Raw genomic sequence first — 72089 nt, 5'->3', positions numbered from 1 at the left:
CCAAGTCCCCAATAAGTAAACAGAAATGTATGATGTCTCGAAGGTGGTCTTGGGATCTACGGTGGTCTTGGGATCTGGGTAGACTCATGGTGTGTCATGATCTCCCCTTCTCAGGGTCAAGATGACGGGCCTGGAGTCTTCTGGGGGTGACAAGAAAGTTGGCTGTGCCACTCATGAGCTGGTTCCTTGGACGAGTCTTCACCTTAGTGCCTGAGCTTACTAATCTGTATGATTTGGTGGGCTGATGATACCGATTTCATAACAAGGGTAGTGTGAGCATTCAAAGAGATCAATCTCATGGACTACGTGCATGTGTGTGCGTGTGCATGTGCGCACATACAAGCAGAGCCCTGACATCCCAGGGTGGGCCTCTCCTACCACACATGGTTGTGTGTGTGTGTGTGTGTGCACGCACACTTGCTTGGGACTCTTGTGGGTGCAGAGCTCTGACCTCGGGGGGCTTCCTCCAGGCCATGTCATCACTATCACCATGGGTGCTACAAGGTGCTCTCCAGACACATGAGAAAACCTCCATTTGTTCAAACTGCTTCCCCAGGCTGACCTGACCCCTGCTCCCAGGAAGGGGCATTTCCCTGTTTCCTGGCTCCCGGGATGGCTGGTCTCCCTACTGCCTGGGCAGTGCCAGCCCCCTCCTGAGGAGGGAAGCATAGACTGCTCCAGCTGGCAGGAATTCCCGTGCTATGCATCTGGGTGGCAGGGCCAGCCTGGTGTGGGCTTCCCCAGAAGGTCAGACCAGCCCACGTTCCACCCTGGTCTGCCAGCCACGTGCCCAGGGTTAAATCCACCTTCTCTGAATCCTTGCCTCCCCCTGTGAAATGTAGAAGAAAATATCCTCGATATCCAAGGTCGAGACAGGGCAAGGTAAATTGACTAGTGGGGTGCGGAAGTTCCTCCTACAGCTTCTAGAAAGTGATCATTGAATGTGAACATGTTGGTTCTACATTAACCTGTGTCATGAGTTACTGCCGTGCTGTGGACCGCAGCTCACACTTCTCTGAACCTCAGCTTCCTTCATGGTCTAAGGTGGGGGGGGGGGGGTCTTGGCACTGTGAGCCCTAACATAGAGGGATAAAAATGAATCCCAGAAAATTGTATGCAACATTATCATGTTTTACCTTTTGTAAAAATGTAAAACAGCTAAAATGAAAGGGTGTGCTCTTGGGAATACATATATATGATACTATACAGTACTGAAAAAAAAAAAAAGGCTGAACACAGGGTCAGAATAGCTGGTGCATCCATAGGAAGAGGGACACCTCAGAGGACATGAATTATGGTTCATGTTCTGGGTCACACATTGCTTGGTGGCTCCCTGGGTTGAGCATATGCACACACACGCATGTGTTTCCATTGAGGAGGCGATGGTAACCTATTTCTGTGAACCTGAGATCAGAGAGAAAGAGAGAGAAGTATTTGGGGCTCTTTTTGGCAGTTTCATGAATGGCCTGCGTCTAACGTGTCACTCCGTGGAAAGGAGAACTCTCTCTGTTCACAACTGTTGGCGATGAACACAAACGGAGATCGGCATGTCCTAAGCAGAGTCTGGGGGACTCATCCCTGGGACCATGCACTTTAATTGGGTAGCAAGAGGACATAAAGAGCAGCTCAAATGTTTCAGCAAGGCTTTAAATGAAATATCTACAAAATATCATTTTGCAGCTATATGGTTCAAATCTGTTGATTTCTTCAGATGAGATAACGCCCGTTTATTTAGTAAAAGGAAGAGGAAGGAATATTTCTGGCGCAATAACCGGTTGCTTGCCCAGTGCTTTGCTCAGTGCGTTTTGGAGGTTGTCTTGTTTCAACCTCACAGCAAACCCCCTGAAAGCACAAATGTCATGGTGCTCTGTGTCTCAGTCGTCAAGAGTGCAGGTTCCCAACAGTGAGGGGCCTTGAGGATGTGAAGCGAGAGAAGCTCTCCTCTCTGTGGGGGTCATTGCCAAGTGGAGGGCACTTAGGAAAACCGGCGTGGCAGTTTCCTATGCAGAGAATACACACCGATTCCATGACCCAGAAATTCCACTACTGGGAAGGGGTTTACCCAAGACGGATGAAAACACGTGCCCGCAAAAAGACTTGCCCAAGAGTGTCCGTGGCAGCTTTCTTTGTCATAACCCAAAACTGGAAACAGCCCAGATGTTCATCCACAGGCAAATGATAGCAGTGTGCGGAATATTCATACCATGGATGAATGAAAAGGAACAGCAGCAATCTATATGCTTTTATTTATATGATATTCAAGAACAGGCAGAGCTAATATGCTGATAGAAATCAGAACAGCGTCCTCTGGACAGGGAGTGGATCAACTAGAAATGGGCAAGAGGGCATTTTCTAGGGGGATGGTCTATTCCGTAGCTTGATTTGGGTGGGGGCTGCAAAGGTGTTTTTATTTTTATTTTTATTGCACAGGTGTTTAAATTTGCCAAAACATATTGTGCATTTCACTCTACAAAATTTTATCTCGTTAAAAATTGTTTTAAATCTTAAAATCTTAAGAAATAAATTTTTAGCAACCTTTAAAAAGTGAGTGCAGGTCCTGAAGTCAGACCGCCTGGGCTTAAATCCTTTCTCCACTGCATTTGTTTCCTGTGGCTGCTGTAACAAATGATCACAAATCTTATGGCTTAAAACAACACAAGTTTATTCTGTACAGGTCTGGAACCCAGAAATCTGAAATTATTTTCACTGGGCCAAAATCAAGGCACGGGCAGGCCTGGGCTTGCTCTGAAGGTTGTGGGGGAGAATACGTTCCTTGCCTCTTCAAACCAGGAGCATAGCATCTTGCTTCAGTGGTCACATTGCCATTGTCTTCTGCAGCACAACTTCCTCTGTGTCCTTCTTGTAAGGACCCTGTGACTGTATTTAGGGCATACCTGGATAATCCAGGACAATCTCCTTCTCTCAAAATCCTTAAATTACTTCTGAAAAGTGTCTTTAGCCATATAAAAGACTTTGGGTCCTGAAACATTCACAGGTTCTGGGGATTAGAATGTGTCTATGTTTATGGACCCGTATGCAGCCAGTCACAGGTTCTAGCTGTGCATCTGCAGGCGTTTCTTCACCCCTCTGGACCTCAGGTTCCTTATTTTTCAGAGTGGAGATAATAATAGTATGTACATCATAGCTGTGAGAATTAAATATAAAGTGCTTATCCAGTCGCATAAAGACAAATACTGCATGATTCCACTTCTATGAGGTGTCTAAAATAGTCAGACTCACAGAAGCAGGGAGTAGCCTGTGGCTGAGAGGAGGAGGAAACGGGGAGTTGTTGCTCAGTGGGTATAAAAGTTTGGTTATGTGAGATAGATACGTTCTGTAGATCTGCTGTTCAACACAGTACCTGTAGTTAACAGTACGGTATTGTGCTCCTTAAAATATGTTAGCAGGGTAGATCCACGTTAGGTGTTCTTACCACAAAAGACGAAAACAAAAGCCCAGATGAACTCAAGGCAATTTTTAGAGGTGACAGATGTGTTTAGTACCTTGATTGTGGTGATGGTATCCGGGTGCCTGCATATGTCCAAACTCACCAACATATATACATTAAATATGTGCAATTTTTGTATATCAATTATACTTTTAAACAGTTTTAAAAAAGAATATTCATCAGATTAAAAACCGTAAATAAATATATAAGTAAATAAACAAACACATATCAATTGATTAGCACAGGACCTGGAACTTAGTTAAGTGCTTAATAAGGGATAACTATTATTATGACTATTTTATTGGCATCATCATTATTTTGTCCTTTAATTGTGCCAGGGACATGCTAAGTGTTGGGGATCCAAGGATGAAAAGACACAGTTTCTGTCCTCCAGGAGTTCACAGTCCAGTGGAGAGATGGAAATGCAATGTGTATCAGTCAGCTCCGCTGCTGTAACAAAACACCCAGCCTAGGCAGCTGGAACAGCAGGCGTGGGTCGTCTCATAGTCCTGAGGCTGCAAGTCTGAGGGCAAGGTGCTGGCGGGGCTGGTTCCTCCGAAGCCTCTCTCCTTGGCATGTAAATGGCTGAGTCCTCCCTGTGTCTTCACATGGCCATCCCTCTGTGTGTCCATGTCCTAATCTCCTCTTCTTATGGACACCAGTCAGATTGGATTAGGGCCCACACCACTGACCTCATTTTCACTTAATCACCTCTTTAAAGACCCTCTCTCCAGATACAGTCACATTCTGAGGGACTGCAGATTAGGACTTCAATATGTCTTTTGGGGGGACATAATTCAACCCTGCACACTCAGCACGTACATAGTGGTACTAGGAATGATGGTGGCTCCATGAGCCTGCTTGGCTCTGTGGCTGCAGGAGGTAGGCGACAGCTCTGACCAGCTGTGAAGTTTCTCAGAAAGCGTTTGCTCCTCCTCCGAGGGGACTTCACTCTGGAGCAATCAGCTGGACTCCCAGACCCTTGAGAGGTGATGGCAGCTTCTCAAGACCTGCAAGATAGAGAAAATAAAGAAATATCTTAGGTTGTTTTCTGCAATCACCTATTGCCTATTTAGCTTCATTGAACTGAAGAAAGAAAAAGGAAAAGCAACAACAGATCCTTATGACTTTTTATTTTTTGCCTCATTTAATAAAATGAAGGGTGGGTGGGAGGAATAATGAGGGTGGTCTGAAAATAAATGCCTTAACTGTCCCCTGCATCTGGACAGAATGTACTGAAAGGAAGTCGTATATGTTTAATGATGTGTTTGTTAGTGTTCAAGTTCCCTGTGACTATTTGGGGGCCATTTCTTTAAAAGCAAGCTTTTAGGGAAAAAAATCTGCTGGGTGTGGGTAAGAAAATGAGCTAATCCAGACCTCCACGAACACTTTGTGTATTGCAGCGCGTTCTGCTTTGGCTAAAGTGACAGAGAATCAGGTGACCTCACTTCCCACAGCGGTAAGTTGCACAACCTCAGAAGGAAGAATGGGGTCTGGTCTGGGGGAATGTCCCCCATCAGGAGCTTTTCAAGCCTCAGGGGCTGCTTGAATACTGTGTGTCCCTTTATAGAGTGAGCGGCTGCTGGCCGAAGGAAAGGGCTTTATCCCCAATCCCGCCCTTGCCATTTAGCTGATTAATCCAAAGCTATTTTCAAAAATATAAATACCTTTGAAAAAATATTTAGGGCAGGTCTTGCAGGCCCCCACAGAGGCTCTACAACAGTACAGCTTCCTGGAGTGCCTCCTGATCTGCGGGCTGCCAAGTGAGGTTGTGTGCTAAGATTTAACCACTCTGTCCGCCACTGATGGGACCTGTCAGTCAGTCATGGGTATTGGCACAGAACTCTGCCTAAGGCATGTAGTAGGCTGGATAATTCCCCCTCTCCTCCTCCACAGAGGTCCACATCCTCATCCCTGGAACCTGTGATCGTATTATCTTACATGGCAAAAGGGACTTTGCAGATGTGACTAAATTAAAGGTTTTTTTTATTGGGTGAGCCCTGAAGGGGTAGCAGAATCTGCCACCCCAAAACATGCCATGTTGGCATTGGAATTATTTTGAGTTGAAGGCAATTGAGAAGAAGCAGATAAAAGAAAAGCTCTCTGCTCTACCCTATTTGTCTAAAAGTAGGACATAAATTTGTAACAGTGTCCCCTCTCCCCTCTCTACCAGGAAGGACAAAAGTTAATCACCAGAGACAACTCTAGACCTGAATCAGCCAGGAGAAGGCACCAGAGGGAACTACTAACAACCCTTACTTAGTAGCCCTGGTCTGTGGTTAGTTTCCCCTATCTTTGCCTTCCCACAATTTGCAGCCACTAGAAGTTCAAAGTCCTCTTCCTCCATCTTGACACTTCTCTACAAAACTCATTGTCCTTTTGTTAAGATGCTATATGCACCAAGTCCTAACCATCCCTGGGTTCCTCATGCCTGAACACTGCTGTGTGTATGTGTGAGCACGACATCCATGAGAACACACTTCCTATTAATCTGTCTTGCCTCAGTCGGATTTACAGGGCCCTAGCTGGACAGCCTGGGAGGGTGGAGGGAAGAAGTTCATTTCCTCCCCAACAGCCCAAAAAGTGTGTGTGTGTGTGTGTGTGTGAGTGTGTGTGTGTGTGTGTCTGAGTGTGCGTGTGTGTGAGTGTGTGTGTGTGTGTGTGAGTGTGTGTGTGTGTGAGTGTGTGTGTGTGTGAGTGTGTGTTGTAAAGCCACTGAGTTCCTGGTAATTTGTTACAGCAGCAGCAAGGAGCCAATACAGCGGATAAAGGAAAACTGGATAGTGACAGATCAACCCACCTGTCGCCCTCCTGGAGAGTATGAGGAGGAGACCCACTGAGAATGGCTGAGGACCCAGCAGCCATGGAGGCCACAGGCCTGTGACTAAGCAGAAACCATGGGTAGGAGGAGAGACAGACAAAGGGCTGCCTGTGATGGGGACAGAGCCACCATCATTGTGGAGTGACAAAGAGGGAACTGCTGTCCTTTCTGCTCCTCCTCCTTGCTGCTCCCTTCCTGCACGTGCACACCCTGGCAGGGCTGGGCCGGTGGCTGGCGGGGAATGTTCCATTCATCAGATGTCCCTGTCAAGCATTTATGTCTGAGCATGAGGAGCCTGAGACACTCCTCAGCACACGGGGCTGCTGTGTGGAAGGAAGGGAACAGGCGGGCACCAGTGTGGGCTTGGGGCAGTACTGCTCACCACCCCTCCAGGAGAAAAAGTACATTAAATCAATTTAAATTTAATCTGGTTTCTTCCCTACAAGGGAGATTTAATATGAAAGAGAGGGCCACAACCATTATCATAGCTGAGATTTATTTGTCCCTCGAGAACCAGATTTCTCCCCACTGGGGACAGCATTGCCCTCACTGAGCAGGCATGGGAAGAGGAAGTGAGGACATCTGGGGAACACCAAACATGCACCCGAAGGCGTCCGGCCAGCAGACAGCAGCTCGGGGCTCGGTGCATGGCCTGTTTGGGTGGAGTCTTTCCTGTTCAATTGAAAACATGGTTGTGTCTTGAGGCCCAGTTTTTTCTCAACCTTAAACATGTACAGGTTCAGCTATTCCAATAAAATCCCTCCTCTGTAACAGCCGATGATATTTAGGCTCAGTCAGACCTCTATCTTGCTTTTTGGAATGTGCAATTTTTGATGTGGGAAATGATTTCATTTCCTCTTGGATGTGCCACCATCCCATGGATGATGTTCTCTCTTTCCCTCTCCCCAGCCCCCAGTGAGGTCAAAGAAGATGGGTCTGTGACTTCTCACCTTCCTGACCTGCAAATGATAGCTGGTATTTTAAAATCTTAAAGTGCCGGGGCGTCAGGCAGCATTCTTAGGGCTCCTCTGGCTGGTCTCTCTCTGTTTGTCCAAAATCCTTCTGTTTTTCCAGAAACCTGATAATATGAGACAAAAAAATTTATATTTATGGCAAAATTAAAATCTTGGAAGATTAAAAATAAATATTCATTCATAGGCTGGGAAGTAGAATTAATGTCACATTTATTTAGCTAACATATAGTTTTTGAGCTCCAGCTGTGGCTAGGGCTGTGTTCTAGGCCCTGAGACCTCAGTGGTGGTCAAGGTGTAAGATTCTACTCTCAGGAGTTTTCTATGTTTGGGCCTCTGGTCCTCGCAGGTGAAATGCAGATACTGAAGCCTAACCAACGTCTGTGCCTATGGCCTGTGTATGGGCCTAAGGGACAGGGGCCTGCTGTTCACTGGGCTGTTGAATCAGTTTGGAGCATCTCACACGTTCTGGTTGCCATGTTTTACAAGAGATGTTGACCAGCCGGATTCTGTTGGAGAGAAAACAGGCTGGGGAGGCCGCGAGAAGCATACCCCATGAGGAAGGACAGAAATCAGGGGGCAGCCAGTCTGGAAATGAGAGCCTTTCAAGTTACACATTAGCCGTTCTCAGAAATGTGGAGGAAGATTTTGGATACGAAGAGTTAGGTGTGGGTTCTGTGTTCAGGATAAGGAGTAGTGGGTAGAAATTATGGAAAGGAGAATTTCAGCTCAGGAGAGGAAGCCAATGTGTGCTGGGCTGAATTATGCCCTCCTTTCCTGAAGATATCCACATCTTAATCCCTAGAACCTGCGCATGTGTCACTATATATGGCAAAGACTTTGTAGATGTGATTATATTAAGGGATATATCTTGAGATAGGGGATTGTCTTGGATCATCCAGGTGGACCCTAAATGCAGTTGCCAGTGTTTCTGTAGAAGTAGGCAGGGGGTGAGTTGATGTAGACAGTAGAGAAGGCCACGTGATCACTGGAGCAGGATGCCACACTGCTGCTTTGACAATGGAGGAAGGAGCTGAGAACTAAGGAATGCGTGAAATGTAGCTCTGGGCGGTAGAAGAGGCAACGACACAGACTCTCCTACAACCCCGGGAGGAGCTGGCCTAGTGACACTGATTTTGGACTTCTGGCCTCAGGAACTGGGAGAGAGTAAATTGCTATCATCTTAATCCCCAAAGATTACGGTAATTTGTCACAGCAGCAAGAGGGAACTGTATACCATACTAGACACTTTCTTTGTGAGGCAGTGAGACCTCCCTCCCCAACAGCGATCAGCAACCAACTGCTTCTCAGACTGTGCCTGTGAGAGACAGGGTGGCCCTGGGGGCAGTTCTCTTAGGAGAACTTCTGAATGCCTCACAGCTCTGAGATGGTTGGATTCATTTGCAAAGGCTGCTGTAACAAAGTATCACAGAATGGGGGCTTAAATAATGGAGGCTTATTTCTCACAGTTCTGGAGGCTGGAAGTCCAAGATCGAGGTATGGCAGGGCTGGTTTCTCCTGAGGCTTCTCTCCTTGGCTTGTAGATGGCATCTTCTCCCTGTGTCCTCACATGCTCATCCTTCTGTGTGTGTCTGTGTCCTGATCTCCTCTCCTTATAAGGACAACAGTCAGATTAGGGCCCACCCATATGGCCTCACTTTACCTTAATCACCTCTTTAAAGACCTCACCTCCAAATATAGTCAGTTCTGAGGTACTGGGGTTAGGACTTCAACATATGAATTTTGGGGGTCACAGTTCCATCCATAGAACTGTGTTGTGTTGACATTGTGATAATAGCACTGGCATGTCTATTTCAAGATATTCTTAAGCTTCGAATTTGGGATCTCTTATGGCCAAATATAAAGGGGGAAAAATTCAAAAATAAGAACCCATGATGCCAGGAATTCCCTACAGCTTTAAGCCTCACATCCAGTCACTTCCAAGGGAGAGGACCCAGCTGGGTGTGTTCCAGCTTCCAGAAGCTCCAAGCAGCCCCAGAGCTGAGGGTGGTCTGCCCGCCCAGGTTTATGCTCTGGCGCATTCTGAGACTTCTCCTGAATCACAGCAAACCACACTTGGCTGCTCGTGATACATCAGGGCTTTGCCAAAAAGCTGGCCAAGGAGACGGTGAACCCACCCCACAGACAGAAATAGACGTTGCCTTGTTTTCCAATGTGTCACAAACGTGGAGACATTAATTTTGAAAGGAGCCAAGCCAGCTTTATTATGGTCACTTTTTTCCTTGAACATAATCCTCTCTAGTATTCTGAGACCTTCCTTCTAATCCATCTATTGTGTTTTGGATGGGATAATTTTCTGTTGTGAGGCTTTGCATGCACTGGAGGATGTTAGCAGCATTCTGCCCCTACCTGTTAGATGCCAGTAGCACCTCCGCCCCATTTGTGCCAACCAAAAATGTCAATTTCCTCTGGGGGGAAAATACCCCCCTAGTTGAGAAGGTCTGATCTAGTTAAACAGTAGAGAAAAACAGAATGGGTGGAAAGTACAGCCCATAGGCCCCCGGGTGGTTCAGACCCACACCCCTCCTGGGCGGTTCAGAAGCCCACACTCATGGCTCCAAATGAGAATAGAGAGAGCTCTCAGGGCCGGCCCCGTGGCTCACTCGGGAGAGTGCGGCACTGGTAGCGCCGAGGCGCAGGTTCGGATCCTATTTAGGGATGGCCGGTGCGCTCACTGGTTGAGCGTGGTGTGGATCACAGCGTGTGAGGGTTGTGATCCCCTTATCGGTCAGAGGGAAAAAAAAAAAAAAGAATAAAATAAAAAAAGAGAGAGCTCTCAGATGACATCTGGACAGCATTTTCACCCCTCCCCCATGACACTCTGTGTGAGGTGACTGTGCCCACTTCTGTAAACTCAGATCCCTGCACAGCCTTCTTTCCTTCCACCCCAGCCACAAAACACTGGTTGCTCCTAGCACACCCCAGAGCCTCCTGCCTCAGGGCCTTTGCACCTGCCCTTTGTCCCCGACACAAAGCTTTGTTCTTTTTCATCACTGAGGTCTGTTGCCTGACCACCCATCTAAAACCACCTCCAGTCCCTCCTCAGGACATCACCCCATTTGGTTTTCTTCATAGCACATGCCATTATTTGAAATCTGTGTTTACTTGTTTAGTGATTTCTGTCCCTAGATCCTCAGCTCCATGAGAGTGAGGCCTGTGTGTCTTGTTTGCTGCCAATTCCCAACATCTGGAACCCTGAGCAGGGATTCAGTAAATAGTTCTGGAATGAATGAATGAATGAATAAATGAGTGAACGAAGCCAGCAGCTCACCTAAGAGTGTCAGTCAAAAGACCAGACGGTCCTCTTCATCAGTTGGTTTTTCCCACAGCCCCTTGGGCCTGGACTGGTCTCCTGCTAAAGTGCAGACACTCTTGGGACTGATCACCTTTTCTTGGGACTGGTGGAGCACCGCCCAGAGGATGGAGGTCCTCAGGGCTGAGGGCGGAGGGCTGGAAGACAAGCCAGTACAGGATCTGTAGGAGGGCTTGGCGGGGCTGCCCCTGCCCATGTCCTTTCCTCTTGCTCTTCACAGCCAAGCTAGTCCCCAAAGGTCAGGGAGGTGCTGGCAGCAGCCGCCCTCCATTCCAGAGCAAGGAACACCCACCCCCAGTGTTCTCCAGGGTCGGTGTTGGGCTTTTTAAATTTCTGTGCCGGGATCCAGCCATAGCCTGCCTTCCACAAACACAAATGTAGACTTCGTTGGGAGGGGCTCTCCTGTGGCTTATCTTAGGACCTCCAGAAGAAATCTCATCCTTCTTTCTGCCTAGACTGTAGACACAGGTCAGAAAAGGAGTGAGGATGGGGAAGGTCAAGAGAATGGAATTGAAGATAGACATGCCCCATAACTGCTTGGTCATCACTGGTGTAATATGGCACCCAGCCCCGTATCCCAAGTGGCAGTAACCCAACCCTGCCAAGTCCCACACAATTCCCTCTGGATTTGCACTTATAAGGTGCTTCCGCCAGCCTTAGCCAAAAGGGACCTCCCTAAAGAGGTATCCTGGAAATGGGTGGGAATTGAATTCTTATCCATCTCCCCACCTCCTTTGCCCCCAGGGTGCATCCGCTTGGCAGTGTCTAGAAATGGGAAGGGCAAAGCCAGCTGGGTGTGTTAGCATCACTCCAAGTGAGTCCTAGTGAGGACAGTGGGAGTTGCCTGCAGGTGGGAAAAACATGACAAAGTTTTTATTTTTAAAGTTTACCAACAATTTGGTCTATGTTTGATCAAATCAGTCCTCCACAACTCCTACTTTACCAAAATTCATCTAGGTGCATCATAAAGAGAGAAACTTGATGAACAAAATGTTCTGGACAAATTGAGTTAACAAGATGATAATATATTTCACAGGGATTATTTTTGGAATGCTATGTTGGTCACTCACCCCACTATATACATCTTTTAATGTGTCATTCTGAAAATTGTGACGTGCCTTAAAAGGAAAATATGAAAATGTCTATGAGATGGGCATTTCTTACATCTTCAGTCATGGCAGAAACACTTTCAAAAATGAAGTTCTCCAAAGATCTTTATTCTTGCTGCTTTGTTTTTTATGGGAAACTCAAACAGCAGAATACTTCTTTTGATGTTTGAGTTTTGCGTAGCTCATTGTTCTTGAAGGGGGCTCATGAAGTCTTTTATCACGAGCAACATTGCTTCACTGGAGTTATCAAAAATTACCTAACAAACAAAAAGCTTCTTAGAAATGTGGACTGGCCTTACAGTTGAAAATGAAAGAGTGGTTTTTAGATTACGGTTAATTTTATGGCCAAATGAAGGTCCATGCTACTTTGAACACCCCGCAGTTGACAGTTTATTACACAAGAACAAAGTGGCAGGGTGTATACTTATGTAACAGCTACGATAACATACAACAAATCTCAGGAGCCATCACATTTCTACAGTTGAGACTTTTTCCCAAGAAGGAAGTCTGCACCTGCCCCCTGCCAAGACTGTCTACTGCACGGCCCTAAGAAAACCACCGAACTCAGATGGAACCATACCAGTTTTGTGATGAAATAGGACTTCAGTCTGGGCAAGCATTAGCTTTGAAGAACAAGAACTTGGTTATTTATGGAGTAGCAGTGTTGGTAAGATCAAAAACAAGCAAAGGGAAGCCTCAGGCCACCAGGATTTCTCGAAGTCTGCTCTCAGAGAAAAGAGAACTTCTTTTTATTGTGGTAAAATATGCATAACATAAAAATTTACCATTTTAACCATTTTTAAGCATACGGCTCAGTGGCATTAAGTGCATTAACATTGATACAAGCATCAGCACCATCTGTCTCCAGAACTTCACCCCTGTACTCAAACTCTGTGCTTATTAAATAACTCCACACTCCCCCAGCCCCTGGCAACCCCACTTCTACCTTTGGTCTCTATGAATTTGACAACTCTAGGGACCTCATGTAAGTGGAATCATACTGTATTTGTCCTTTTATGGACTGACTTATTTCACTTAACATAATGTCCCCAAGTTTTATGCATACTTGTAGCAAGTGTCAGAGTTTTATTTCTTTTTTAGGCTGAATAGTATTCTACATTTTGCTTATTCATTCATCAGTCATTGGACACTTGGGTGAAGACAGAATTTTTTGTATTACTAGCTCATACATGGACAAGACTTACTCTAAAGAACATTTAAGGCAACTTAATGAAGAATTTTCCCAACCTCTTTAATCCTGTGGTAAAATAGGTGATGAAATACAAAAGTGGGCAAATAGCCCGTAGTTAGACACACTAAATATGTAAATAGGAGTGTCATTTCTTCCCTCCCCCAGTGTTTTTTTGTTGTTGTTCTGGAAGAATATTCAGGGTACAAAGTCTACATTTCAAAAATAGAATTTATGAGTCTAATCATCTTAACAGGGAGCATAAATGCCAAAACAGCCTCTATGAGTCATTTCTTGGATTCTAAAAGGAATTCATTTAGGACAGGAGTTTTCTTTTCTTTGAGGTTTGTTTAAGAAGTTTCAAAAGCAAACAGCAAAATAGCAAAATGCCTGGAGCCACAGATCTCAAAGCACCTTTCAAATTAGCAGCCCTGATACCAGAAGCCTGGGGCTGGCTCTGGGCTGGAGGGGACTCCGTTGCTCAGGCAGGCCAGGCTCACCGACTTCTATTAGACTTAAGAAACCACTGATACTGAGGAAGGGGTGGGGTGGTGGAGGAGGGAAGTATGAGAAAGGAAACAAAAGGATCTGGGGGCTTTTTAAAACCCAAGAACATTTTGGGAAAGAAATCCCATCCAAAAGCACCAAATTGATTTTTCTGATTTTTCTATTTCTCGCTATCTGCCAAAGTCTTGAGCAAGCTTAAATGTAGGGCTTCGGTTGGTTGCTGTGAATTACATCATTTATGCCACCAAGGGAGCCAGTGTTCCCAGCTGGTCCAGATTTTCCAAATGTCCTGGTCTCTGTAGCATCCACCCGTCCCTCCCTCCCCCAGTGTGCTCTCCTGGGCTCTTTCTCCCACCAGGAGGGCTTGATGCCATCAAGGTTTCTTCTCCCTGGTGTTTAAAGCCAGCACTGAATTGTCTCATGGGCTCAGCTTTACCCATCCCCTGGGCCTGGGGAATCAAACCTCCTGGTCAAGAATATTCAGGCCCATGTCTACATTACCACCACTACTCCAGTAAATCAGGGTGAATACCCACCAGGGGCTCCGGAATCTGCACATCAGAACAGGTGTACTTGGTGACTTTCACTTTGTGGATCTGTGTGGCCAAGTGTGACCAAGTGTGATAGTCACATTAGCTCCTTTTTCTCCATGATCAGGTAAGTTTAGTGATCAAATAAGTTTGGAAAATACTGGATTAACCAATAGCTTATGGTATATCTTCTACAGGAATTATCAGAAATTTAATGTGCATTGGGCATCTCTAGGAGCTGGATAAGGATAACATGTTTTCCAAATATATTCAACCAGCAAGTACTCTTATCAAGGAGCATCTCCCTGAAGCAGTGTCTGCAGAACACACCTAAGAAAGCCCCAATTTAGACACCTGTTAAGTTCAGTAGTTTAACAGTGTCCAACACATAGTAGGACATCAACAAAGTATTATTGGTGTTTTAGGGACCACATATGGAGTGCACCAATAATCCGAGTCTTTCTTTCCTACCCCACCCCAAGGATCCCCCTACTCTGTAATGCCAGCTTGGTCTTGATCTTTGGTATCAGGAAAGGAAAGGAGAGGGGGTTCTGGGAAGGGAGAAACTGGTGAGATTTCCCAAGGAAAGGTCTGAGAACTACTGTTCATAAAAAGAGGGGAAGCAAAAGGGCCCCGTGAGAACAGGCAGAGTTTGTCTGGAGCAAAGAGAGTCCTGAAGAGCAGAAATGTGAGATACAGACAGAAGGCTGGAGAAAGAAGGTAGGAGTTTTGCTGGATGCTGGGATGGAATTTTCCTTTGGCCTTTTCGAGAGAATTCAGTGGAGGCTCCACTTGCTCCTTTCTTTCTTTCTTATTTGGCTGCTGTGTTGTTTGGCTTTTGTATCAGGCACTGTGCCATGGCTGGCCTCAGGGGGCCCACAAGTCAGCCCAACTTGATGCAGGTTTCACCAGTAACAACATGCACTGTTCACTGTTACTGTTATCACTATCCACCCTTACGTCTTCTCACTTGCTGTCCCTAGGAGAGGATACTGGGATTGGAACCATGGATCTCAGGTTTATCAGGTTGGAACAGGACAGTTCACTAGATGGCTGGTCACCTTGATTGAGTCAGAGGCCACCTAAAGAAACCAAATCTCTAAACCAGAGTGAAGAACTGGCCAAGGAAAGGAAAACCTAAACAATTCAAGGGATTCTCCTTCCCAGAGTCTTGGACAGCAAGGTGAGCATTTATTTCAGGGGCGGGTAAAGCTGACAGGCCTCCTCCAGTCTCAGCTCAGGTGTGAAGATGCAGGAGTACCTCTAGGGGATCAGAGCAGGCCTGAACCGTGGATCTTTCTCCATACCTACCCCCCAATGGAAAATGATCACGTGGATTGGTTCTGCCATACTTAGATTCCAGTGGGAAGTTGGCATCTAGGAGGTCTGTTCTGCCCAATTTTAAGAAATTGTTTCCTGCTTATAATTTCTGCCTACAGCAACTCTGCAGGTGATTTCAAAGCACCTCAAGCCTTGCTTTGAAATCAATCTCCAAAGCACAAAAGAAATCTTTTTGCACCTTTTTTCTTCAAGGGACTTCCAAATCAAGGATCTGATAAGCACAGTTGATGATTAAACTTGGTGAGGCGGGAGAGCTTTGATTTGCTTTCACAAAGGTTCTTTGAGCTTTGTTGAAAACCAGAATGTGTTTGCTTATTTTTGTTTGTCTCAGGCTTTTTGGTTGAAGACCTTGATTTAAGTCTTGAAAGCACTGAGGTTTACTGGAAGGTTCTGCAGGTTGAACTGGCCACTCTTGGTACAGATTGCTGAAGGGTCTCAATGAAACGGTGATCACTACCCCCTGGGGAGCCCATGGGTGATGCACTAGCCAAGGACATTTTTGGAAATGATTTGCATATTGTATTCGTCTGTTTTTGTTGCTTATAACAAAATGGGTGACTTATAAAGAAAAATGAAATTTATTGTTTACAGTTATAAGCAATAATAAGGCTGGGAAGTCCAAAGTCGATCTGGTGGTGGCAACAGTGACCCAGGGGTCTCACATTGCAAGACCGTGGTAGCAGAGAGAGTAGAGAGAGCAAGAGAGACAGACTCTCTTTCTTCTTTTAAAGCCCTCAGAACCACATCCCTGACCACCATTTTTAATCCATTCACTACTGCATGGTCCTACAACCCAATCACCTCTTCAAGGCTCCACCTTTTAATTGCCGTAATAGGATTTCCCACCCTCTTAACAGTCATAGTGGGGGCTAAGTTTCTAATACATAAAACTTGGGGGACACAATTCAAGTTCCAATGAGTTTTGGGGGGACATAATTCAATCCACTACATATATGATGTAACTTTCAATATTTTAATTTCTTAATTGTAAAATCAGAATAGATGAAAAAACAAACCAAAACCAAAACCGAAGGGGGCATGTGGCAGCAGCCTGTCTGCGTCATTTCTCAACAGGCGGTTTTGCCTTTTGGTTTTGGTTGGATGTCATCTCCATGGGCAGGATGGGCATATCCATGTGCAGATCAAACAGCCAGCGGTGACTTCTCAGATTCTTCCTGTATTACTTATTCATTTGTTTTTTCACTTTGCAAAGTTACCCAGTGCCAGATAAGTCTCCCAGCAGTTCAGACACTCATGTGGCAGCATTTTGAGATGCACCTTCATGGGCGCCTCCACCCAGAGAGGCGCACTCAGCCAGCACAAATGCTTTTCACATATGAATTGTAACTTAGCTCAGGCTGGAAAAAAAAAAAAAAAAAATCAACCAGTATAGAAAGGTTCTACAGTGGGAAACAAGAGTTACCCGCCCTGCGCACCCCATTGCAGGGTGGTTCCACAGAAATAGCCATTTGAAATGAAATCTTGTCACTATTTCTGTTTTTAGTCCTGATGGTAAACACCCCCTGGTTGCTAGGTAATATATGTACACCACTTCAAAAATCCCATTTCAGGCATTACTGTAGACTTTCTGCCATAGGAAACCAGGATCTGCTTCCCCTGTCCACCTGCTAATATAGTGCTCACACTCTTATGGGTTCTTAGCTGGTTGTTTTGTAAGTTTAGATAATAAGCCTTGATTTGATGTTTCTTGAACAGTGTCTCGCAGGCCCTCAGGCCCTCAGTTTGAAAGATGGTATTAGAGCTCCTGCTGCCCCACTTCTCCCCACCCTGGAACCGGCTGGCTGTGGAAGCCACGTCAGCTCTCACTGGCTCTTCTCTCCAGAAGCCAGAAATTTCTCCTTCCTCTTGCCACCAAAGGATGCTAATTTAGGACCAGTCATATACAGCACTACTCATCTTCAGAATCCTGGGATTTTGGCATTTGGAAAGGCCTGGAATATGCTTTTTTAGTCTGAGAAATGCACTCTAAGTCCTACAGAACAGGTGACCTAAAGTGGTGGCTCTGGTTCGTGCATTTGGCAGGCAGGTAGTCAGTCACGAGCAGGTGGGGGGGATGGAAAACTGACTTCGCCCATAACTCTGCCCAGACCCACCCTTTTGCAGGCAACATTACGGAAGAAAGACCCCACAGTCTAACCACAGGGGCTCACCAGGGACTTCCCAGATGAAGGGACATGTGTGGAAGGGACATTTTGAGACCTTAAGTACTCTTGGGACATGCTAATGCTTATTATCTTTAAATACGTATGCAATCCATAAATACATATCATTATAACAGGCTGAATTATGGGTAGAGACATAGGCATTAGAAAAAAGGTTATATAGCCCCAAATGTCAACCAAAGGTGTCAATCATGCTTACAAATGCATATGCAAATTAGTGGAATAAAACAGATATTAACTTTTACATATAAGGCTATTCACCACTCGAGGGAATGGCCCACTTTTCTCTTGAAGTGTTTCTTTTCTTCCTATATTTTCTATACTCATTAAAGCTTTGCTGCTGCTGTTGATTTGGGTTTCTGATGCTTCACTGACCTGAAAAAGAACCGAGCCTCCTGGGACCTTCGTCCCCCATAACACAATGACAATTCAAACACAGAAATTTAAAAAGGGGTACCAGTTTGCAGCCAACCCTACGGAAAACATAACATATTAAAATTCAGAGGTATCATCAGAGGCTAGAATTCACTCATTCAACAAATGTCAGTACCTGGCGAGCTCTTGCTGTGTATAATGCATATTGCCTTTGTCATCGCAGTTCAGCCCCCTGCCCCCAGCCTTTTCAGGTGCTTTCACATATTTCTAATTCCAGGGGTATTTATTCAGTTTACTGTTTCAAGAAAAAGGAGGTCTTCATATATAGGTACAACCGGACACGGCCTGTCCAGGCAGAGGCCCGTGAGCACTCTGGTGAAGGTGCAAAAAGCAGAGAAGGATATTTTGTTTCTTTCTAATTTTTATATACAGGTGGGGATGAGATAGGTTCGCTCCTCTTTAAGCTCTTTGTGTTTGTTTGGTTAAAACAAGCACATCTATCGCCCCTTCCCCCTCTCTCCCTGTCCATCCCTCTCTCCCCTTCCCTCCCTCCCTCCCTCCCTCCATCCCTCCTCTTTTTCTATCATCAATCCCTGTTTCTAACTAAAAGACCTAGAAAACAAAAGGACAAATTTTAATACCTTTACAGGCATCTTTTGATTAGCTCAGTAAATAAAACAACCAAATTATCATTTGATTTTTCTAAGTTACACACAATTTATTGTGTGGAAAAAAATCCAGGCCAAAGAGAAGTACCTACTATGGGCCAGTATTTTGCAGACAACATCTCATTAATCTTTACAACAGGCCCACCAGGGGAGGTGTTTGTTTAGAGATGGGGACACCAGCCCGAGATCACTCAGCAGGTAAATGGCTCAGGCAGCATTTGACCTCCTGAGCTCTTGCTACTGCAACCAGTGCCACTGGTTGAAAACAGCCCATTTACACCTAACACGAATGTATTTTGGTTGTGCAAAATATGCACTTACATTGTGCTGAGAAAGAGTCCATCTAAGTCCATCCAACTAGTATTTTAAATCACCTGACTTAAATACAATTCACCTAGATAAATTGTCCTTGAAAATGACATCTGCACCGAGGTCGTGGCTAGTACTGAAAATATGCCAACATTTAGAAAATGGTTTTAGTTAAAATCCCAGATCTAGAAAACATGAAAGTGGGTAAGATTTGCAAAGTGCTAGGTAGTTCTCATTCCATCTTCTGCAGTTGTCCGTAGGGTGTCACCTATAGCTGCTCCTTATTGCTGTGTGTATTTCTGGCTTCAGAGTGTTCTTGTTTTTAATCTTATGGAAAGATCCCCCCCGCTTCCCCCTCCTGAGGCACTGTGAAGATCTTGCCTGGAGGGAGGTGTGCTGACCCCTAGAAATGAGCCACTGCTGTGAGCATGAACCGTGTGGACACAAAGCGCCAGCGCAGGGGTGGGCGCTCCCTGGCCAGCTGACACCTGCTCACGGCCACCTGGGCCCTGGGCCGCCTCTCCTCCACCTTCCCTGACCCCGCACACCTGGACAGCTGCTCCTTGACTCCGGACCTGTTCTGCCCTTCTTGCTGGGACAGGAGCAAGTCCCCTGGATAGCGCGCTGGGGCTCCCCTGTCCCCCCTGTGCCCAAGCCGGGGTGAGCCACTCACCTCTTCCCTCCTCTGCCACGGGGGACCCGGCTTTGCCACCTCCTCAGGCGGCGTGGGTGGCTTGATTAGTTAATGTTTGCGCAGTTCTTTGAGGACAGGGAGCCTCTGTGAAAGCTGCTCTCATTGTGCTGGTGACGACGGCACCCCATGCTGTAGTCTTTCTGGTGGAGAGTGGCTGTCATGTTTTCTCTTCCCTTCTTTTTTGTGAAAGCCCAGTAGGCTTGAGTGAGCTAAAGAGCTCCTCTGATGGACATGGGATAAAGCCCATGGGGAGAGAGAGAGAGACAGGGGTGTGTGTGTGTGGTATATGGTCTGTAGTGTGTGTGTTCTGTATGTGGTGGTGTGTGTGGTATGTCTGTGCATGGTGTGTACGGTTGTGGTGTGTGCGGTGTGTGATGTGTGTGTGTGTGACATGTGATGTGTGTGTGATGTGTACGATGTGTGATGTGTGATGTGACGTGATGTATGACGTGAGATGTGTGTGTGTGTGTGTGTGTGTGTGTGTGGTGTACTATGTGTGATATGTGATGTGACGTGATGTGTGGCGTGTGATGTGTGATGTGTGTGTATATGTGTGTGTGATGTGTGATGTGTGTGTGTGGTGTACGATGTGTGATGTGTTGATGTGCCGTGATGTGTGACGTGTGATGTGTGATGTGTGGTGTGTGAGATGTATGATGTGTGACGTGTGACGTGTGACATGTGGTGTGTGCACACGCTCGCGCACATGCGCCCTCCCCAGCAGCAGGTGGACCGGGCTGCACCGCCAGGCTTCAGGCGGGCCGTTGGGGGAGGAAGGCCGTCGCCGGTGGGCACGGGGCCGAGTTGTCCCAGGGGGTGACACCCCCTGTGGCCGCCCTGAACTTTTGTTCTGAGAACCCGCCCACGCTCCCGGGCTGCAGCCAAGAGCCGCGCCGCCCACGCGGGAACGAGCCGCGCCGACATGGAGGCATTAGCTTCCGACTGACAGACAGATTTAAAATTTATTTTTTTGTGAAACAGGCTGAATCGCTTCTCTTCTTCGTCGTCGTGAATTCCGCAGACCTTATCCGAATCCCCACCGCCAGTGCTCTCCTCTCCCCTACCCCGTCCCTGACAGCCTGCGGGGACCGCCCCTCCCCCAGGGGACCGGCTGGCTGCTGTCCCTTGATCATGATCGTGCAGTGGCCGCACCCGAATTCTTCTGAATGAGCCGTGGCATGAGGACGGCTGGCCCTGCTCTCTCTGCAGCTAGGGAACGGAGGGCAGGGGCAGGAGACTACCAACACCTTTCGCCCTTCACACGGATGACAGCTGGTGCTGAGGAGCAGCCACAAGTGATCCCCCAACTTCCTGCTAAGGCAGAGCAGTCAGAGACAGTCTCTGGGCCTGTGAAACAGTTTCCCAGAACAGCTCCAGGTGGGGGTGGGGAGGGCAGGCCAGGTAGAGTGGGGGAGGTGCACATGATGGCAGCCTAGGGGGACTCGGCTGTGTCAGGAAGGACACTGCGGCAGCACTGCCACCCTCCGTAAAGCTCAGGCTGGGAGCAGAGCAAGGAGTTTGTTGGTGACGTGCTCCATGTTCTTTGAACTTCCTTCCTTCTTCACTGTCCATGGGTGGAAAAACAGGCTGAGGTTGTTTTAAAAAATCAAGATTCATTCACATATGGTACAATTCACCATTTTAACCAATTTAAGGTGTACGATTCAGTGGTTGTGACTACATTCAAATTGTTGTGCAACCGTCATCACTAATTCCAGAACATTTCTGTCACCCCAGAAAGGAGCCCAGTGCCCGTGACAGTCACTCTGCATGTCCCCTTATCCCCCCAGCCTCTGGCAGCCACAAATGTGCTTTCTGTCTCTATGAATTTGCCTAGTCTGGACATTTCATGTAAATGGAATCACACACTGTGTGGTCTCCTGTGACTGGCTTTCTTTTTTCACTTACTGTAATGTTTTCAAGGTTCATCTGCTTTGTAGCGTGGTTGGGTAGTATTTCATCCTATGGCTAGACCACATTTTGTCAATCTATTTGTCAGTTGATAGACAGCTGTAGCTTGTAGTGTCCTTGCTTTGTGGGACCCACCTAGGGACTCCCCAAAGGCAAGGGGTCTGTTGTCCACCATGGCAGAACTTTCCTGTAGGTGTGGTGTGCTGTGCCTATGTCCTTGCTGAGCAAATAACCAAGGGGCACCTGAGTATTGGAATACTGGAGTGGAGATGTTTGCTCTGCCACAGACCAAGTCACTGTGTAGTCTTTCAGCAGCTCCATTACCTTGCCTGGCCTCAGTTTCTTCATATGTGAAATGAAGGGCTTTAACTACTCATGGTCTCTAGTATCTCTTCTGGCTCTCACACTTAAAGCTATTTCAGCAAAGCAATTAATGAACAGCCTCATATGACCACTTTGGAAAAGGTACAGAGGAGCAGGCTATAGACTGACATGGTTAGGTTCTTCCATAACTGAAACTGTTCTTTAAACAGTCACCTGGATCAATCTACAGAAGGCATTTTACCAGGTTTACAAACAATAGTAAACTGCATTGAATGACAGAGAAGGAATGGCAGGCCAAATTAAACGGAAGAAAATATAACTGGGACAGATGTAAAGTCTGGCGTTTAGCTCCAAAACCCACAGAACAGCTATGGCTGGGGGAGATGTGTCCAGACAGTGCCATTTATAAAAGGGTTTTGGTTGACTGTAGATAGATCTCATTATGAGTCACCACTGGGGTGAGATGCTTAAACAACCAGTGTGATTTTAGATTATATTAATAGGAGTATAGTGGCTGGAACAAGGGAGGTGACATTGGTGAGACCCCCTCTGGTGTGGCTGCCACATTCTGAGATCAAGGCCACCAACAAAAGCAAGCCTGCAGGAGGATGGGTAAGATGGTGGGGAGCTCCAGAACATGATGCATTAGGAAGAGCATGGGGTTCGGGTCTGCAAAGAACAAGACAGAGAGAGTGTCCCCATACGTGAAGAAACACCCTTTTTATCTCTGAGACAAAATGAATGGCGCTTAGATGTGCTAGGGGAGGGAGAATGGCCAAAGGAATGGCCTGCCAAGACTGTGGGTTTAGACCTGATATGCAAATGCATGGTTCTCTTTAGTACCAGGAACTCCTAGAGGTAATTACTTTCTGAGGCAATCAGCTATCTCTAAAGACACATAAGCCCTCATTTGAATCAGATAGGGTTATTCACAGCAATTTGAAGTCACTTTGAAAGCTGGTTTCTTCCTGAAACACCAGCCTCGTGCCCTGGATGACAAGCTAGGTGCAGGGCTGGGCCCTGCCTGGGATTGGAGAAGCCAGTTGCAGGGGTTGTCTCTCGTACCCTGAGAATTTCATGAGGAGGAAAGGGAACCCTATGGCTGTGCTCGCTTCGGCAGCACATATACTAAAATTAGGAACCCTATGGCTGCTTCCTGCTCTAGGCGTGAAAACCTTCTAATATAGCACAACTGGCCATTTCTCCACCAAAGTAGCCTTGGGCTTTCTTCTGCAGGCAAAGTGTGTGGTCGGTGAGTTGGGTGGCCTTGCTGTTCCTGGAGATGGCCGGTGACATTCTCAATGTTAATGGTCAGTTCTTACAGACCCTGATGGATTCCAGCCATAGGTGGCCAAACAGTGCATCCCAAGGCCTGGGTCAGGCTCTGTTTTTAAGTGGCTGAAGTCTCGGACAGGCCAAGCTGAGGTGACACTCTATGGATTGTTTGGACAGCACGTTCCTCCTTGCTGTACTCAATGTAAATAGAAGGCAAGGCCCAGGTGGCCTGAGTACTGAGTGTCACTGCCTTTCAGGAGGAGAGGGCTTGCTTTGGGAGAGCCGTGCCTTGCAGTAGGACTAACACACGACTCCCTCCTGGTGTTTCTGTGAGCCGAGGGCTGCCCTGTCCTTAGGGCAAAAGGCACCTGGAAAGCTGGAGCTCAGCCACTAGCAGACGAGAATGACACATTCCAAAGTGTTTAGTGGACAAGGGCACCCTGAACTTAGGAGACAAAAGAGCAGCACAGGAGGAATCATTCACTGTAATCCTGAAAACTGACTCATGCTGCTCTGGCCGCAGGGCTGCAGTGTGCCAATCAGGGAAGCTGCTCTCCTGGGGGTTCTGCCACTGTCAGCCCTGCCCTCTCTCGCTTTCCTTGCTTAGCAAGCCAGGGGCTGTAAATGCTGATCAGCAACAATGACCAGGCAGACTCAGGCCCCTCAGGGGTGAGCCAGACCCTGACCTTGCCATCTATCTGTCACGGGGAGCTAAGGCCTGGGGACCGCCTGTCCTGTACATCTTGCCCAGAGCTGCATCAAACACAGCCCATGTTCTGGTCACTGTATTGGTATTGGGGTGCTTCCAGGGAACATTCCTGCACGTGATTCACTAGGGTTCAGAGTCTGACCCATCTAGAGCTGCTGGTCCACAGGGGGGCCTGTTCTTGGGGTTCCTGGGGACTCCTCACCCTAGGGACTGCCCAGTGGATCTGGGAAGGGGAGACTCACTCTCAAAATGTGAATGATGCCAGCACATTGCCAACTGTCATCACACAGTGCAACACAGGTTCTCATCTGATCAGACCCCAGCCACAGGACTTGGGGTGAGGTGGACTTCTGACCACGCTTTCACTCCTCAAAAGCCTCCATGGCCTGGTGTTCCTCCTTCAACTTGCCCGGAGACAGTGTCAACTAAAGAAAAGCAAGGTGTCCCTTCACGGGGAATCTAGCAGCAGAACCTTAGCCCAGGAACACTGAAGCACTATGTTCCTCACTCTTCCCGCTTCACCTGTCCCAGGACTTCCTCCGAGGCCTTCCCAACCCCCCTCAGGTTTCTAAGCTGTGCACCTGCAGCCCACTTCCCTGCTGCTCCTTAGCCTTTTCTCTCCCGCGCAGATAAGAGAAATGCCAGGAATGTGGACTTGGCACACAATCCTCTCCTCCTGGGGGCAGCACACGGCCTGTAACCAATGGGAGCTTTTCTAGAACATGAGATTTTTAGTGCTAATAAAAGGACAGACCCAGGCAAAGTTGCAGCTGGTCAACTTCCCTGCCAGTTACTTCTTTAGAGTTTAGAGTAGTGATTCTTAGACTTTTTTGGATTCTAGTCTCTCTGAAAGTCCGAAGGCCATGGGCTCTCTCTCTCTCCAGGACAGCATACATTGGCACATATGTGTGAGATTTCAGGGGTGCTGAGATCCTCTTCACAATTCAAGGGAGAATTTAGGGATCCACGAACCTGTCCAATAAGCTAAAGATGGCAGCACGTGGAGAGGGGCTTCGGTGTTGTGGTTAATTGCGTGAGCTCTGGAAGCAGACTGAGCAGGGCTCCTGGCCAAGCTCTGCTGCTTTGCAGGTGAGAACACTCCGATAAGTTCCTAACCTCTCCAACTCTTCCTTTCCACGTCTGCAAAATGGGAATCACACAGGCTTCATGGGGCGGAAAAGACTGTTAACAATGACACACAAACAGTGTGAAATACCTGTCTGGCACAACAAGTTCATGCATGCACTAATCAGTCCTAAATGCACATATCAAGCTGCTGTGTGCCAAGGACTGTTCTGGGCTAGAGATACTGTACGGAACAAGACGAAGTCCTTGCCTTCTGAGCATATGTTTTATGAGCTAGTCGGTCATAGTTGTTAAGATTACTTGTTGCTATAAGTGGTTTGACGTTCACTTTTATATCCGACTGTGGCTCTTTACCTACCAGCGGAGTCCTCTGCAGGGGTGAAGGACTTTTAGACAGAGGGAAAAATTCTCCTTTCAACCTTTATCAAACATTGTAATAGGCTTAATGATTTCATATTGTAATTTTCTTTCTTACTGATATTTTAAAGAAGCCAGTTAGTTTTCACTTCTTTCTTTCAGTACATCATTTAGCCCTCCTATGGACTGTTGCTGAACTGTGATTTTTACAAGCAAACCTTTCTTATTTGCCATGAGTTGACAAGAAGACCCCAAATAGGACCAGCGTAGACAGGAGACATGTGTTACTGATGCACAAAATAAATGTTGTAGTTGCCAACTCATGCAATTTCAGCTTAGGGTCTCACTTTTCTGCATCTTTATCCATATTCTGGTTCATTTTTCCTGCACAGCCATAGAAGGAAATGCAGTTGCCTGAGAGAACACTTTTAGGTACCAATTTTAAGCATGGGTCTCTTTTCCCAAGGAAATTCTGGAAGCTCTAGAAGCCAGCAGGTGAGGGTCAGGACTGTGGGGCACCCTGCTGCCCTCAGCCTTCAGATATTGCTGGTGAGGTTGGCCTGATTACAGGATGGCAGCTGGAAAAGGCTTTGGCTCCAAGGCCTCAGCCCTGCCTTTGCTGACGTTGGAGCCCTGGGGCAGGGCTGCTGACGCTTTACTGGGCTGGCTGTTTATCAGATTGCCTTTTAACAGCTGCACTTCCAGTAAGACCTGAGCACACACCATGACACCATCATTTACAGCACTGAGTGTGTGACTCGGGCAGCACGTGGGCCAGGAAAGAGTGAGAGTCCAGGAAAGGTGAGATTAATTAGCTATCCAATAAATCACCTGATGCAAAGAGCTGGGGGTAGACCAGATGGCCACATGAGCGCCACCCAGGAGTACAGTATAGGCTGCACTTTGGAAGAGTCAATTTTAGTAGAATTTCTTCTTGAGAAGGTCCAAGTGGCCAAGGGACCTTGGTCTAGGAGTAGGAATTGGTCTCAGGTTGCTGACTTCCACAGGCAAATAATTTCTCTTCTTTGAGCGTCAGGTTCTCTACCTGTACAGAAAGGGCATTCATTCAGTGATTCCTCCGTGGGCAGCAGCATAGCACAGCATTAGGCACACGGGCTCCTGGGTCCAGTCCTTTGTCTTTCTGGACGTGGGATATGGGAAAGGCCTTACCCTGCCAAGATGCCATCTTTTCATGTGTTAAGTGGAGACATTTAGGTACCTGTGATCTCTCAAGGCTGCTGTAAAGCACATAGACCTCTCAGCAGAGCAGCAGGCACCTCATAAGTGCTCAGTACACAGAAGCTCCTATCAGTACAGTGCCACCAATGAGCGTTTGTAGAGGGCTTTGTGGAGAGCCAGCACTGTGTGCCAGCTTCTGAGACCTTCCCTCAAACATTTGGTTATCTGTGATGTAATAAAAGACCACTGGCTCTCCTCCTGCCTTCTGATGGAAGTTACCAAAACCTCCACTTCCGTTTCACTAAGATCCCTAAAATATAGTCAGTCACTTTTTATTTGCAACAGTATCCCTAAGGCAAAGATCAAGCTGTCCATTTGGGGTGAAAGAGAATAACAATAATAACAATAAATTCCTCTTTCTGCAGACTTGCAGCATTTTCCAGTGTATTATCTCATTGGAATCCTCCTGACAGCCCTGCAAGGTGGGACAGACAGTGTTATCTATGAGGTACGGGTAAGAAACTGAGGCAAGAGAGGTTGTCTAAGGTCATGTGGATGATCAGAGACAGAGATAGGACTAGAAAGCATGTCTTCTGGTTCTGAATATGGTGTCTTTCTAAAGCAAAACAATGTAGTTTATAGTTGACTCTTCAAAACCTGAAAAAAGCACAAAGACATTTGTGATTTGTCTTCCCATGCTCCCATGTCATCGGTTGAGAGGCAATAAACCCAAACAGGATAGGTGTGCTTGAAAGAAAGTGAGCCGAGATGCCGGGTACCGTTCAAGCTTTATTAAAGAAAGAAATCTGCTGGGCTGTGCTCAAAGTAGCAGGCAGCCCAGGGCTGCCCTGACAATGGTGGGCAGCACCAGGTGTGGGGGTGGTAGAGCTTATATTGGTATGTTGGCACCAAGAGCTGGGTGATACCATCAAGGAGGGTCATTATGCTAATGTGAATCAGGGTAGAGAACTGTGTCCTTGTCCTTGCAGAAGCAAAAGGGGTTTCTGTTTAAGTGAGGAGGCTTCTTGTAAAGGGAAAGGGGAGTGGAGGGGAGGAGGTGGGTGGCGCTATTTCATACTTGGGCTTGTCTAAAATGGTGCTGGTTGTGTTGCAGATATATTATTATCCATATCGCCTCCTGCAGGGAATAGGCTCCAGTGCTGGGGTTGCCCTTCACGCTTTTCCTCTTCTAGGGAGATCCTCCCCCAGCTGCCACCTGGTGTAGATGGATATATATTCATTTACATAGACAGATAGATAGAGACAGAGAGAGAAAGATGTATTATGAAGAAATGGTTCACAAGATTATGGAGGCTGAGAAGTCCTGTGATCTGCTGTTTGCAAGCTGGAGACCCAGGAAAACTGGTAGTGTGCTTCCAGTCTGAATCTGAAGGCTTGAGAACCAGGACAGCTGATGATGTGAGTTCTATTCCATGTCTGAAGGACTGAAACTGAAGAGCCCACAGTGTAAGTTCCAGTCTGAGGGCAGGAGAAGACCAATGTGCCAACTCAAGCAGTTAGGCAGAAAGAACTCTCCCTTCCTCCACTTTTTTCTTCTATTCAAGGTCTTAATGGATTGGATGACACCCACCCCCATTGCAGAGGCCAATCTGCTTTACTCAATCTACCAATTCAAGTGCTAATCTCTTCCAGAAACACCCTGACAGACACACCCAGAAATAGTGTTTAACCAAATATCTGGGCACCCCATGACCCAGTCAAATTGACAGATAAAATTAATCATCACATTTATGTTTTACACTTTGGTGATTGTGCAGAGGACATGGAGGTGGTTGGATGTGGTTCCTGGTCTTCTAGAGTCTACAGACATAGAAGGGAGGCAGAAATACACACACACACACACACACACACACACAAGTTACAAACAAAAGCCATCAAAGGGCAAAGGAGGACACTCTGGGAGGCTTGGGCAGACAGGGAAGAGCTCCCTGCCTGGTGCATGGCAGCTGGTGCATACAGGGTGAAGAGCAGCAAGGGCCTGAGGGCACTCAGGAGACTGGTGTAAGGTGAGACTGGAGAGGGGACAGGAGGGTGGACACAAGGCCCTGAACTGGGGCCACAGAGCTTGATGGGAAGCATGCAGTTGTGAGAGCTCTTTTGGCAACTGTTGTGGGTTGAACAGTGTCCTCCAAAAGATGTGCTGAAGTCCTAACTCTGGCACCTGTGAGTGGGACTGTCTTTGGAAATAGGGTCTTTGCGGATGTAATCAAGATAAAATATGGTCATGCTGTAGGAGGGTGGATGCTTAATCCCACATGACTGGTGTCTTCATAAGAAGAGAAGAGACACAGAGACAGGGATACCTAGAGAGGAGAATGCTGCAGGATGACTCAGTCATGCAGAGGGAAGACACCATGTGATGATGGAAGCAGAGGTGGGAGCGACACAGCTGTGAAAGGCACGGATGCCGAGAATGGACAGCAGCCACCAGAGCTGGGAGGGGGGCGGGCTGACTCTCCCTCTGGGCCCCAGGAAAGAACCAGCCCTGCCGGCACCTTGGTTTTAGATTTGTGGGCTCCAGAACTGTGAGAGAAGACATTTCTGTTGTTTTAAGCCACCCGATTTGTGGTACTTTGTTTCAGCAGCCCTAGGAATCTAATACGGCAGCCGCTTTGATGCTGGGTGAGGAGGAAGACGGCTATGGGGGGCATGGAGGGGTAGGGTCTCATCAGAGGTGGCAGGGATGACAGACTCAGGCATTCTGAGTCTCCTGTGGCAGCTCGGGTTTTTCTAGAAAGTGGGCACATCTTCCCCTCTCTCCAGAACAGACCCTCGAGCATGCCACGCCTTTGGTGAGGGCTCCCCACACTGGTCTCCAGTCTTCTGCCCAGCAGTGCTCACAGGCAGGCGCCAGCCCCTGTGTTTTACACATGAAGGACACAGGTTCTGCTGGGTAGGTCAGAGTGGCCTGCATTAGGGGGCATCTGTACAGTTCTAAAGCAGCGATCCAGAAAATCAATCAAGCTTCATTCCCTCCGCAGGGGAATGACTTAATGGGGAGGCTCTGCCTCATTAAGTTAACGAACTTCCGAAACTAACTATTGCGGTGTCTCCCCAGGTAGGGAAAAGAAGAAGACTGGGAACGCATCTTCCAGAGAAGCATGTCAGATCCTTTCCACCCGCTTGGCCAGTCTTCTTCCGTCTGCCAAGGTGTCCTGGTCCAGGTGTCAGCTTCCAGATGTTTAGGGAGTGAGAGGCAGAGAGGTGAGGGGACCAGGGGTGGTCAGGTTTCTCCCCTTCATACCCACACCCCTGGAGAGGTCTTCCCTCTTGGATTCACTTAAGCCCAATGTCAAAATCCCTGATTTTTCACTCAAAAACACTGACCGCCCACTGGGCGTAGGGGAATCACAGGGGGTCTCTCACGCCACCTGTCTCGGGTAGAGGGAGGTCCCGCCACACATCTCAGTGCCTCACTGCTGTCCGGGCCACACTCTGAGAGCCCTTGAGAAGACAAGAAACCTGTGTCAAAGCCGAGAAATTGTCCAATTCAATTTTCATGGGGGATAGGGAAGATGTAAAAGTTTAGCAAATGAAGGAGAGCGATTTGTTATTTAAGGTGTTTGTGATAAGTGGAACGGACATTTTAAAAAACACGAACAGCTGCGTTTTAACTGGAGCTTGCCAATGAAAAAGAGGTAGGGGCAGCGACCCCGTGAGAGGGATCCTGGTGGCCTGGAGGGCTTTGTTGGAGCCGCTGCCACACCGTCTGGCACACACGTGACAGGACTGCGTGGGAAGAGGCCCCAGGACAAGACCTGTCAGGCTGCAGGGAGCCCTTCCCGGAGCCGCTGGCATCCCGGAGCTTGCCTCCACACACGTAGGCAGCTTATCTTGGGTCTTGCTTTGGTTTAGAAATCTTTTAATCTCCCAGGATCATCTGAATGGATCAGACGCTATTTTTATTTTTGGATGAAGAAGTGAATCAGAGACTCAGCCAACTGCACTGGACCTGTGGAGGCCTGTCCCCGAGCTCTAAATTCCTTGCAGCTTCAAGCAAGTTAAGGACGGCACTGAGAGACTGAAACGAAAACACCGACAGGATGGGGCCTGCTCTTAGCCATGGGGTTTGGTGCATAGTAGGCATTCAGAAAATATCTGTTGAAAACAAACATCGAGGATCCTATTAATTCCAGGTAGCTCTCTTGACCTGTGCCTGCTGCACAGAGCATGGAATGCAGCCAGTGGCAGCCAGCGGGCTGTTTTCTGAACTGGTAAGTCCCAGGCCTGCAATTTTCCCAAAGTGAAATATCTGCGGGTCTGTGCCATGGAACTGTCTCGGCTTCATGTAGGCTTGAGAACCTTTGTTTTCCTTTCCTTATACGTGGTCACTGCATCACCCTCCACACTCTCTATAAGGAAAGTTGCGGGGAATACAGGTGATTTGTTGAGCCTGCAGCCTTTTCCGATATTCTTGATGATTAACAAAATCCATTCTGGATTTCATTGAAATGGGACTTCGGGTTGTCCTGGATGCCTTAGGCTAGGAGCTGGGGAGTTACTGGAAACCAGTAGGATTGTCTTCTATTGATGCTATTTTGTATTAAGCTGTCACCACCCTCCTCAAATGGAAGACAGGAGGGTTAGACTGTTGGGAAGGGGAGAGCAGGGGCAATGGGTTCCGAGTGGGGACCAGAGACTCAGGTCTGGTCTCCTGTGTACTTGGGGCAGTGCAGTGTGCTTGCTATACCCCAGGGGTCCTCAGGAGAATGGTCTCCAGGAGGAGTTGGTCATAATTATGGTCAAGCACAAGCCCGCTGGGTTTCCCACTTTGGCTCACACAGCCATGTGGACCATGCTGAGGCCATGATTCACACACCAGCTGTGGCTGCCCCGTCTGAAGGAGCTGCTCAGCCGCTTAAGCTGTTCCTTGTTCAGGGATCTCCGTGTCTGAATTAGGGTTCTCCAGAGAAACAGAACCAATAGGATATATATACATTTCAAAAAGCTCCTGGAAAGATTCATTTCTATTTTTCCACAAACTTTTTGAAGTACTCTCATGTTTACATATATATATATATATATATATATATATATATATATATATAGAGAGAGAGAGAGAGAGAGAGAGAGAGAGAGATTGATTTAATATGAGGAACTGGCTCATGTGATTATAGAGGCCGTGTGGTTCTAAGCTCTGCAGTCAGCAACCTGGAAACGAAGAGCCAATGTTTCAGTCTGATTCTGAAGATTGGAAAAGGTCAATGTCCTGGCTCAAGTAGTCGGGAAGAAGCAGTTCCCTATTAGTCAGCCAGTTCTGTTTGAATCATCAATTGATTAGATGAGACCCACACCCATTAGGGAGGGCAATCTGCTTTATTCAGTCTACCAATTCAAACGTTAATCTTATCCAGAAATACCCTCAGAGACACATCCAGAATAATGTCTGACCAAATGTCTGGGCACCCTATGGCCCCAGTCAAGTTCACACATAAAATTAACTATCCCAGTGTTCTCTACCACAATTCCCATCCTTGGAGAGACTGAGCTTGTTTGGGAGTTCTGCCCAAACCAAGGACAGACACTCTGTGGGCTGAGTGATGACCTGTGAAGGGCCATGGGATAGAAGCCCTATGCAGGGACCATAGTAATTAGCAAGGATGGCCATATTCTGTCTCCTAGAGACATGGATGGAGTCAGTCAGATGGTACCAAGAGGAGAAAAAAGGAGACACTTAGAGAGAAGCAGGAACTAATAGATGGTAGGGGATCTGTGCTGATGGGAGTGTCATGGTGAAGGTGCAAGAATGCCTGAAGCTTGTGGGGCCATAAGACCACCTTCAGTCCTGAACAGCCTCCTAGGTCCATCCTCTGTGGACCAGTACATTGGAATCTTTCCTGCTCCTGTGTATCTTATTACCAGATGATTCCTTAAATAAATCATAAAATCCCCATTCTCAAGGTGACCTGAATGAGCCTATTCCTCACCATCAAATGAGATGAACCAATTTATATACCATACATGACAAACTAATGCCCATGACATCATCCCACTTGACTTTCCAGATTGACTGGAGTCCAAGTTCAAGTAAAGACCCATACTTCAAAGGCTTTCTGACCTATTTCCTTACTTTGTTGGCTGGATAAGCTCAACATTGGGAAAGCAGAGGGAGAAGGAGGCAACAATATAGGGCTGGGGACCCAGCCTTGTGTAGACATAGTAGCCACAGATTCCAGAGGACAGGGAAACTTAGGGTTAGGGGCTGCTTCCCAAGTTGTTTTCCCCTATGTCCATCATCGTGGCCTTTCCAGACAACTCAATTTGCTAATCTAGTCTTTGATGTTCAGAACGTACTTATAGATCTCCTGAGTGGAGGACTGTGTAGGTGAGAGAAAGAGACGAGGAGAAAACTGTTCACAATGGTCATCTTATAGTCATTATTTAAGTTAGCTAGAAGAGCAAAGAAAATATACATTCATTCATTGATAAATATTTATTGAACATCTACAACATGATAGGTAGCATCCTAGGTGCTTAGGAGATGCTAATGAATTAAACAAAGACCCCTGCCATGGGGCCCCGATATTGTAGCAGGGGGAGCAGGCAAGAAACAAGAAATATAATAAGTTAACAATGTATTAGATAACACGTATGATACAATAAGGTAATAAATATAATAAAATAAGCAGAGGTCACAGTACGTCGAAGGTGATGAGTGCACTGGAAAGAAAGAATACACAGAGCAGGAGAGGAGGGCAGAGAACCTGCCTGTGGGAGGACAGAGTGCAATTTTAAATAGGGATATCAAAGAGGATGACATTTACAAAAAGACTGGCAAGAGCTGAAGGAATTAGACATTGGGGTCTGGGGAAGAGTCTTTGGGCTGGTGGAACAGCCACTGCGAAGATCTCAAGGCGGGAGCATCTGCCATGTTCAAGAATAGCAAGGGGACCAGTGTGACTGGAGTCTCAAGGGAGGAGAAGAAGAGGAAGGCTGGGGCAGAGAAGGATGGGGCCAGACCCTGTGGGGTCTTAAGGAGAAAGAGAAGGATCCAGGATGGCCTTGTGCCTGAGCAGAAAAAAAGGTAACAGGCATATTGGTGCCTGCTTAATTTAACCACTGATTGAATCAGTGATTCTCATGGTGGGGAGGGGGAACTGTGTATCACAACCCACCTGCCCCCCAGACCTGGGACATCTTCACACCATTCCCTCCTTTGAAAACCACTGTTTAATGGAGGCATCAGTACCAAAAGGCAAGGACACATCTTGCTACGCAAATGGTGGGGGCCAGGAAAAGACTGAAGACCAATGCTGCAGATATATTAAAATTAATTAATATTTATTATTGCTTAGTATGTGCAAACTTTCCTCTAAGGCAATTCCTTTTATCATTTAGAGTCCTCCAAGATATCCTGAACTGAAACACACTAGATAACATGGTACAATTTTTTAAGGCCCTTAAGGAGTGTATCCATGTAGCAACCGAACGCCGTAGTAGAGTCTTCCCAATGCCTGCGTCAGATTACAGAACCAATTCAAGCTTCATGACTTTTGGATGGGGCCAGATTCCTTGAGGAGTGGTGACTATTTGATGGGTAAATGTCTTAGTTAATGTGGTTTTACTCTCCAAGAGGTGAGATTTTTCTTGTCATTTTAAACCTCATGTGAAATGTTCTCTATGGCTTCCTTCTGGCATTTCTAATATTCAGTCTTGCACAGTAGTTATGTTTCTGGCTTTAAACTTCTCTCCATTTGAGAATTTGTAAGCTACTGTAGAGGATTGTGATGTGTGGTGGATTACAATTTTCTGAGGCCATGTGTGAGTCTCAGACCCTGCAGGGATGGTCCCCAGGGTGGGCTCCTGTTCCACCAGGATCTGGCTGCGTGTGACTTTATCATCCAGCTCCCCCTCCTGTGACAGAGTGAGTATTTTATTGGTGAAGTTGTGTTCCATGGTGCTATTAACAAATGTGAGTGTTTCTGTAGTCCTCACAATGCAAACCCACAAACGTCAAATGTTTACCATTTGTATTTTTACCTTTTCTGAGCATTTAAAAATATTTGATTATAATATAAGTATAATAAAATGCACAGCTCTTCAATGCTTTGTTTGGACAATTGTAAACCTATGTAGCCATCATCCTAGTCCAGAACATACCCACCACTCTTCTGCCTCTTTCCAGTTAACTATGGGCCCACTCCCACAGCCTTGGAGGCAACTGCTTTCTGCCTTTTATCAGCATAGTTTAGCTTTGTCTGTTCTAGAGTTTCAGACAAATGGGTTCTTCCCATATGTATTCTTTGTGCATGTGACTTCTGTCACTCAGTGAGAGGCTTTTGAGATGTGTTTGCATTGTCACACCTATCAGTAATTTGTTCTTTTTCATTGCTGAATAGTATTCTGCTGCATGATTATACCACAGTTTGTTTCTCCATCCTCCTGTTGATGGACACTTTTCTGCCCTGGCTATTGTAACATTCTCCCTTTCTGTAGACATATGTTTCATTTCTCTTGAGTAAGTACCTAGAAGTGGAATTGCTGGGTCATAAAGTAGATGCATATTTAGCTTTAAAGGGACTGCCAAGCAGATCTCCAACATGGTTGTCCCATTTCACTCTCCCCTTGTAACATCCAATAGTTCCAGTTGCTCTAAATGCTGGCCAACATTCAGCGTTGTCAATCGTTTTTATTTTAGCTGCCCTAGTGGGTATGAAATGGCATCTTGATGTAGTTTTAATTACCATTTCTCTGCTGACTAATAACATTGAGCAACTTGTCATGTGCAGATTGACCATTCATATATCTTCTTTTGTGAAGTGTTGAAATCTTTTGCCCATGTTTAAAACTAGGTTATCTGGGGTTTCATGTTAATATGCAAGAGTTCTACTATTTATTTTTGTACTTGTCTTTTCCCATGGTTACCCTCTAAATTCCTTGAAATAGTTTAATCAGTTCTTTCCCCAGTGCCCACCATGATTTTTTATGAATAGCAGATACTTAATAAGTACTTATGGGACTATCAGCACAATGTAGTAGCTCTGTCTGCTGAGTGCAGTGGCACAGCCTGTAGATTTTATTAAAATAATGCAGTCAAGTTTAGGTGTTTCACTTTTTAATTGGCAGAGTCTCTTACTTTTCAGTGTTTGTGTTTGACATTACTCTCCTCCCGTATGTTGACCTTTTGCTAACATTCAGGGTATTCATTTCCAAATGTGTTAAGCCAATCTGGCATATACTACTCAAGGTTGGAAACTATAATAAACTTTATAGTCAATTTTGATAATGCTTAGGAAGATCTGAAGTTTTCATGATAGGTGGTCTCTTCTAGAAGTTAAAATATTTATAGTCTTCAAAAATAGAACATTCTGTACTATCACCTTATTTTCTCTCCTCTTCTGAAGTTTATGAGACATTTGTTAACCAAGAATCAGAGCCCAAGAGGCAGAAAGAAGAAATATAAATACTTTTATTTGAAGATAAAGATGGTGAGCATTGACAACGAGAGTATCTGAAGCTTTTTGAACCTTGTCTCCCTTCCAGTGTTGTCTGCCAGACGCATTATAAATTTATGTTCTCCTTTGAAAGAACACCTGCAGTGATATCATCCTCATCTTCTTAAATTAGGCTTTAGGCAGACTAGCTAGCTTGGAAAAGCCAGAGAAATATTCCACTCTCATCCGTATGCACTTTGCTCCAGACTCTGCTCCTGTGTGTTACCCCATGTTTTAGAAGAGCTCTAGTCCCCGGGTTGATTCAAAGAATCATAACCTTGAATCTTGAAAATTATATGTAGCCAGTGAATTGATTATTTTTCAATTGATTGGTTTTAAACTCAAGTCAATTTAGCATATTAAAATATTTGTTTCTGATCTCAAAAGAAAATATAGCATAAAAATTGTTGTATAAAATATAGCACAAAAGCATAGAAAAAATAAAAAATAAACTGAAACTCAATCACATAAAATAATTACTATTAAACCTACTAAAATCTCTTAGGTTTATTTGCAATCTTTTTTATTTTTATTTTTTGGGATTATATATAATCTCTATTTTACAAAAATAATCATACTGTTTTGCAAAAAAAATTTTACCAAAAAAATAATACTGGATTCTGGGTTTTGTTTATTTTGTTTCATTTTTTTCCCAGAATGATTTTTACAACTAATTACAGATTTTTAATAGCTGTGTAACTTTTTATTACATATTGTTTGCCCATTGTGTTTGTGTTGTGTCTCGGTCAAGTTTTATTGTTTTTTTTTTCAAGTTCCTAATAAGAGTGAAATCTTTTCTACCAATGAGAGTATATTTTCCATTTGCTTCATGTTGGTGTGTGGAAAAGCTAGTGACTGCTATACATTTATTATGCTTTAAATATGACCTCTTTACTAAGCTTTCTTTTAAATTCCAGGTGTTTAGAGTTGATTCTCTTGGGTGTTTAGTTTATCTAATCATATTGTTAGTATATAATGAACTTTTTATCTTCTTGTTTCCAATGGTTATTGCTTGTATTTCTATTTCAGATCTTATTACGTGACTCAGATCTTCTTAAACCATGTGAGGTAGTAAAGCTTGTAGTAGACACATCTGCCTTATGTCTGACTTTAACAAGAATACTTTCGATGTTTCACCATTAAGTAGAATGCTGGCCATTTGCTTATCTAATTATGAGATGAAAGAAGTATTTTTTAGTTCTAATTTTCCCTAAGGACTTTTTTAAATGTGGGAATGTGTTTTAGGTGTTATTTAATGCCCTTTAAGCCACTATTAAAAGTGGGGACTACTGACATAAGGTGTTACAATGCTGGATTTTCTAATATTGAATCCTTTTGCAGTTCCAAGATAAGATGAGCTTTCCTTGATTATGCTAGAAAATTTTTTTAATGGGAAGAGGTGAAAAAAAAAGAAAAGAAAATTCTTTCAAGATACTATTTCTTTTGCAGTTACTTTATTTAGGATTTTCAAATTATCTCTAAGTGAGGCTGGTTTATAGTTTTCTTCTTTTGCATTATCTTCGTTGGGTGCTGAAGTCAGGATTAACCTAGCTTCATGAAGTAGACTGTGTAGCTTTCCACTGTTTTTTAGTCTCTGAAAGAGTTGATATAACCTAATTCCTTAAAAGTTTGAAAGAACCATTTGAGATATGTTAATTATATTTTAAATTTCTTTGATGGTTCGTAATATATTTACAATTTAAATTTCTTCTTATGTCAATTTTGGTAATATACCCAGGAAAGTGTCCTTTATTGTAAGAGTTTCAATTATATTTTGCATAGAGTACAATATTATAATCTATCACTTTTGTTCTCACCTCAATTTAATTTTTAAAACATTTTATTATACAAAATTATAGAGAATAGTACAATGTACTATTGTCTCATCCTTTAGCTTTAATACCAATCAGCTCACGAACAACCTTGTTCTATCCAACTCCCCATCCACTTCCTCACTCTCCGCCACTTCCTCTCCACTTTGAAAAACCCCCTCATCATAATTTCATCTATAAATATTTCAGCATATACCCCTACAACACAGGGACTCCAAAAACAATGAAATTATGAATACCTACTAACATGTTAACAAAAATTTCTTAAAATAGCCAAATATCCATTCAATGTTCATATTTCCACAATTGCCTTCTACTTTTATATGATTTGTTTGAGTCCATACGTTAGCAAATCAGTTGCTGTGTCTCCTGCATTTTTATTATTATAAGTTTCCCCTTCCAACTCTTTTTTCTCTTGATATTTCTCTTTTCTAATTTTTTATTTGCCCATTTTGTCTTGATTGTATTTGCCAGAAGTTTATCTATTTTATCTCTTTCCTATTTCTATAGTTATTCATTTTTTTCCTGTTTTTCTGATTATATTTGCCTAGAGTTTATCTAGTACATTTTTTAGAGAACCAAACATTGCATTACATAAAATCTGACATTGTTCTCTCTGCCTCCGCCAAAACATTTATCTTATTGCAATTTTAGTTTCCTTAAAATCCTTTCTCATCTCACCAAGCCTGTTTATCTCTTCACTTTGTGGTCTTGGTTTATTTTACTGTTTTACTGTGTTGTTATTTTTTTTAAGTGATGTAATTTTCCATTACTCTTATTTCTGTTTTCTGTGGAAGATCAGTTGGGACCTCTCGGTCGTTATTCCAACCCATTCAGTGGCCTGGGCTGTGGGATGCTCGTCAGTGGCAGGCTGGGCGCTCTGGTCGTGAGTAGAGGCCTGCTGTGTAGACCAGATAGCCCTTGCACCCGCTGCAGTCTGCAACGTCAGCTTAAGTGAGCATAAACGCAGGAGCCGGAGCAGTCCATTCACTCTGACATTCTTCCTTGGTCATGGCCTTTTCAGCAGCCACTGTTCTTCCTTTGGTCTCTTCTGGACCTCTGTGGAAGCAGAGGTCAGACACAACTTCCTGTGGGTGCTCCCAGGAGATGCCACCATCTGTAGATCTTCCCGGGCCAGAGTCTACCACATCAAAACCCCTGAGAGAGCTCCTAGCCATTTTCACTTGTTTCAGTTCCTTAAAGCTCTCACATACTAAAAGTACTATCAACCCTCACTTACTGGGTAGAGACTCTCATGTTATTAGTGAAAAATTTGCTCTCTGTATAGCACACGACCTGCTGTCTTTCTGTTTTTAATGCTCATCATATTTTCTCTTTTATCACAGCCTGTTTTTAGATTTTGATTTTCTGATCTTGTTTTGTAGAGATGCTGTCTTCATATATTCCATTAGGAATGGCAAATTGTTTCCACAATAATTTATTTCCAGTTTGTGTAGTAAATCATTTTCAGAAGTCCCTTCACCCTCCTCTGAGTCATTTCTTTCAACTTTTTTGAATTTTTTATTCCAATTGGCAGCATACTGATTTTTTTCCTTTTAGATTTACTTTCATAAGAAGAAACATCTATGTGGACTTGAGGACAGCCTACAGAAAAATCTAACTGCCCTGTTGTCATTGGTGAGACTACTGGTTATGGGCCATGGTGGCAGACAACAGAATGCACTCTAGTTACTTTAAGAATAAAGTGATTTATCAGATGGTGTGATAAATCTGACAGAACCTCAGCGAGGTGCAGAGAACAAGATTTGATTGCTACAAGATTAGAAACAACAACAATCAAGTGGGTGCCCAACCATCCCTGGAACCATTCTACTGGAAAAACACTGGCGTTGCTATCACCTACTGCTCAGGACCTAAGCTTCAGGGAACAAGACTTCAGAAACTGCCCAACTGACCCAGGAGCCAGCATGACTACCATCTTTCTTGCAAAGGCTTCCAATCCCCTAAGCACGGCCACCGCCTCACATTATTACATCCTTCTCATCTCACGTGGGCATCTGCTTGGCAGAATCTAATCCACACCCCAAATCCTGGCTTGTGCAGGTGGTTTTTTTAGTTTTCTAGTATCTGTTGTACTGGAAGCCTCACTAAAAAAAAATTAGAAATGGGAGTTGAGTGAGCCAATGAAAAATTTGCTGCGTTAAACAAGTTTAGTTCTGGGTGGAACATCCCCACCCACAACCCCAGGTCTAGAAGACCTTCATCCATGGGGGCTTCACTGTGCAAGAGTGCGTCTTCCATCAAACCACTGATTTTTTGGAACTCTGTACCAAAGAAGAATATATTTTTTTAAAAAGTCCCAATCCCTTCTTGCATACTCTAAAGCTCCTCCTGCCTGCATCTCCCTCCCACAGAAATTTATTTTCTCAAATGAAACATGTCACCAACAATCTCTCCACAAACCCTTCACACTGCAGTCCCCCACACCCACCAGTGTTTTGAGAGTTTTAGTCTCTGGCAAATATGTGAGGAGAAAAAGAAGAGAGAAATTCTGACTACCGACACGGTACAGGACCTGCTACACAATTTCTGGGCTGGTATAGATCCTGGTGCATGAGCTTGGAACAGAATTAATGCAGAGATAGTTTTGGACAAACCAATTGACCTGTTTGAAGGCACTTGGTCCAAGTCACTTCTAAGCAGAATTCTAGAGGTAATGTCCTATGATTTTATAAAACTACAAAGTCATTTGTTTATATATTAAAAGAGTGTTTCTTTTCCTTGACAAAAATGATGCATGGCTTTTCACAAATGGTTCTAGAACAACTGGATATCTACATGCAAAAGAATAAAGCTGGAACCTTAACTTACAACACACACAAAAATTAAGTCCAAATAAGCCTAAGTGTAAGAGCCAAAAGTGTAAGACAAAATATGAGATACGTAAATGGTCAATAAGCACATGAAAAGGTGCTCAATGTCATTCTTCTTTCAAAAATGCAAAATAAAACCAGTGTGTGATACACTCACACCCACTAGGATGGCTAAAGTAAAAAACAAAAAAAACAAAAAATGAGACAATAACAGGTGTTGGCAAGGGTGGAGAGAAACTGGAACCATCGTTCATTGCTGGTGGGAATTTAAAATAATACAACTGCTTTAGAAAATGGTTTGGCAGTTTTTCAAAAAGTTAAACATAAAGATACTGTATTACCCATAAATTCCACTCCATGAGTATTGAAAACATATGCCTGCACACACAAAAAAATGTACACAAATGTTTATAGCAGCATTATTTATAATTGCCAAAGAGTGGAAAAGCCCAAATATGCACCAGCTGATGAATGGATAAACAAAATGTGGCATACCATTCACTGTAAAAAGAAATAAAGTACTGATACATGCTGAACATGGATAAATCTTGAAAACAGTGTGTTAAGTGAAAGGAACCAGTCACAAAATACCACATATTGTATGATTTCATTTATATTATATGTCCATAATAGGCAAGTCCATCAAGAGAGAAATTAGTGGTTGCCAGGGACTTAGAGGATAGAGGTGGAGAGATTGCTAATGGGTGCAGTTTTTCTTTTTGGGGTGATAAAAATGTTCTAAAATGAAAGAATGCTGAATTGCACAACTCTGTGAGTATACTAAAAAGCACAGATTTGTACACTTTAAAAAGGCAAATTTCGTGGTATGGAAATTATATCTCAATAAAGCTGTAATTTAAAAAAGTAATGCATGAGAATATTATTTGAATTTCACAAAAAGCACTGTTCACTTAAAGATTTATTCATGATATGCTCATTACATGAGGTATAGTTATAACTTCAGTAAAAATTTAAAAAGTTAAGAAACAGACAGTAAAAAATTGAAGTTCCAAATTCAAAAGTTTTTAAAGAAAATACTGAAACAAAGCAGAAGAAAGGAGAGAATATAAATAAAGGCAACAATTAATGAGTTAGAAGTTTAAAAAACAATGGATATAATAATTCATATCTAGTTGAAAAACAACAAAGCAGAGAAGCCTATTTAAGAAAAAGAAGGAAGAAAACACAAATACAAATAAATGACAAGGGGGAAGTAACAATTGAAACTGAGGAAGTCTAAAAAATAATGAGCACGTCACCTCTGGCCATGAGGGAATAATGAGGCCCAGACTTCCCCTGTCATTGTAAACAACTTGAAAACTGGACAAAGTATTAGACAACTGTTTCCAGACATTAGACAATAGGTAGCAATGTGATGCCTAATAATAGACATACGAAAGAGATAAGCCCTGTGATTGCCCCAACTTTCTGCCCGGAGGCATTTTTCAGACCATGGATGTAGAAGCAGCAACTCCAGCAGAACCTGGTGGCCTTAGAGAGTGGAAGGGATGGAGATCCAGGTTTGGGGAGGCTGAGGCTGCAACAAGCTGTAGGGCAGATTACCAAAGAGGAGGGAGCTGCCAGAAAAACAGCTGCAGAAATTTGCATAGGGTCTCCTTGTGCCTGTGTAGAGTAAACCTCAACAAAGATGGGCAGAGTGTCTGGGGACTACTAGGTCACACAGGAAGGGACATGTTTAAATTTGGACTAGTCAGAGTGGAGAGTCCTCATTAACAACCTGGAGCAGTCACTGAATACCCCAGAGCAGTCATGCCATATTGTTAGGACTGAACTATTGGTGGAATGGAGTTACTCTAGACCTGCCCTAGGAAAGCTTAAAAACAGCCTTCACGGAGGTCAATCTCATCTTTAGGTAACTTAGCTGCCTTCCAAAACAAAGCTCACCACTCTATAAAAGAAAACAACAAAATCCAGACTTTAAAACTTACCTTTTACAGTATCCTGCCAAAAATTACAAGCCAAAAAAAAAAAAAAAAGTCCAATAACTAGGAGAAATATCAATCAGAAGCAAATCAGAAATGACAGAGATGATAGACTTAGCAGACAAGGACATTATGATAGATATTATAACTATATTTAAATATTAAAAAGAAAATGAAAAACATAGGGAGGAGAGAAATACTAGGGTGTTTCAAAAAGTCTGTGGACAAATGGCATTAAAAGATAATACAAATCTTTCCACGAACTTTTTGAATATCTTCATAGAATAAATTTAAAAGAACCAAATGGAACTTCAAGTAATGAACAATACAACAGCTGAAACAAAAAATGTAGTGGAAGAAATAATATAGATTAGATAATGAAGAAGAACATATCAATGAACTTCTAGATAGAGCAATAGCATTTATCTAAAATGAAGCATAAAGAGAAAGAAGATTGAGAAAAAATGGATTGTGATTCAGTGATCTGTAGAAAAATGTGAAGTCCTCTAACATAATCGTAATTGGAATCCCTGAAAGAGAGGAGAGAAAAAAGTATTTGAATAAATAATGTCTGAAATTTTGCCAAATTTATAAAAGTTATATAGCCAGAGGTCCAAGAAGCTCAACAAACTTGAAGTAAAATAAACATACACATACACATAACACACACTACATGATGAGACATCATAATAAAATAGCTAAAAAACAGTGCTAGAAAAATTCTTAAAAGCAGAGAGAAAAGAGACATACATACAAAGGAACAAATTAAGAATAACTGCAGACTTCTTGTCAGAAGCTATGCAGACCAGAAGACAAAAAAAGATATTTTTAGAGAGTGATGATAGATAGCTAATAAATGTGATATTAACCTAAAGTTGTATATTTATGGAAAATAATTATTTGAAAATGGAAGTAAAATAAAATATTTTCCAGACAAACGCAAGCTGCAAAAATTCACTTCCGGGAGATCTCCACTGTAATAAGTTTAAATCAAGTCCTTTAAAACACAGGAATATAAAATTTAGGATTATGTGGAAACTTGGATCCATACAAAAGACTAGAGGGTGCTGAAATTGGTAAATATAAAAATATTGCCTCTTTTAAAAATTTATTTCAATGATAATTGAATAATTAAGGCAAAAATAGCAAAAATGTTTTTCAGTTAAAATTATATGAGAAATAAAATATATGACAATATTAGCAAAAAGAATAGAAGGCATAAATAGAAGTGTAGCATTCTAAGAATTCTACATTATACATGAAGTGCCATAATATTATTTCTATATGGACTGTGATAAGTTAAATATTGTAAATCTTAGAATAACCATTTAAAAAATAATAAAATAGTATAGCTTATTAGTCAATAGTGCATATAAATAGAATAGTAAAAATATATATACATCTAATCCAAAAAAAGTTGGAATTGAGGAAAAAATAAATAAAGTGGGGATGGAACAAGTAGAAAAAAATAAGATGGTAGATTTAAACTTAACCATATGATAATTATATAACATGTAATAGTGTACACTCCAATTAAAACACAGAGCTTGTAAGAGAAAAAAAAAGACAAAATTGTGTGTGATCCGCAAGAAATACACTTGAAATGTGATGGTGAAAACAGGTAAAAGAAAGGATGGAAGCAGATATAACATGCAGACAGTAATCAAAATGAAGCAAGACTGTCCATATTAACATCAGAGAAAATAAACTTCAGGAAAAGAATCATTAGCAGGGATGAAGAGGGACATTTCATATTGAGACAGGGTCGTTTCATCACAAAGACACAGCAGTCCTAGATGTGTATATGGACAATAAATGAAATAAAAACTGATGGTCCCAAAAGAAGAATAGGCAAATCCACAATTACACTTGGAAATTTCAGCTCTCCTTTTCTAATAATTTATAGAACAAGTAAACAGAAACTCAGTAAAGATATAAAAAGTGTGAATAACTCTATTTACCAACTTAACTAATTGATATAATTATGTGTATACAACAGCAACAGAATATCCATTCTTTTCAAGTCCACATGATCCTTCACTTAGATAGACCATGTGCTAGGTGTAAGAACAAGCCTCAACACATTTAAAAGGATTGAAATCATACAAAGTTTACGTTCTGCCCACAACAAAATTTAAGAAGTCAGCAACAGAAGAATCTGGAAAAATACCCAAATATTTGGAAATTAAACAACATACTTCTAAATAACCTATGGGTCAAAAAAGAAATCACAGGGGGATTAAAAACATTTTCAACTAAATAAGAATAAAACCACAACATGTTGAAATTTGTAAGATACAGCTGAAAAAAGATCTAAACTTCTGCCTTAAGAAAAAAAAGTAAATTTAATCTGAAATTAGGAAGAAAGAAATAATAAACATAAAGGTAGACATCAATGACATAAAAAAACTGAAAAGAAGAAAACAGTAACATGAATGAAACCTGCTAGCTGGCCCTTTGGGAATAAAAATTCAATGAAATTGATAAACCTCTAGACTTGGCCAGAAAAAAAGAGGGAAGACACAAATTACCACGTTAGGAATGAAAGATATGCATTACTACAGATTCTACAGCCTTTAAAAGGATAATAAGAAAATATTATGACCACTTGTATTCCAATTGTTTTGATAACTTAAATGAAATAAATTCTTTGTTACAATGTTATGTTGTTTGTATTAGAGAATGTCTTTATTCTTAGGAGCTATGTGCAGAAATAAAGTACAACTCACTTTCAAATGGTTCAGCGAAATGTGAACAACTGTTGAATCTTAGTCAGTATGCAAATGTCCATTGTATTCTTCTTTGCTTTTTCTGTATATTTGAGGTTTTGTAATAAAAAGTTGGGAAAAATAAATCAGGCACAAATGCTTCTCAGTAGAGAGGCTCTCACTCCAGATTAATCATCTGAAACAGGGCTGAGGACATAAGGACAGTGTCAGGACACTTTTGCTCAGAGGACAGTGTTGTGATCTTCCTTATGTATCGGGATGAAGCTTTGCAGTAATCTTGGTGGACTGTGGAACCTCCCACAGGACAAACAAGAGAAGAAGGACCTGGATCACTGGGAGGTCTGTCTTGGCCCTTTCATTAGCAGCAGGGGCCAAGAAAAAATATTGAGTAGGTTTATCTACATGTCCAGCCACTAGGGATAACTTGTAAAATGACCAGGGCAGTCAGCGTTGGGCCTTGCTTTGTAAACAGAGGCCTGACCTACTTAATTCTTCCCAGAGGTTTGAAAAAGAGGCTTGACTTACACAGACATGAAACCTTGGCCTAACTGGATACTAATTACTCATAAGAACTCTGTTTACCCAAACTTCTCATAAACTAAGCTAAGTATGAAATGAGAGATTGCATAAAGAAGCAAGATGCTGCTAGGAAAATGACACAAATAGATTTATCAGTCCTGAAACTGCTTTTTTTCAGAAATGGTGTAGCCAATTGCACAAGAATAAACAATACAAGAGTTGATAAATCCCACATTTAGGGGCTAAGAACAGCTTTTCTCCATTTCTAAGGAACTGTGTATTTGGAAACAGATTAAATTGAAAGTAAGGATAACTGGCATTCTAAAACCACGTTGAATGAAACAAGCATAATTTCCCATATTTTGATTTATCTCTGTGTGATTAGAGTATCTGTAAAGGAAACACACTATTACATGCTTACTAATTTTATTAATGTAGAAGGAAAAGAGGCCTGACATATGAATTCCCTTCTGGCCTTGGGTCTTGGCTGATGTTTGGGCACTCAAGATGCTCTCTGTCCAGAACGGGGATGTGAGAGGCAGCAACAGGCAGGAAGAGCACAAAACCCTCCGTAGGACGAGATCGAACCACTTGCTACTGTTTCTTATGATGCATTTGCTGCACAAATGGAGCATCGCAAGGGCTCGGTGCTGTTACAGACACCAGGCACAGCGGAAAACAAGGATGAAATGAACCGCTGTTCTTAACCAGCTTACATTGCAGCTGACCTAGTAAAGCCAAAATTATTTAAATAAAGAAAAGAAGAGGTGAGGAGGACTTTGGACTCTGGAGATTTGGGCTCTTTCTCTTGTTGGGGAGCCCTGAGTGATGAGTCCTTTGCCTCCCTCTAGACCTCGAGATCCATCCAGTGTGTGAGGGGACTCGACCGGGTTTCCAGTAACAGCCCTTGCAACCACATCTTCACATGAAGGGAAAGCCCAGGGGGAAGAGCAAGGGCTTCGGAACAAAGCATTTCTGGCTCGGTCAGTTATTTAATCTCTGATCTCAATCGATTCATTTAACAACCCTGAGCCTCAGTTTCTTTGCTGCAAAAAGAGATGATAATGTTTGCTCAAATGAGATAACACAGGCAGAGAGATCGCCATGGCTCCTGACACCCACAGGTAATGGCCATTGCTCCCTCAGGGAGCTCACATGTGGAAGAGGGTTTTGCAATGCAGAGACGATAATCATTTTGCTAGTGAAGTGACAAAACATTTAGGCACATTCCCCTCAATCCCACCGTCAGCTCATGCCCAACGTAAAAAGCATTTGGCTAATAACGGAAAAGAAGCCCTTATCAGCTCCCTCAGTTCTGACCATCTTTGATGTGAAGGATGAAAACTTCCTTCAATTAAAAAATTCCTTATGGTATATACACTAATTGTCACATTAAATCTATATTCCTTTTGAAAACCGTCCATTCTAACAAGCCAGGGCCATTTTCACCCCACCTGTCCTGGGCACAGCAAGGCTCACCAAGGGGTACGAGGAGGAGCACAGCGGTCCAGCGTGAACATGGCAGTAGACAGCTCTCCTGGGTCCAAGTTTCAGAAGGAAGATCCCTGTGACAACATCTCTTATGGCCCTTGTGATAGAAACATCAAAGGCAAATCTATAGTAATGGCCCAATATAATAATCATAATTTATTTTAAGTTCTAGAATATGATAAATGATTAAGAATACAAAACTGGGATTCAGAACTCATAGAGAACATGTACAAATCAATAAGAAAAAGACAAAAAAACTAATTTAAAAATGGACAAAAGTCTTGAGCAGCCATTTTACAGTAGAGCAGGAATCTGATAATTAAGGTCCTCAAGACCAAATCTGTGTTCCCCAGCCTGCTTTGATAAATAACTTTTATCAGCACACAGCCACACCCATTCATTCACATATTTTCTATGGCTGCTTTTGCTCTACAACAGTGCAGTTGAGTAATTGGAAAAAGACCATATGGTCTTCAAAGCCAGAGATATTTACAATCAGGGCCTTTACAGAAAAATTTGCAGACCCCTGTAATAGAGGAAATCCAAGGTGGCAATAAGCATATGAAAAGGTGCCCAACATTATTAGCCAACAGGAAAATGCAAATTAAACCCATAGTAAGATACCATTATGACCCATCGCAATGGCTAAAACTAAAAAGACTGACAATGACAAGTGTTGACAGAAATGGGGAACAGCAGCAGCTCATACACTGATGGTTGAAGTTCAGCTTTGGAAATAGGTTTGGCAGTACCTACTACAGCTAACCATACATATCTCCCTGGCTCAGCAATTCCTGGGTGTATACACAAAGGAAATGAGAGCTGTGGCCATCAAGAGACACGTAAGAGAATGGTTCTAGCACCTTTATTCATAACAGCTCCAAACGTAAAACAACCCAAATGTCCGTCAACATAAATTGTGGTATATAGACATGATGGACTAGCATATAGCAATTGAAAAAATAAACTATTTCTCCCTGCAAGCATATTTCACAGACATGATGACAAGCAAAAGAAAGCAGATCCCCAAAAGTCCCCATCGTTCAATTCTACCTATGTGAAGTTCGTTAGCATGTGGTGCTAGAAGTCAGAATCGCAGGTATCTGTAGGATTGGGGGACTCATACTGACGGGAAAGGGACACCAGGGAGCCTGCTAGGGCCTGGGGATGTGCTAGATCTTGCTGTGGGAAGCGGTTACATGGTTGTTGACATAAGGTCATTGAATATACACCTAAGATTTGAGCACCTACAGTAGAAGGTAGAATGTTATACCTTAGTAAACAAGGAAAATATTAAAGAGAAGACTGTGGATCCTTTTGGACTTGAACCTTATGCCAGCAGTGGATAATACAGAGTGATGTTTTAACTAACACACAAACTGCAAAACCTTTTAAGTTTTGACCTAAGAAGAATTAAAACTTGAGAGTTTAATTTTGTTTTTGTAATAAAGTTCTCCATAATAACCGATTCCATGTCAAAGCCAAGAAGACTAACTGATTTCCTTGTTCACGATCTCTGATGGGTGTATGTTTGACAGGACGTCTACTGAGAGGACCAACAACCCAGACTAATGCCACTCCCTGCACCAACCCCTGCATCCAGGGTGCAGTGAGAACCTTCCCTGTTCATTCAGCAGTGGATGTGGCAGGAGGACGTGCCCTCCACAGGGTCAACGTGTCCCATGATCATCTAGGAGGTAACAGCACAAGGACGAAGTCATTTCTTAATGAGCCCACACCTGACCTTACAGAGCAAATACTGACTGGGATCAGCCCATCACGGCTCAGACAGGAATATGCCCCCACCCCCATGAGCCTAGGGTGCTGGCACGGGCAGTCACAGATGTGAACGAGCAAAGTAATGCAGCTGCCCTCCCAGTCTCCAAGGCGAAGTGAATGTTTTCTACTAGGTGATTTGGATCCTCTGCAGCTCCCAGACAATCCAGGCACAGCACCCAATAACTTTCTGTTTCATGTGTGCTGGGATTCTGGGTCTAGATGGATCATACAGTTGTGGAGTGCTGGAGCCAAACGAGAAATGTGCCTGTTCCCCCATCACCACACACTGTAACACTGCCCACCCCAAAGTGCTCAGTTAGCACAGTTCAGGGTTTGCTAGGTCCATAAATGCCTTTCCCAGGTGGGCTTGACTTAAAGCCGTCTCTGCACTCACTGTGGAGAGAAGAGAGGAGAGGAGCCCCACAGAAGTGAGGTCAGTCTCAGAATCTCCAACCCTCCTGTGAGCACTCCGCAAGGAGACCTTTATGAGAATGGAATGGTGGTTGTAGGAGTGAGGGGTCTGCATCCCCACCTTTCCTCCCGCCCGTCCTGTGGCAGGGCTGAGCCTCCCTGCTGAGGCAGCAGAGCAAACCAAACAACTGGTTTCCTTTCACACCTTGCAGTTTTCCACCCAGTTCAGACAGTGAGCTCAACTCCACTGTCAAGTTCATAATGCACCTGTGGCATACCAGGGCATTCCCTAGAGGGGTAGAGGTAAAACAAACATTTAACAGGAGGGGTTTAATTTTCCTGTGTTGTTTTCTTATTAGCTCTGTCTCCTTAAAAGTATGGACAATGAGTATCAGATATATGTCAAGTTTTCTTTGAGTCACAGTTTAGGCTAGCTGGATTCCAGCTCTGAGGTTTTGCAGCGCTGCATTTTGAAGTGTCTGTGTGGCACTGGATTAGGTTCTCGCAGCTGCCTTAATAAAAGTACCACACACTGGATGACTTAAAACAGTAGAAATGTATTCTTTTATTGTTTTGAATATCCGGAGTCTAAAATCAAGGAGTTGCAGGGATTGGCGCCTTCTAGAAGCTCTCAGGGAGAATCCATGCAGGCCCCTCTCCTAGCTTCTGGTGCTTGCTGCCAGTCCACGGCATTCCATGGCTGGTAGCTGCACTGCTCCAGTCTATGCCTCTGTCTTTTCATTGCTTCTTCCAGTGTATCTTCCTCTGTCTGTTTTCTCTCTTTTTAGGGACACCGACATTGGATTTAAGGCCAACCCTAACCCAGTATGACATTATCCTAACTAATTACATCTTCAAAGACTCTATTTCCAAATAAGGTCACATTCTGGGGTTCTGGGAAGGACGTGAATTTTGGGGAGATACTACTAAACCCAGTACAAACACTGCTATGATTTGAACGTTCTCTCCAAAGCTCATGTTGAAAATTAATTGCCACGGTGATGGCACCGGGAGATGGCGCCTTTAAGAATTGATTAGATCCTGGAAAGTCCATCTCCACGGATGGGTTAAGGTTGTTATTGTGGGAGTGGATTGTTATCTTGGGAGCAGGCTGTTATAAAAGCAGTCCTCTCTTGCTCTCTCTGTGTGTGCCCTCTTCTGCTATCCACCCTTGTGCCATGGGATGACCCTTGCCAGATGCCAGAGCCATGCTCCTGGACTTCCCAACCTTCAGAATTGTGAGAAATAAATTTATTTTGTTTATAAATTACCCACCCTGTGGTATTCTGTTATAGCAGCAGAAAACATGCTGAGACAAGAACCATGCACCAAATGCTTATGTCGGTCACTTAGCTCTTTGCTAAGGGGCAGACAGCACTGCTGGGAGCACATCACAGCATGTGGGTGGGCCTCAGGCCACACGTTCTAGAGGAAAAGGTCTGCACCAGGCAAAGGTGAAGAGGAGAGGGTTGGAGAACAGGTTGCCATGGCGACTCCCTCTCTTATCTCCATGGTCTTCCCAGCTCCCCAGGGTCCTGTTCCTCCTCCATGGGTCCAGGTTTTTCCTGAATCAACCCACCCTACACACAGGGGTGTGCAGCGGCCAGTAGCCTTCCCTCCTGGTGCAGTAATTTGGGGTTGAGAGAGGCAGCTCCTCTGGGATGGGTCAGGGAAGGCCTGCCCTTGGAGGAGAGTGAGCCTGTTTGTGTCCGCCGAGGGAGGCACAGGCTCCCTGTGCTACCCTGCAGTGGAGGGAGGGGTGGAAGGTGGGATCCCTCAGGACAACGAAGATACCACAGCTCACAGCTCCTCCTAGGGGCTCAGCCTTCGGTGATGAGCTTCTAAGCTTTTAGTTGGGGTTTTAGGCCAACATACAGAAGAGCCTTCAAGATTTCGTGTCATCACTCTTAGGTTCTGGAACTTACTGGGTGGGGGCTTTGCTTTGAAAACTGCACCTGGGAACTTCTCACGGGGCTTTTTCTATCAGGGTATTTGGGTGGAAGGTCTAGCCTGCCTGGGGAGTCCCGGGTACTCCTGCATGGCTCAGATTCCACAAACACCGTTCCCTGCACCCCTTTGTCTCCCTCAGAGAATTAACTAAGATAGCTCAGCATTAATTTTGCCCAGGGGAAAAATTATCTCTTATTTCCAGACTATTTTTTGTAAATTTTATAGATGGGGTAAGAGCTGCCTTGTTTTCATATCCCATTCAGAAAATCCAGTGGTTAGGCTAGGTAGAGGTTTTATTTCAGCTTAAAGATGGTGTCTGATGCCTGAAATTAGATATTTAAGGGCATAAGGACAGAACTGTCCTTTTGCATCAGTTTTACAATTACTCTTTTCTACCGGGTTTCATCCATCCTAACCTTATGATTCCCACATGGGATTCCATCAGCAGTGGGAAAAGGAATGAATATTTAAGTATGAACCTGCCCCAAATGGGCCATGCCAGAGACTAATGATGAAGTCACAGTAGTGAGTGTCCGCGGAGGTCGAGGATCCGAGGCTGGTGTGGGTGGAACCGTAGAGGGCCCACCTGTTCAAGGAGGCACCTCTGCTTCTGCATCGCTGGCGGCTTCTGCGGGGCCTGAGCATCACAGTCTGGACCCACTTCCCCTGTTCTCTCTTCACTGTGTGAGGATAAAGCTACTGAGGATCTTTGGGCAAGTATGGGCTGTGTTTGCTCAGTCCCTCCAGCCTTGGGAAAGCTCAAGAGACGCGTCCCCAGGGGAGGGGTAGCTCCTTCCCAGAAGCTACCAGGGAGGAAGGTGCCCCCTGTGCACAGAAGCTCAGAGCCCCTGGGCACGGGATCTGCTCCCAGGAGGAGCCTGCAAAGGACTGAAGGGTCAATAGCCAAGGCTGGGCTTTAAACTTGGTGTCCCTGCTGCGGTCCCGGGGCAGGTTCAGAAGCAGGGCAGAAACAATCCCACTCCCCCACGGCCCCACAGAGAGAATGCAACTTGGTGGAAAGTAGGAGGGAGAATGTGTAGACACTCTGCACAGATGAGGTTTGCTACTGCTGGAAGGTACAAGTGTAGCTGCAGCGCCCCCCCCAAGCTGTGAGCCTGTCACCCTATCTGTGCTGATGCACTTTGCCATTCTGACCCAGCATTCTACTTACATGGAATTTGCTCACTGGTAGAATTATTATAAAATATACTGTCAGGATTCCTTCACTTGCAAGTGGCAGAAACTCAATTTAAATTGGCTTAAGCCTCCAAGGTGAGGAACAGCTGTGTCCCAGGTCACAGATTTTATCAGGATTCTGTCTCTGTGTGTCTTTTAGTTCTACTGCTTCCTCTGTGACAGCTTAGTTCTCAAACTGGATATCTCCAAAGGGAATGATATGGCTGCTGGTAGCCCAGGATTACAGGATTCTTGATGCTTATGATTCCAAAAGGAGAACCTGGACCTACTAGGGTCTCATGCCCACCTCTGTAGTGGGGAGTTGGAGGTCATTCCAGGTTGAGGAAGGCAGTTGCCAGAAGGCAGGAGAAGAGGGCAGAGATGCAGGGTGGGCCCAGCATCAGGCTTCCACTGCTGGGTGTTGGGAGGCCAGCCTGCCAGGCGGGAAGTGCTACGTGGGCACCTGGTGAGAGCTTGGTGACTGCAATTGGTAGAAGTAGGAGGAGGAATAAATTTGATAGTAGGAAAAAAAAAAAAAAAAAAAGAGCCTTGAAAACTCCTCCACACTGACAGCCACACAACTCTGAAAACTTGAAAATGTTATGTAAATAATGACAATGAAGGGCTGTCAAGTCCTTTGCGTCAGCTGCCCCAGGTAGGCTGCTGCTGGTGAGCCCAGAGCCTTCTCCAGGCTGTGCCCTTCAGATTCATTTTGGGTTTGACATTTTAAAATATGTTCCACCCACGGGTTTCTTTTGAGAGACTAGAGTATCTCTGAATTTAACATTCAGGTAAATAAAGAGAGAGCTTGGGAGAAAATTACCTCTTCTGAAAATCTTGTCACTTAATACTTGTTTCCTAGGAGAACTACAAGAAGGAAAACGAAATGGTAGAATTCTTCTTTGACATCTAAAGTTGCTGTGTGGTTTGCAGCTGAGAACAAAGTGCACGTTCTTTCCAGTCTCCTAAACCCTGCTGCCCCAGGCTGGGTATTTGCTGCAAAACTCAGGGAAGAATAAATTCGGATAGGGAAAAATACGTTTTTATTTTCACTGTCTTCTAGCTGATGTCAAGAATTTTCTTCAGTTATTAAATGAAGGCAACAGATGACAGCAGCGTTAGCAGGACCTGTAATTTCATCACTGATGAGATTCACAGACATTTCACACCACGTGACTGCTGTTTCAAAATCTTAAAATACTCCTTTTACTCATCATGTCTGGGAAATTGCAATAGTTATTAGACCTGCCACTGGATCTTATTATATGCATTAATAAAGAAGCACATGTATTACTCTTTCACAATTATAATTCAATATTCATTTCAATATAATTGCTTTCCTTTGTCACTCTCTGAGTTTTGTTTCATGTATTTAAAAATATTATTCTGATGCCAAGGATACACAATGGGGAAAGAATAGACTTTTCGATAAACGGTGTTTGAAAAATTGGATAACCACATGCAAAAAAAAGAAAAAGAAATTTGATCCTTAAATCATGCGCAAAAATCAACTCAAAATGGATTAAAGACTTAAATGTAAGATCCAAAACTATAAAACTACTGGAAGAAAACATAGAAGAAACATTCCATGGCATTGGTCTACCATTGATTTCTTGGATATCATCCCATAAGCAAGAGCAACAAAAGCAGAAATAGAAAAATGGATTACATCAGACTAAAAAGTCTGCACAGCAAAGGAAACAATCAACAGAGTGAAGATCCAGCCTATGGAATGGGAGAATATATTTGCCAACCATACATCTGAGAAGGGGTAATATCCAAAAATATATAAGGAACACAAACAGCTCAATAGTAAAAATCCAGATGACCCAATTAAAAGTGGGCAAAGAATCTGAATAGACATTTCTCAAAAAGAGGCATACAAATGGCCAATGGGTATATGAAAAAAATGTTCAACATTACTAATCAGGGAAATGCAAATTAAAACCACAGTGAAATATCACTTCACACCTGTTGGAAAGGCCATTATCAAAAAGATGAAAGATTAGTGTTGGTGAAGATGTGGAGAAAAGTGAACCCTTGTACACTGTTGGTGCGAATATAGATTAATACAGGCAGTATGGAAAATGGTATGGAGCTTCCTGAAAAAACTCAAAATAGCATTACCACATATCCAGCAATCCCACTTCTGATTATGTATCCATAGGAAATGAAATCAGCACTTCATGGAGATATCTGCATTCCCATGTCCATTGCAGCACTATAGCCAAGATACAGAATCAACCTAAGTGTCCATTGATGACGAATGGATAAAGAAAATGTGACACACACACACACACACACACACACAAATATTATTCAGCCTTAAAAAAGAAGGAAATTTTGCCATCTGTGACAATACGGATGGATGTAGAGGATATTATGCTAAGTAAAATAATCCACACACAGACAAACACTACGTGATCTCACTTATTTATGTAATCTAAGAAAGTCAAAGTCATAGAAACTGAGGTTAGAAGAGTGGTTACCAGGGGCTGGGAGCGGAGGGTGGAAAATGGGGAGATGATGGTTAAAGGGTACAAACTTTCAGTTATAAGATAAATTCTGGAAACCTAATGTACAGCATGGTGACTATAGTTAATATTAATGTATTATATACTTGAAGTGTATACAGTATAATATATAAACATAAATGTATTTATATATTTGTATTTATAAATATATTTATAGGGCCGAGCCCGTGGCGCACTCGGGAGAGTGCGGCGCTGGGAGCGCGGCGACGCTCCCGCCGCGGGTTCGGATCCTGTATAGGAATGGCCAGTGCACAGCACTGTGAGTGATCCCTGGCACAGCTCGGTTCGGGGGGTGAATGCCCACGCGGCTTCCGCCTGCACCACCAGGCCACTCACTACCCCGGTGCTGCCTCCATTTTCCCAGGTGCGGGCAGCTCCGCCCTGCTCGGCCATCACTGAGCCCATTTGCTTGGCCTGGCGCGGGGCTTTCCGGACCCTGCGGGCCGACCTCCTCTCCCACTCCCTCCGCGGTTCTCTGGCAGGACTGGGGGTGTGGGGCGTCCCGACCAGTTTTGGGAGGGCTAGGAAGTACGGGCGGGCCGACTGTCACTCCACCACACCCTGGACTCCGGCCCCGGTAAACTTCCTGTTACTGGGAGGCAGATACCATCTCTGCGACCACCAGTTTGGAAAAAAGCCTAACGAATTTCTGGTTGGGAATAGTGCGGTAGGAGAGTTCCCAGGTCCGCTTGAACCTGCCGGAGAGCAGGCTGCAGGCGGGCACTAGACTCGGTTTATACCGGGGGGATACAAAGGTGAACAAGACCCGAGAAAGATCTACACAGTGCTACAAAGGCACCCAGAGAGACCGGTCGTCTGTGCCTAGCAGAAACCTGGTAGACTTCCTGGGCGAGGCGGTGCTGAGCAGGGTCTTGAAGGCCCAGCTGATAGACGAGGGGTGCAGAAGACACGCCCCAGCCCAGCACAGTGTTCACAGAGGGGGGAGACGTGCGGCCAGGGAGGCGGAGTCTCGACAGAAACCACACACCCGGTGGGGTCGCCACTGCACGATCTAACAGCCTGGGCCAGAGCACACGGAAAGGGGAGAAGTCGTGTACAGAAAGTGAAAGCTCAACAGAGATCACACACCCTGTGGTACGTGATCCACCAGCCCAGCAGAGTACAAGCTGACCAGAAAGGTGGATCCCCGGAGAAGCCCAAGACCCGAGGCAACCACACACACAAGACACTAGAGGCCAACTGAGCAGTCACGGCGGGAGCCATACCAAATTGGCAACCACAGCAACATCCTAGTTAGTCATTAGTCTTAAACCGGTGGACTGTGAAACCCCCTGCAACAATGAATAAACACCAAAAAAAAGACACCAGAAATACAAAAAATCAAGAAAGTACACCACCAAAAGTTAATAAATCTCATACTCTAGATCCTATAGAACAAGAAGCCCTTGAAATAACTGACAAGGAATTTCGAGTGATAATTCTAAGGAAACTGAATGAGATACAAGAAAACTCAGCTAGACATCATGATGAAATGAGGAAAAGTATACAGGATCTGAAAGAGGAAATATACAAGGAAATCAATGTCCTGAAAAAAAATGTAGCAGAACTTGCTGAACTGAAGAAGTTATTCAGCGAAATAAAAAACACAATGGAGAGTTTAACCAGCAGGCTTGTCGAAGTTGAAGAGAGAACCTCTGAACTTGAAGATGGGCTGTTTGAAATAACACAAGCAGACAAAAAGAAAGAAAAAAGAATCAAGGACATGGAAGAAAATCTGAGAGAGATATCAGACAACCTCAAGCGCTCAAATATCCGAGTCATGGGTATTCCAGAAGGGGAAGAAAATGGAGATTCCATTGAAAACATATTCAAAAAAATAGTGGCAGAAAACTTCCCCGGTATAGGAAAAATCACAGATCTTCAGATCCAGGAAGCTCAACGATCTCCAAACGTATTCAACCCAAAAAGGCCTTCTCCAAGACATGTCATAGTCAAATTGGCAAAACTCAGAGACAAAGAGAGAATCTTAAAAGCTGCAAGAGAGAAGCGTCAAATCACCTATAAGGGAGCCCCAATCAGGTTAACATCAGACTTTTCATCACAAACCCTAAAAGCTAGAAAGGAATGGGATGATATTTTCAAAATACTAAAAGACAAAGATTGCCAGCCAAGAATACTCTACCCTGCAAGGCTATCCTTCCGAAATGAGGGGCAAATAGTATATTTCTCAGACAAACAAAAACTGCGGGAGTTCACTACCACAAGACCACCCTTACAAGAAATCCTCATGGGAGTACTGGGTTTGGTTCCTGAAAAATAACTACCACTGCCATAAAAACCTAAGAAAAATCTAAACCCGCTAGTACAATAAAAATGGCATTCATGAAGAGAAAACAAGCTAACAAAAACACTATCTACAACCTAAGGAACCAACAAACAAAGAAACCAAACAGTAAATCAGAAAGCAAGGAACAAAAGACACCTAAGACAACCAAACAACCAATAAAATGCTAGGAATAAATCAACACCTTTCAATAACAACTCTTAATGTTAAAGGCTTAAATTCCCCAATTAAAAGACACAGACTGGCTGACTGGATCAAAAAACAGGACCCAACTATATGCTGCCTACAAGAGACCCACCTCACCCATAAAGATTCACACAGACTAAGAGTGAAAGGATGGAAAAAGATTTACCATGCAAACAGAAAAGAAAAACGAGCTGGAGTGGCTATTCTTATATCTGACAAAATAGACTTTAAACTAAAAACCATAAAAAGAGACAATGAGGGACACTACTTAATGATAAAAGGACTGATCCATCAAGAAGACATAACAATCATAAATATGTACGCACCCAATGTTGGAGCAGCCAGATTTATAAAACAAACTCTATTAGACCTAAAGAAGGAAATAGACACTAATACCATAATAGCAGGGGACCTGAACACTCCACTGTCAATATTAGACAGATCATCTAGGCAAAGAATCAGTAGAGAAACACAAGATCTAAACAAGACTCTAGACCAATTGGAATTGGCAGATATCTACAGAACATTCCACCCAACAACCTCAGAATATTCATTCTTCTCATCAGCACATGGATCATTCTCCAGGATAGATCACATATTAGGTCACAAATCAAGTCTCAGTAAATTCAAAAAAATTGGAATTATCCCATGTATCTTCTCAGACCACAATGGATTAAAACTAGAAATTAATAACAAACAAAACTCTGGAAACTATACAAACACATGGAAATTAAACAGCATTCTACTTAATGACATATGGGTCCAAGAAGAAATCAAGCAGGAAATCAAAAAGTTTATTGAAACTAATGAAAACAATGATACATCATACCAAAACCTGTGGGATACTGCAAAAGCAGTATTGAGGGGAAAATTTATTGCATTAAATGCTCACTTCAGAAGAATGGAAAGATGGCAAGTGAACAACCTAACACTTCACCTTAAAGAACTAGAAAAACAAGAACAATCCAATCCTAAAGTTAGCAGACGGAAAGAAATCATTAAGATCAGAGCAGAACTGAATGAAATTGAAAACCAAAAAACAATTCAAAAGATCAACGAATCAAAAAGTTGGTTTTTTGAAAAGATAAATAAAATTGACAAACCATTAGCATGGCTAACAAAAAAAAGAAGAGAGAAGACTCAAATAACAAAAATTAGAAATGAAAAAGGCGATATTACAACTGATTCATCTGAAATACAAGGAATCATTCGAGACTACTATAAACAACTGTACGCCAACAAATTTGAAAATCTGGAGGAAATGGATAAATTTCTGGACACACACAAGCTCCCAAAACTGAACCGTGAAGACGTAGAAAATCTGAACAGACCAATAACAATAAAGGAGATTGAAGCTGTTATCAGAAGGCTCCCAACAAAGAAAAGCCCAGGACCAGATGGATTCACAGCAGAATTTTACCAAACATTCAAAGAGGAATTGACACCGATTCTTTACAAACTATTCCAAAAGATTGAAACGGACGCAAATCTCCCAAACTCATTCTATGAAGCAAACATCATCCTGATACCAAAACCAGGTAAAGATATAACCAAAAAAGAAAACTACAGGCCGATATCCTTGATGAATATAGATGCAAAAATCCTCACTAAAATACTAGCAAACAGAATACAGCAACACATACGAAAAATTATTCATCACGATCAAGTGGGATTCATCCCAGGGATGCAAGGTTGGTTCAACATACGCAAATCAATAAATGTGATACACCATATTAATAAACTCAAACACAAGGACCATATGATCATCTCTATAGATGCTGAAAAAGCATTTGATAAAGTTCAGCACTCATTCATGACAAAGACCCTCAATAAGTTAGGTATAGAGGGAAAGTATCTCAACATAATTAAAGCCATATATGCCAAACCCACTGCCAATATCATCCTGAATGGGGAAAAGCTGAAAGCTTTTCCTTTAAGAACAGGCACTAGACAAGGATGCCCACTCTCACCACTCCTATTCAACATAGTGTTGGAAGTACTAGCCAGAGCAATCAGAGAAGAGAAGGAAATAAAGGGCATCCAGATTGGAAAAGATGAAGTCAAACTGTCCCTGTTTGCAGATGACATGATCCTATATATCGAACAGCCTAAAACCTCTACAAAAAAACTGTTGGAATTGATAAATGATTTCAGCACAGTAGCAGGATACAAAATCAACACACAAAAATCAGTAGCATTTCTTTTCTCCAATAGTGAACATGCAGAAGGAGAAATCAAGAAAGCCTGCCCATTTACAATAGCCACCAAAAAAATAAAATACTTAGGAATTGAGTTAACCAAGGAGGTGAAAAATCTCTATAATGAGAACTACAAACCACTGCTGAGAGAAATTAGAGAGGATACAAGAAGATGGAAAGATATTCCATGCTCTTGGATTGGAAGAATCAACATAGTGAAAATGTCCATACTACCCAAAGTGATATACAAATTCAATGCAATCCCCATCAAAATTCCAAAGACATTTTTCTCAGAAATGGAAAAAACTATTCAGACATTTATATGGAACAATAAAAGACCACGAATAGCCAAAGCAATGCTCAGCAAAAAAAATAAAGCTGGAGGCATAACACTACCTGACTTTAAGCTATACTACAAAGCTATAATAACCAAAACAGTATGGTACTGGCATAAAAACAGACACACTGACCAATGGAATAGAATAGAGAATCCAGAAATCAACCCACACACTTACTGCCATCTGATCTTTGACAAAGGCACCAAACCTATTCACTGGGGAAGGGACTGCCTCTTCAGCAAGTGGTGCTGGGATAACTGGATATCGATATGCAGGAGAATGAAACTAGATCCATACCTCTCACCGTATACTAAAATCAACTCAAAATGGATTAAGGATTTAAATATACACCCTGAGACAATAAAACTTCTTAAAGAAAACATAGGGGAAACACTTCAGGAAATAGGACTGGGCACAGACTTCATGAATACGACCCCAAAAGCACGGGCAACCAAAGGAAAAATAAACAAATGGGATTATATCAAACTAAAAAGCTTCTGCACAGCAAAAGAAACAATTAAAAGAGTTAAAAGACAACCAACAGAGTGGGAGAAAATATTTGCAAAATATACATCTGACAAAGGATTAATATCCAGAATATATAAGGAACTCAAACAACTTTACAAGAAGAAAACAAGCAACCCAATTAAAAAATGGGCAAAAGAGCTAAGTAGGCATTTCTCTAAGGAAGATATCCAAATGGCCAACAGACATATGAAAAAATGCTCAACATCACTCAGCATCCGGGAAATGCAAATCAAAACCACATTGAGATACCATCTAACCCCAGTTAGGATGGCTAAAATCCAAAAGACTATGAACGATAAATGCTGGCGAGGCTGCGGAGAAAAAGGAACTCTCATACATTGTTGGTGGGACTGCAAAATGGTGCAGCCTCTATGGAAAATGGTATGGAGGTTCCTTAAACAATTGCAAATAGATCTACCATACGACCCAGCCATCCCACTGTTGGGAATATACCCAGAGGAATGGAAATCATCAAGTCGAAGGTATACCTGTTCCCCAATGTTCATCGCAGCACTCTTTACAATAGCCAAGAGTTGGAACCAGCCCAAATGCCCATCATCAGATGAGTGGATACGGAAAATGTGGTACATCTACACAATGGAATACTACTCAGCTATAAAAACGAATGAAATACTGCCATTTGCAACAACATGGATGGACCTTGAGAGAATTATATTAAGTGAAACAAGTCAGGCACAGAAAGAGAAATACCACATGTTCTCACTTATTGGAGGGAGCTAAAAATTAATATATAAATTCACACACACACATACACACATACACACACAAACCGGGGGGCGGGGAGGAAGAAGATATAACAACCACAATTATTTGAAGTTGATACAACAAACAAACAGAAAGGACATTGTTGGGGGGGAGGAGGGGAGGGGGGAGGGAGGGAGGTTTTGGTGATGGGGAGCATTAATCAGCTACAATGTATATCGACAAAATAAAATTTAAAAAAAAAAAAAAAAAAAAAAAAAAAAAAAGGAATGGCCAGTGCACTCACTGGCTGAGTACCGGTCACGAAAAAGACAAAAAAAAAAAAAATATATATATATATATATATATATATTTATATATAAAATATAGAATGTAATACATACTTGAAAATTGCTGTGAGAGTAGATCTTAAGTATTTTCACCACTCACACAAAAAAGGTAGCTATGTGGGGTGATGTTAATTAGCTTGATTGTGATAATCATTTTATAATATGTACATATGTAAAAACATCATGTTGTACATCTTAAATATATACAATTTTTATTTGTCAATTATACCTTAATAAAGCTGGAAAAAATAAAATTACGGCTCTGAGTGGTGGAGGCCCATAGGCTTCACTAGCTTACCAGTGGGGCCATGGTATTTCCTGTGTGTCAGGTACTATTTTATGGCTTTATATGTATTATTAAGTAAATCCTCACAATCACACTATCAGGTATGTATTAATAATTAAGATTAAAAAATTGATGCTTGAAGAGTACATAAATTCCCCAAGAACACAAAGCCAGTAAGTGGCAGAGTTGGAATCCAAATCCAGAATACCTGGCCCCTGAGCCTCTTGTACTTGCTATAAGGTGAAAATCTCATGATGGTCCAGAGAGGGGGCAGGTGCCAGCCCTGGCCTCAAGCTCAGTGCTTCCCCCAAAGATGTTCAGAGAAAGGTCTGAACTGAGCAGATGCCCACAGGCTACCTGAGGGGCTTTGAAGTCACACTTGAGGGGAGGGCTGTAGCAAGAACACAGGAAGTCTTGCCATGGGCCATGCAAGGGAGGGTCCCCTGCCCCCCAACAATCCTTGCAAAGGTTTCCCAAACTTTTATCATCTGTGATCACTTAGTGGACATTTGATTTCCCCTTAGATGAATTTTAGGCAAATTGTTTAAACGGAGTTACCAGAAATTTTAAAATAATAAAAAGGAAATGCAGTGCTGTAGGTTGGTAACATGATCAGTTTCTGATCAGTGAGAGACGTATATTTTCACTCTTTCCCCAAGATCTCTCCATCTGCGTTGATGATAGAGAACTTGACCCATTATTTCTCAATGTTACTTTTTAATTGACAAATAAAAATGGTATATATTTATGGTGTACAACATGATGTTTTGATATATGTATACATTGTAGAATGGCTACATCAAGCTATTTAATGTATGCACAACCTCATATACTTATATTTTTGTTCTGAGAACACTTCAAATCTACTTTCTTAGCAATTTTCAGGTGTGCAATATATTGTTATTAACTGTAGTCACCACAATGTATACTAGATCTCTCAAACTTATTTCTCCTTTCTAACTAAAATTTTGTGTCCTCAAACCCTCTACCCCCCACCCAGCCTCTGGTTAACTGCCACTGTACTTTGTTTCTTTAAGTTTGACTTAGCTTCCACATATGAGAGTATGCAGTGTTTGTTTTTCTGTGCCTGCTTATTTCACTTAATATAATGTCCTCCAGGTTCATCCAAGTTAGTGCAAATGATAGGATTTTTTTCTTTTTTAAGGTTGAATAGTATTTTCTTTATCCATTCATTCGTCAATGGACGCTTAGGTTCATTCCGTATCTTGGCTACTGTGAATCGTGCTGCAATGAACATGGGAGTGCAGATATTTCTTCAAGGTACTGATTTCATTTCCTTTGGGTATATACCCAGAAGTGGAATTGCTGGATCACATGGTAGTTGTATTTTTAACTTTTCCAGGAACCTACATACTGTTTTCCATAATGGCTGTATTAATCTACATTCCCAACAGCTTTCAAGAAGGGTTCTCTTTTCTCCACATCCTCGCCAACACTTGTTATCTTTCATCTTTTTGATAATAGCTATTCTAACAGGTGTGAGATGATATCTCATTGTGCTTTCAATTTAGATTTTCCTGATGATTAGTGCTGTTGGGCATCTGTTCATATACTCGGGCATTTGTATATCTTCTTTTGAGAAATGTCTATTTAGATCCTTTGCCCATTTTTTAATTGGGTGATTTGGTTTTCTGCTATTGAGTTAAGTTTCTTATATATTCTGTATATTAACCCCTTATCAGATGTATGGTTTACAGATACATTTTTCTATTCCATAGGTTGTCTCTTCACTCTGTTGATTGTTTCCTTTACTGTGCAGAAGCTTCTTAGTTTGATGTGATCCATTTTGTCTATTTTTGCTTTTGTTGCTTGTGCTTTTAGGGTCTTATCTAAGAAATCAATGCCCAAACAAATGTCATGAAGCTTTCCCCCTATGTTTTCTTTTAGTAGTTTTATGGTTTCAAGTCTCATGTTTAAGTCCTTAATCCATTTTGAGTTGATTTTTGTGTGGTGTGGGATGAGGCTCTAATTTTATTTTTATGCATGTGACTATCCAGTTTCTGCAGCACCACTTGCTGATGAGACCATCCTTACCTATTGTTTGTTCTCGGCCTCTTTGTTGAAAATCAATTGGCTTTAAGTGTGTTGATTTATTTCCAGGCTCCTTATGCTATTCTATTGGTCTGCACCTGTTTTTATGTCAGTACCATGCTGTTTTCGCTATTTGTCATCTTCTGTGGTTTCATATGAATTTTAGGATTGTTTTTGCTATTTCTGTGAAAAATGGCATTGGAATTTTGATAGGGATTGTGTTGAATCTGTACATCACTTCAGGTAGTATGGACCTTTTAACAGTATAAATTTTTCTAATCCATGAACACAGGATATCTTTTAATTTATTTATGTCTTAAATTTCTTTTATCAATGTTTATAGTTTTCAGTGTATACTTATAGATCTTTCACCAATTTGGTTAAATTTACACCCAAGTAATTTTTTTGATGCTATAATAATATAGCATAATTGTTTATAATAATACAATTTTTTGCTTTCTTGATTCCTCTTTTGGTTAGTTTGTTAAAAACTGGCTAACAGCATATAGGAATGCTACTGACTTTTGCCTGTTAATTTTGTGTCCTGCTACTTTACTCAATTTGTTTACCAGTTCTAATAGTTTTTTGGTAGGGCCTTTAGAATTTTTTATATGTAAGATCATGTCATCTGCAAACAGAGACAATTTGACTTATTTTTTTCCAATGCGGATGCCTTTTCTTTTTCTTGCCTAATTTCTCTGGCTAGGACTCCCAGTGCTATGTTTGATAGAAGTGGTGATAGTGGGCGTCCTTGTCTTGTTCCTGATCTTAGAGGAAAAGCCTCCAACTTTTCACTGTTGAGTGTGATACTAGTTATGAGCTTGTCATGTATGGCCTTTATTGTGTTGAGGAACATTCTCTTTATGCCCCATTTGCCGAGAGTTTTACAATGGAAAGATGCTGTGCTGAACAATGCCTTTTCTGCATCTGTTGAGATAATTACATGGTTTTTGTCCTTCACTCTGTTGATGTGGTGCATTGCTTTCATTGATTTATGAATGTTGCACCATCCTTGAATCCCAGGGATAAATCCCTCTCATTATTCTTTAAAGTTTAAATCCTAGCTCACATTTAAAGGTTATAGAGACTGGCAGTAAATAAATATTCAGTGGTTCAAAAAGACGTAAATCTAAAATGGATCCAAAAGTTAGGGGGAGATTTCTCACTGAAGAAGGCTCAATTTTCTGAAAGATTATAGGAACTTCCAAGAAAGCCTTGAGTCATGCCGGGGAATGCTAAATTTTCCGCCTTTCCCGTCCCACCCCCTGGCACATCCTCAACCACCTAGTAGGTCCCTCTTCCTCTGAAGCTCCTCTCCCTGAATTAAGCTTTAGCAGGGTTCACTTGAAATAGTTAATTGAATGATACATATGTGTAGTAACCAACCAAAGAGAGATGAATAAAGTATTTACCTTACCTTGATTTTTGAAAAACACTGAACACAAACTTTTTAAATAGCATCTAGGGACTCCAAGTCAGGGAGAATATTCATGCATCCTCCATACCCAGTGTCCAGCAAAGTGCTCAGTCTATGCAGGGCAGTTAAGCTGGATTGAGGTGGGAAGAGGAGAGAAGATAAAGGAGAAAAGGAGTCAGGAAAGGAAAGGGAGAGAGAAAGAGTCAGGAAGGAGAAACGATGAGAGATGGGGTGGTAGACAGAGGCAAAGACTGAACATGGGCAGATTAGAGAAGACGGAAAGGAGTGTAGACTTTGCCCTTGACAGACATGGAGTGGGTTCAAATTTTGTTCTGGCTTCACCAACTACATGATTCTGATCTTCGGTTATAGACTGAGGACCACACATAAACCTTGGACAACTGGCATGAGGATTGTCAGCTGGGCCTGCAGAACACAGAGCAGAGCCTGGCTCAGTGAATAGAAATGCAGGTGACATGGGGACCTGACATCACCCTTTCACCAATATCTGCTGCTCACTTGGGCTTAGAGGATAGAACTTTCTTCAGTGTCTTTCTCAGTCATGTGTGCCGTGATTGAAAACTGCTCGCTGTTCTCCGACTGCTCTTCCTGTAGGGCTCCTTCTGGTTCAGATGACCCCAGTCACCACCAGATGAGCTGCAGCAACAGAGACCAGTGGGATGGTCCAAGGAGGACCCAGGAAAACCCAGTTGTCAGCCAGCAGCTTTCCTTCTGAAGCCTTCAACACCAAGGAGGGCATGTGCACTTGTCAACGTTGGCCCCAGTCCCATGGGAGTCGACTTGGGGCCCTGTCTTTTCATCTCACTCCTTGTGCATCTCAGCATCTTCACAGTGACCTGAACACCGTGGAGTCCAGAATCCCTACGCCTGGGCTCTGAAGCCATACCATGGGTTTCAGATTTCCTGGCAGCGTTGTCCTCCCTGGGGAAAAAAACCAACCCAACCCACTCTGTTCCTCGCTATCTCTTCCCAGAATCTTCACTTGCACAGCTTAAATAGTATAAACAACACGTCCTTTTCCCAAACATCCTTTGGTAAACTGCGCTGGCCCCAAGAACAAGGCCATACCGCCCTCCAGGTGGGAGCGACCTGTAAGATTACAGCCTCGGTTCCCTGGTCCTAATAACTGGCTGCTGTGACCAGTATAGATTCCCTGCCCTGGGTGTGTGACCTGTCCTCTGATTGCTGCCTGGATGGAGGGTGAAGAGTGTGCCATGGCTACAAGCTCAGGAGGAGAGCTGTGGCCCCAGATCAATGGCTGGGGCAGAACGTTTTTCCTGCGTGACTCATCAGGAGTCTTGTGGGTTCCAGCCATAACTGGACAGCAGCTGGGCCCTGGATGGGAGACAAGGTCTTCACACGGTCACCCCTCAGGATGGATGCTGCAATCCTAGCTTGGGCTGGTGTGGGGGGAGGGGAGGACACACCACGTCAGAAGGCTGAGCAGAGGCTATCTTTTAAAAGGGACTTACCTGCTGCTTACGGAATGGATGCAGCCTAATATTAAGATGTTTTATGACTCCAAATTACCCAAGAAAGGGGAGAGGTGGTAATTAACCCTCCCACAGAAGAGCATGGGATAGTGGAGAGCTGATCTTGATTACAGGACGACTCCTCTCTGGACACCAACATCCCCCACACAGACAGAGGGGCTAGAAGGGTGTAGAGCTCGGGCTGGGTCTGGAGCTCACAGACCCCTTGAGCCCATTCACAGATCCTTCACACGTAGGTCTATGAGCTAGGTAACTGGCAAAAGGGTCCTTGGAGCCTTGGTTGAAGAGATAATAGTCTTTATTCAGCACACGCACGTCTGAGAGCTAGGCAGTACAAAGAGAAACTCAGAAACTCAACTGCTACTGGCAAAGTCCAAAGGAAAACTGAGCAGCTGCCAGCAGAGTAAACATGCTCTTTTTTTAGACACGCGCTCTGCTGGCCAGCTTCTGCTTCACAAACTGAAGAACACACAATAGCAACAAACTAAAAAGATATGTGGGTGCACATGCGCACTAACTCCACCCACACACAAGTTGTTTACAAGAAATGTGCTGCACCACCCCCAACTGGACCTGAGGTGGGGGGCCTGAACAAACTATTCTATTTTCCTCACAAGGGGGAAGAGGTTCTGCCCACCCATGAGGAGCCTAATTCAACCCTACAAGTTCAGCAGAGGGCCTGCCCTGTGCTGCCTGTGTGTTCCTGGGAGGGCTGCAATGTGCTCACCACCCAGTTCCTGCCCTCAAAGGAGCAGCAGGAGTTCAAGCAGGCAGACCCCACTGCGTCAGGCAGACCAGGAGTGTGCCCAGAGGGTGGGACTTGCATGCTGTGGGTGGCAGGGGAGTCTACATTCCTCTCTCAGGGATGTCCCTGAGGGACCCTCAGATGCCCTGCGGTTTTTAGACCCCCGCCCATGACATTACTCAGGGCCTCCTATGTGGATCCCGCAAGGAAAAGCTCTTTTAAAGCCAAGCCCTGAGAAAATGTGCTTCTCCTAAGGAAGGGGCATGCTTCACCCCCGATCTTGTTTCTCATTCTGTTGGCCCCAAAAGCTCGGATTCAGTTTGGGACTCAGCTGTGTGAATTCTAGATCTCTTGATCATCCCAGCCAGCTCCCCTCTCCTCTCTGCCCTGATTGCTGACGCACTCCCACAGCCAGTTTTCAGTTGCAGACTTTGTGTCCCGCCTGCCACCTTGAATCCATTGTGGAATGAGGTAGAGGGGGACGTATACATACATGTCCGTCTGTCCTGCCTAGCAGGAGGGCGCCCCAGTGTCTTCATGCGGTTTTGTGAAGAAAACAGACAAGCAAAGTGGAATGAGTTCCTGGGTTCTGCTCTGATCTCTGTAAAGACACCACTTCCCCACGTGCCAGGGCACTTCCCATGTGTGGAAACGAGTCACATGTGTGTAGGAATGTTGTCCAGGATCAGAACAGTGAGTGCTGAGGGTCAAGAGAGTGGGTCTCCACACTGATGCGGCTGCAGAGGGGCTTGCCAGAGTCCTGCCTTCAGCCTGTGGCACCGTGGCACCCATGACCCCTCAGCCTGGAATGTTCGGGACCCTTCCTTGGAGGCTGAGGCAATGTGCTTTGAGGGGAGGGCAGCCCCCCCACTGGAACGGCAGCCCGCTCTGCTTGTGCCCAGTCTGAGCCAGCCACCAGCAGAGAGATGGCCTTTCTGATGACCCAGCTCAGGATGTCTGGCTTCAAAGTGGTAGGGACCTGCCCTGAAGGACCCTGGTCCTGTCCACTTTTCCATCAATTTACCCACATCTGTGTGGAATTGTCCCCTGGGTCCAGGGACACAGCCTGTGATCATAGTCAAGGCACCAAGCAGCGCTCATCTGGTAATGTGAGGATACAGAAAATCCCCCTTTGAGTTCCTGGGGGGAGAGCCTTAATCCGTGAATCGGGGAGGGTCTCCTTCCTGTGCCACACATGGGAGACTGGGGAAGGCCATGACTCACCTCAGCCACAAAACCTGAGGGGTGTCTCGCTTCACATCCGCTGGATAGGTTACAAAACTATTACAAGAAAAACAAAAAGAAGCAAACAAAAAACAAAACAGAAAATAAGTGTTGAAGAGGATGTGGAGGAAATGGAGCCCTGGAGCATGGCTGGTGGGAACGTGAGATGATACAGCCTCTGTGACAAATGGTGTGGCTGTTCCTGAAAAGGTTAAGCAGTGTCACCATGTGACACTGTAGTAGTACACACAGTAGACGCCAGTAGTGTCACATCTGTGTGTGTACTCAGAAGACTAAAGGCAGGGGCTCCAACAGATAGTACACCATGTTCATAACAGTATTATTCACAGCAGCCAAAAGGTAGAAATAACCCAAATTTTCATGAATGGATAACAGATAAACAAAATGCAGTATATCCATACAGTGGGGTGTTATTCAGCCTTAGGAAAAAATGAGATTCTTATGCATTCTACGGCATGGATGAACCTTGAAATCGTTACACTAAACAAAATAAGCCAGACCCTAAAGGATGAATACTTTATGATTCTACTTACATGAGGTGTCTAGAGTAGTCAAATTCATAGAGACAGAAAGTAGAATGGTGGCTGCCAGAGTCTGCAGGGAGAGGGAAATAGGGGTCAGTGTTTAATGGGTATAGAGTTTAAGTTTGGGAAGATGAAAAAGTTCTGGAGATGGATGGTGGGGATGTTTGCACAACAATGTGAATGTACTTAATGCCACTTTGCACTTAAAAATGGTTAAAGTAGTAAATTTTAGGTTATGTGTATTTTACCAAAATAAAAAAATTTTAAGGGGTTCCAAAAATCTCAGTAATCAAGATAGATAATATTTTAATGCAATATTTTTTAAAAAATCAAAATTAATGCCATGATGAACAAAATAACAAATTTTTAAATAAAGAGGATCAGTCTTTATGAATTTTCCTTTTGCCCCAGGCTCTGATATGGATTGCCTTGCCACTAAGAGTTATCCCCCTTTGAGAATTTATGTGCTGGGCACTAAACAAGTATGCTTCCTTATGGCAACACTGCAAGGCAAAACTTATTATTCATGTTTTACAGTTAAGTAAACTGAGGCTCTTTGGAGTCAAGTCATCTGCTCAAGGTCAATCCCGTGCCCTTAGCCTCTGCAAAGGCATCTCCTGGCCATACACACAGCTGAGGAAGAGGAGGCCCTGGGCTCAGGAAGGGAGAAGATTTGATTGGTCCATTCCTGAGAAAAATGCTGAGCAGGTCAGGGGCTGAGGTGGAGATTTCAACATGTAACTTCTATCTTGTGAGTCTTGTGAGAGTTGGCTAATGCATGGCTTTTCGTCTGTGGTTTTTGCTTAATGTCTTTTTCTATTTTATTGTTCTTTTAACGATGCAATTCTTTTGGCTCTGTAATCTGTCCTAATCAACACTGTCATTATGTTTCCCTGACCATGCTATGCTGAAGGGCAGCTCCTTTCCTGGCTCAGGTGAAACTGAACGGGAGAGGGATCCTGGAAGGAAGCCTTGCTGTCCACGGAGTCTCAGTCACCACCTGCTTCTTGGTCAGGTTCACCTTTTTCTGTCTTGTTCACAGTAGTATCTCCAAAACCTGCCTGGTGCCTGGCACATAGAAGGTGCTTAATAAATCTTTGTTGAATGAATGAATGAAAAAATAAAAGTTTAACCAGGATATAACCCTCGAAAAAGTGCAAGCAATCTATTTGGCTTATCTTTTTGAAACTTGTACCTATTGTGGTGGTCAGAGTTAACTGAGAATTTTTGTAGAATGAAATGAGAAAACAGATTTTGTGATGCATTATAAGATATATATATATATATATATATATATATATCTTCAGCTGAAGTGAACTGTATAGCAGTATTTTATGCCACAGGAGATAAAAATACCCATTTGTCACCAATACTTGGACACGAGGTGAGCTTGTACCTGACGTATCCACTAGGACGCATGGACAGCTGAGTTATCAAACATTCCACTCATGCAACACATGAGCTTGTCCAGGGCATGTGAGTTGGCTTGTGGTTTGAAGTCTTTGACTTTATCTGCAGGCTATTCCTTTTAAAGAGCTTTGTTCTGTGCAAAATTGTTTCTGATTCTGAGCAGAGTCTGTGGTCCTTCATGCTGCTCTGAAAAACAGAGTGTTCTGGGGATAAGGATCATCTGTGGTAGACAGGAGCTTTGGAGAAGATAATTGGGAAGAGCCCATCTGCATAAGTCATAAATCTGTTCTGCCTCCTGGTCCTACCCTCCCAAGTCCTCCAGAATGGTAATCGCACAAACTCTCCTGCTCACCCAGACCAGGCTGTTTGTGCCTTTGTGTCTTTGCCTGTGCTGTGCCTTCTGCAGGAAATGCCCCAACTTCTACCCCATAACTATCTAAAGATCTCGCTAGTCCATGTCTCTTTCCAACACAGGTATCACCTGGGAGCAAAGCAAGGTCTCAGTTCTGCACCAAGACCTGATGAACCAGAATCTGCTCAGTAACAAGATCTGCAAGTAATTCTTAAGCCCCTTCAAGTTCGAAAAGCATTGCAGATGACTCCTACTCATGGTTAAGTATTCAGTGCGGGGGCTACCTCCTCCAGAGCCTGCCTTGACCCTCTTACCCACCCCAGCTGGCTGCTGTGACAGAGAGCTGGGCCCAGCCCTGGCAGTATGTGCCTGCCACACTCGTGAGCAGTTCTAGTTCATGAGTCTTTCTTGTTCAATGGCTGTGTGCTCTGGTGGAGTAAACTGATGATTCTTCTAGGAATTCCCAACAAGGAGCATTGTATGGGCTCAGCCCAGGTGCTAAATGCATCATATCCGGGAACCCCCGCCCTGCACTGGAGCCCTACCTGTACCTGCTCCTGTAGCCCCTGTTGTGGGAGCACCTAAGAGCTGAGACCACCTGATCACGAACCTTCAGGTGCTGTAGGAACCAAATGGAAGGGCAGGAGAGCCATGTCTTATGCCACACTATTCTCCAGAAATGCAGGCTTTGGCTGTGTAATGCATCAGCCTTGCTGAATTTTCTCCAGGGCTCCCCTGCAGAGATTTTACTAAGGTGTTTATAGTAGTGACAAACAGCACACAGGGTTATTAGAAAATGTCTAAGAGTGTCCTTCATTCCTCTTCTCTGCCTCCCACAACCACCAAAAAATCCATCCTTGCTTTTCCATCTCTGAGTTGGCTACCCTGGGTCCAGATGCCTGTAAGGCTCCTCTCCGAATCCTGCCTTCCCACACCCCATATTCTACTCTTTCCACAACCAAAG

General features: G+C 43.6%; 1 long non-coding RNA gene across 1 annotated transcript; it reads left to right on the top strand.

Annotated features, from left to right (window-relative positions):
* Positions 1–30281: 30281 nt before the first annotated feature.
* Positions 30282–41309, top strand: LOC134390124 (uncharacterized). The gene is made up of 2 exons (XR_010024849.1): positions 30282–30555; positions 39168–41309. It is a non-coding gene; the product is annotated as an uncharacterized LOC134390124 (long non-coding RNA).
* The last annotated feature ends 30780 nt before the right edge of the window (positions 41310–72089 follow it).

This window comes from Cynocephalus volans, chromosome 1, assembly GCF_027409185.1.
Source record: "Cynocephalus volans isolate mCynVol1 chromosome 1, mCynVol1.pri, whole genome shotgun sequence".
NCBI lineage: Eukaryota > Metazoa > Chordata > Mammalia > Dermoptera > Cynocephalidae > Cynocephalus > Cynocephalus volans.
This window is presented reverse-complemented; position numbering and strand designations above follow the sequence as displayed.